This window comes from Dendrobium catenatum, unplaced genomic scaffold, assembly GCF_001605985.2.
Source record: "Dendrobium catenatum unplaced genomic scaffold, ASM160598v2 fragScaff_scaffold_9, whole genome shotgun sequence".
Taxonomy (NCBI): domain Eukaryota; kingdom Viridiplantae; phylum Streptophyta; class Magnoliopsida; order Asparagales; family Orchidaceae; genus Dendrobium; species Dendrobium catenatum.
The window spans coordinates 2,166,001-2,238,089 of record NW_021318471.1 but is presented as its reverse complement, the minus strand read 5'-3'; the positions used below and the strand labels follow the sequence as shown (position 1 = coordinate 2,238,089).

General features: G+C 34.2%; 2 protein-coding genes across 2 annotated transcripts in view; both read left to right on the top strand.

Annotated features, from left to right (window-relative positions):
- The window catches only part of LOC110092482 (NADH dehydrogenase [ubiquinone] iron-sulfur protein 1, mitochondrial), a 21,573-nt gene extending 1,468 nt beyond the window's left edge, over positions 1–20,105 (top strand). Inside the window, exons 2-5 of the mRNA XM_020817052.2 lie at positions 1–247; positions 1,098–1,392; positions 9,570–9,944; positions 19,016–20,105. Coding sequence (XP_020672711.1) covers positions 1–247; positions 1,098–1,392; positions 9,570–9,944; positions 19,016–19,912 — 1,814 coding nt within the window. The 3' untranslated portion in view covers positions 19,913–20,105. The remainder of the gene's footprint in view (positions 248–1,097; positions 1,393–9,569; positions 9,945–19,015) is intronic.
- Positions 20,106–60,084: 39,979 nt separating this feature from the next.
- Positions 60,085–63,609, top strand: LOC110092501 (alpha,alpha-trehalose-phosphate synthase [UDP-forming] 6). The gene is made up of 3 exons (XM_020817073.2): positions 60,085–62,638; positions 62,715–62,988; positions 63,077–63,609. Exons 1-3 carry the CDS (start codon positions 60,651–60,653, stop codon positions 63,410–63,412), a joined length of 2,598 nt encoding a protein of 865 aa, XP_020672732.2. The 5' UTR covers positions 60,085–60,650; the 3' UTR covers positions 63,413–63,609.
- The last annotated feature ends 8,480 nt before the right edge of the window (positions 63,610–72,089 follow it).

Here is a 72,089-nt window from a genome sequence, read left to right as displayed (position 1 = left end):
GGATGAAGATTAAGACAAATACTCCTGTGGCGAAGAAGGCGAGGGAGGGTGTGATGGAATTCTTGTTGATGAACCATCCATTAGACTGCCCCATTTGTGATCAGGGAGGGGAATGTGACTTGCAGGACCAGTCAATGGCATTTGGTTCAGACCGTGGTCGTTTCACAGAGATGAAGAGGTCTGTGGTTGATAAGAACCTGGGACCACTGGTTAAGACTGTGATGACTCGATGCATCCAGTGCACAAGGTAATTGCTTTCTGCTCTAGGCTTGGGTATTTTTGTTTTGTTATAAAAAAATTGTACCTTTCTTGGTTTTTATTTGTACGAAATATAGTTAGATGCAGATTTAAATTTATTCTTTTTTGGTGCTTTTAGGAGTCTGACCTCAGTAAACATTGATGTAATGGGATTCACTGCTAGTTTTTATAATAAGCATGGAAACTCTTCCTAAGGTGGTGTAAAATATTTTGGATGCTTCAAGGTTTTATATTTTGTATTTGTTGTAATCTCCTTTGGTTTGATATGGAATATTATCTTCTTCTAGGTCCTGATCTGTTTGCTCTTCCATATCTCTTGCTCTTATCATCTTTCATCAAATTGCTGGGATTTGCCAATGCAGATGAGAATTGGCTTAGTCTTTTTTACTGTAAAAATTGTCCTGTCTTTATTCTTGTTGTATCTAGCTGTACATCGCATAATTTTGATCCATTTCAACTTGCACTTTGAGGAGACCTGCACTTTCAAATTGCTTTATGAAATTTCTTAGTGATTATCTGTTTTTAGCTTATTTCGTATTGGTTTTTAAATCATGGACACATAAGTTGGGGGTTGTATATGGGATTGTCCTTTAAAGAAAATTTTAGCTGAATCTATTTTTTATTGGGTAAATGTCAGTGCTATTGCTTTTAAGCGTTGTTTTGCTTGCCTTATCAAATCAATTTGTATTCTTTTGTTGTGGTCTGATTATTGTATTATGTTTCCACCATTATGTGAATGAGCTTATAGCTAAAAGAAATACCGACCATGTTAGGATTCTGAAACAATATCTGCATTTTGTTAAGCAACTTATAAAATTTGTCATTACTATCTCTTGCAGGTGTGTCAGATTTGCTAGTGAGGTTGCTGGTGTACAGGATCTTGGCATGCTAGGTCGGGGCAGCGGAGAAGAAATTGGAACATATGTGGAGAAACTTATGACAAGTGAGCTGTCTGGAAATGTGATAGATATCTGTCCTGTGGGAGCTCTCACTTCAAAGCCATTTGCTTTCAAAGCTAGAAATTGGGAATTAAAGGGCACAGAGAGCATAGATGTTACTGATGCGGTAGGATCTAACATAAGAATAGATAGTAGAGGTCCAGAAGTCATGCGCATCCTTCCACGCTTGAATGAGGTTTTACTTCTCTCTGTAGTCTTTGATATTAAAATAGTTAACATTTAAAAACTATTTGGTTATCCTTACAAATTTGCTCGCTCGATTTTTGACTGCATAATAATGTTGCTCAAATTTCTATTTTTTCTAGTGAGGATTGTCTTAGAACCCGATCGAGTTAATAACTGAATAATGCTGTTGCTCAAAATTCATTTTCTAGTCATAGTTATTTTAGAACCTGATTGATAGAATATGTAGCGAAGTAGTTTGGTTAGTTGGAGGAAGAATTATTCAAAATATTTGACCTATGTGTATCAATTCCTCTCTGAAGCTTATAATAGCAGAGGCTACATATAATAGCTATACTACCTACTTCAAGTTGTTGATCTAATTCACACAAACTCAATTTTAAAAGAATAGAACCAAATACTTAAAATAACATATAATTCCTCATCATAAATGTAAACAGTTCATACATACATGAGGATGGTCTTAGGTACAGCAAATATAAACTTATGATTCAATAACATTACGACAACGAATAACTAGCATCATGATGCCCCACATCAATAACTATGTAATTTAATGATAGAACCGAGTATAATGTGACTAACTATACTATTTAAATGATCAGGTGCTATAAAAAAGTGAATAACTTGCTATTTATCTTCAAGGAAGAAACACAATAAGATCATCCATTTTGAAATTACTTTTCTGTCAACATTTTCTTTTAAGATAGTTAGCTTAGATTTGGGTTAGTTTGTATTTCTCATTATAACTCCTTTTGTGCAGTTTAAAATTTGCTCAGATGCTTATATTTTTGAATCCAATATATCTTTAACTTAGGCATTCCTTTTTTTTTGGGAAAGCATTCATACAACCGTCGTTGTTGGTGTAATCTCTTCCTATATTACCCGGTTAATGAACAATAACTTTTAGTATAACGCTTAGTTGAAGGAAGAAAACATTCCTTGTTTTCTCCCTTCTTGAAACCTTAAAAACCAGTAAATATGTACGTGCATCAAATGAACTTTGCTAAGTTGAAATATACAAAAGAAGTTTGAGAAATATGGGAATGCTATTGATTGCTTATCATGCAACTTTATAGAGAGCAAACCCAAGTTTTTATTTAAACAATTTAAATTGCTATTTGATTAGAAGGTCAATATATTTTTTATATTGGCATTACCTAAGAGCTAATTTTGGATGACCTAGACATTGCTTAATTACAGTTTAGTTTCATGGCCTTCTAAATTATAGTTTTCATATTAACATATTGACGTAATCTTGGGTAGAGAAGAAGTTAGGGATCAGCAAGGAGGATTGGCAGTTCTTTGATCTCAATTTGCCCTATCCATTGTTCTATTTTTCTGATACCGTTCACAAGAAAAAAATGGGCAATCCAAGTGTTTATTATGATTAGTTAAGTAATTTTAATTAATAAAAGTTTTTTTTTTGATCTTATATCCCACCAATTCTTTATTCATCCACATATGTGAATAGGAGACTATTTCAGGTTGTTTTATTAAGTTTAAGATAAATGATAGAAATTGACTTAAATCTGAATAAATTTTAAGGTTTGCCTCGATCCCTGTTTGTTTTTTATGTTCTATGATTGCTTGGCTCTCTTAACAGCAACAGAGAGGGTTGTTTTGATGTTTTGTTCCAGATTAGGGTGTTTAAATAATATTAATAGATTATATTAAGGTAATAAAGATATTTAAATTTGATTCCATTTAGATTATCATAATCTTGATGAAGAAAGAACAGGGAAAACAATCCTTTTTAACATCAAATAAAATTACATTGAGCTAAATGTGCTATAATTATCATGAATAATATTATCATCTAAAGAATATCACTTCTAAATGTTTCTTTTGATTAAATATGCTGAACCAAACCAAAGATCCTTGATCAATATGAGCTGTTGTTTAAGTTTTATAATTTACCCTTTACCTTTTAAATGCAAGAAATAACAACAGAAACCTCATGATTGTAGAAACAAAATCTCTTTAAGATATATCAAAATTTGAATCCTCAAAAAATAATTGCATTACTAATATGAATAACACAATTCTAGAAGAGATGTGCTAGGTAAATTGAAGTATCTTACCGGAAAAGAGAGTTGAAGGACATGGTGGCCTTAAATAATCCCTTTACATGAATTTGAAAGCATTAAATAATAGGTTGCTCTTTTTGACTTATTGCCATAACATTCATCCAATGATTTTGGCTAACCATCTCGGCAAAACAATCATTTCTTATTTTAGAAACATGCCGATGTTTGAAATAAATCATAAGATATCCGTTCAACTTCATGTTTAAACCCGTTTGATTCATGAAGCAGATTCTGGAAACCTTTTATTTCTTGTTTTAGCTTTTTAAACATCAATTCAATTCTTTTTCCTAGAAAATAGAAGAACTCAAATTGTTGAATAATGAACAAAATTATAAAAATGATCAATTATAGTCTGTCCTGTTTCTTAAAATAATATGCACAGCCAGTCTAATAATAAGAAAATAAAGAAATTAGATAATAAATTTTAGAAATAAGAATATCCTTGAATTTTGCCCACACTTCTTTCCATATTTTTAAAAATATGCATAATCTCTGTTTCAGCGAGAAAAGTGGTTAAGAGATGAGCTGATGGAGAGCTATGGGAAGGAATGATAAGTTAGGAAAGGGTTCAAAACTACGAAAGAGAATCACGAATTACACTTGAAATTGACTGTATTCCACAAACGTTAGGATGAAAATTCAGTGTCCGTCGCTTCTACAAAAACGTTATCATTGATTAAATTCTCTGCTTATCTTGTTCTCCATTGTTTCACTTGCAAGATTTTTTCACTGTCAAAAGATCTTCTACAACAAGAGTTTAAATTTACAGTTACGATTTAGAAAAAGAATTTTTAATGAGCGTTCAGATTGAAGACATTTTTCACCCACATGTTCTAAGGTTTTTAATCAATGTTTAAGATTAAGAAAAAAAATCAAAATTAATGATAGGTTGAAGTTTTTATTTTTTTGGTATAAAGGGTTGAGGTTTTTGCTCGAGTGAAATCTCTAGCGGGTTTTTAATAGTGCTATAGATATTTAATATCTTGTTGGATGGTTGTACTGAAGAAGTCTGCATACAGTTTATAATAGTACCTTTAAATTATATTTTACCATCATTTTTTGTGTTAATTCAGAGCACTGCACGGTTGTTCTACTTAGCAAAACAAAAACTCCATGAATATTGGGAAAGTAAGATTTTGATCAAACATGAGTGAAATCACCAGCAGCTTTTTAATGTGGGGTTAAGATTTTATTTTTAAAATGATGGTTCAGAACTTCAGATTTTTGTTTGAGTGAAATAACAAGTGGCTTGTTAATAGTAACATAAATTAGTTTATAGCTAGACTGAGGACTGAAATGGAGAGGTTAACTATTTGCATACCTTTTATGATATTACCTTCATATTCTATTTTCCTACCATTTTTGGTGTTATTTCAGAGCACCGGGTCTCGCTAATTGAGCAATGTATTTTTTCCAACCATTTATCAAAACAAAAACTTGCATGAATATTGGGAAAGTAAGAGTTTGGTCATGGAAAAACACACAATGTCAAACTTGTTTTCTGCTTTTCCATTATTGTAGACTTATTTTGTTTGCTTGGGTAATACAAGCTATTCTTTTTGTTGAGTTTTCTCATTTATCTGTTTGGAGTTGTAGTTTTGAGAGAGATTATGTTTGACACTGTCCATAGGAGATTAAAATTTTGGCTGCCATGCTATGACTTAGCAGGATGCACACATTTGATTTTTTCGGATGGAGGCGTCTGATTATTGGCATACCTATTCTTGGGTCATTCTTGTGGTTGATTTTATTGTTTCGTATGTGTTTAGTAAAGAAGAAAAGGTCTATACTCAACATTGTTTTTTATATGTTACATTGTAGCTGCCATGTTATGATTTGGTACCATTGGTTTATTTAACTGGTTTAGGCTTCTGATTGATGGATTGCTAAGATATATTTTTCAAAAGATTTATTTTCTAATCTTTTGATTATGATTGAATTCTTCTTAATCATTGATTTGTATTGCTTGATGAAAGAAAGTTGCTGATTAATTTTTTATTTTAGCTAATGGAGAGATATGTGGAAGGCTTCTTACGTTTCATGTTAAACTCATAGTTATGGAGGTGCAACGATCTCTAAGAGTTGATGGTCAAATCAGAGCTAGGGTGTTTAGTTCCGACTTTCTACCAAAACAAGTGTTAGTTGGTGAATTTGATCTTAGCATGTTTCTGACCATCATCAACTGTAATTGTTTAGCAGACTATTCCTTGAACATTACCGAGCAGGGCAAATGATAAAATCCAATATTTCTATCTTCATTCCGTTCACAATAGAATATAAAATAGAAAACAACTTTTGCGGGACTATATCGATGAAGAATGAGAGTAGGAATGCTAACATATGCAAGCCTACATTATATAGCTCAATAAAGTATTTAAAATAATAATTTTTATGAAATGGTAGTTAACGTTTGTAATTTTGTATATAACGATTGCAGTAAGATCAAAGAATTTAGAAAGAACTATGGGTTCTATGCTGCACTTAAAATCGTTTGTATTTTATGGTAATTATATTGCTCTTTTTGTTTGTAGTCCATGACAAATGTAGTTAACTAGACTAAATTTAGGATTTCACATTTTTTTTGAAGTTTTTTCTTCAAAGAAATGAAGCAAATCTTTAATGAGCTCTAACTTAGGAATTCAGTCTGTCCAATCTTCCACCATTCTTATTTGTAGCTGGTTTCTAAAAGTGCTATATCACATCAAGAAGGGGGTGAATTGATATTTAAATGTTTTTTCTTAAAATCAAAGTATGACACGAAAGCTTAAGAAAATAAAATATTCAAAATATAAAGAAAAAACAATTTTTTTTGGTTTTTTAAACTTAAAAAATATTTTCTTTTGTTTTTGAACTTTATATCAAAGTTTTAATTGAAGATTTAACAACCACAAAATCTCACAGATGTGTGCAATGTAAACTAAAACGCAGGAAATTAATAATCGAAAAGTAAAGAAATCTCAAACATGATTTTTATAGTGATTCGGCCGAAATCAACCTACGTCAACTCCTCAAAGTTCTTTTTCTTTGGGTAATCCACTATAGCATGCTTCTTTGGTACTTAGCTAGGCGGAGAAGCCTTTCTCCATTCATAGGTGGAGAACGACCTTTACAAACTCTTCCTCCTGAAAGGCCTCTCTCCTTTTGCTCCTCATAATGGCGGAGATGTTGCTCCTCGCAACGACATAGATGCTGCTCCCATAGCCTCCTAGTCTAGTAAAGTATTTTGCCCAATGTTTAAAATTGCGTAATCGGGTATTGAGGCGTTTTTCGTTCGTGAGGCGAGGCGTAAGCCTCAAGGCGTTTTGAGGCGTAAGCCTCAAAATTAAAAAAATTGCGTAAACATAAAATGATAAATTTTGTATAAACTAATGAGTAAATAATAACCATAACACAAAGGAGCCAAGGTGCAGGCCAACAAGAACACCCCTTGACTCCCTTAAGGAAATTCTCCCTCAACCTCACATCTTCTCTCTCCTAGATGGTTTGGACTCTCTTACAAGCAAGGAGACCCTCTTCCTCTCTAAAGCTCTCTCATCTAGAAAAATGTCTCTGACTACTCAACTCAGTCCCTCAGATCTTCTATAAAATAATTAAAGCATACTATTTAAATGAAACTCTAATTTTTCAATTTAATTGCTATGATCGTATAGTATGATATTGGGATAGTACTGTTCATTTCATTCAATTTCCGTCACAAATCATCCTGTATGATATTTGGTAGTATTGTACGATTAGTTTTATACTTATATTGAATCGGAGATTGTCTAGGACAAACCAAGATTCAACCAATAAGCTCTCGGGTTGGTCAGATTGTATGAGTTGGATCGTATACTATGAAAATTAATTAGAATTTGATCATGATTCGATTCCTTAATCTACAAGACAAAACTAGATATTATTTATTGATAATCATATTGTACGAAATATTTTTTACAGTACGATCCGCTCAAGTTTGAAATTTTGAATTTGTCTAATTTTAGTAATATATATTCGACGACGGGGTTTATCAAAATAGCTGATTGTCCTGTACGATTAGAGATCGTACAATACGGTTAGTTATGTTCTAATTTTAATTTATTTGATTTAATTGAACACTTGAAATAATTTTTGGATTAACAGATCGTACAATACGATTTGGTTACAGTATGATTTAACAGACACTTCAAGTATTCAATTTTTATCCCCTTTGTAAGTGTGTGCTCGATTATTTTGCCAATATACACCTAATTACATAATTGTCTCAAGAATGAAAAAAGTACAGACTCCTTTATTAAACCTTGATTAGACCTTCATGCTGCACTATCTTGTGTCTGCTTCTTTAATCTTGCTTGGTGTATATTATACCTGAAATTGTTATTAACACACGAAAGAAACAATCAATATATAAAGCAGAGACTAGTGAATGATTAAGCCAACAATGTTTGTAATAATCAAAACACTAGGTTAGGACTCCCGTATTTCAAGTTTTCAACAGTCCCGTGTCCTATTTATTTGTAACTGGCCTGCGCCATACTTCTAATTAATAAATATTTAGGATATTTTTCTATTATTTACAAAAAAAATGTAACCTTACCGCTTAGTAATATGTTCTTGAATAAACCATGCACATATCGATGATACAAGACATAAGACATTAGAGTAGTTTGATTTTATGATTCCCATTCAAAATACATTAGTTCTCATTTATGATTATCATAGTTTATAAAAAATAATTACTATTTCATGTAAGTTTATATTGTTTGTTATCAAAATGAATTGCAAGGCAGATGATTGAAACTTCTTGGAAAAGTTAGTTGAATTCCTTGTATTGATCATGTGGTTCATATTCTTAGGCTAGTTTGGCATTATCAAGGAAGAAGGGGTCCATCATTATTGGACAAGTAGCTGGTGCTGGTGCTAGTAGGAGTATTACATTTTGAGCTTGAAGTTCTGCAGTATTAGATATATTTTCTATCATAGTTTTAAAATGCATTGGGATATATTATATGTTTGTTTCATATCTATGGATAAATTCTTCGATATATGGAAGGATTTGGAGTATGGTCAAATTTATTTCAAAACAAAAGCTCAAGTACTAAGCATATGGGAGAGAATCAACCACTTACTATTTTTGATATAGCACATTTTCAACTATTCGGTGTAGGACTAAATCCAATAGTCATGTCTTAATTCACGAGTAAGATTTTTCATGGCGGTTCCAAGGGGCATCAAGCATCGTGAAAACTCTTCTTGCTGTTTTTATTTATGTTTGAGATTCTCTAGCTCAAAGAAGTTCTATAATTTTTTTTTTAATTTTTTTTTAATTTTTTTTCTTTTCTTTTTTTTTTTCTATTTTTTTTTCTATATTTTTTTTCCTTATTTTTCAAAGAAGTTCTACAATTGTTTTACCATTTATCTTATGATATGATAAACTTAAAATCTAGTACAATTTGCATCTTAAGATATGGTACCTAATGTGTTTCAATGGAGTTCATGTTATAATTACTTGACAGAGTGATAAATCAATATTTTTTCTTGTAGAATGTAAATGTACTGTAATTTTTTTTAGTGATTTTGATGTAGCTTTCAACAATCAATATATATTGAAACAAACCTTCATATTTGTGCTCGGTTTTGATTGATAGGTTCTTAATGGTCTTTTCTCACTTTTAGTCTTTAATTGACCCTTTCGTGTTCGTGTGATTAAGGTCTTCTTCGTGGGTGCATTTCAATATTATAGAAATCTATTTTAGTAGATAAATTCACAAATCTTGGTGATTTAGTTTTCTGAAGTGGCATTTGGTGAATACTTTATTTTTATTTATATTCTTAAACAACCTTTTTCATGTTGTTTTAAGTGTGTTTTATTCTCTTTTAGGTTGTGATTCTAGTAGAGATAATCTAGAGTTCATGGACAGCTCAAGTGATAATTTATATTTGATTTACCCATCGCGAAAAAATGTTACGTCGATGGTCATGGAGCTTTGAAAAAAGATTCAGATAGTTTGTGCTTTTAGTTGTTGGCATGGGATAGTTTGCTTAAATATTTTTGAAGCTTCTTGGTTGTTTTAAGGCAAAATTTAAATTTTCTTTCTTGCAGGAAATTAATGAGGAGTGGATATCTGACAAAACACGTTTCTTCTATGATGGGCTAAAGAGACAGAGACTGAATGACCCTATGATTCGTGATCATGATGGAAGATTTAAGCCGGTGACATGGCGTGATGCCCTTGCTATTGTTGCTGAGGTTGCACATCAAGTTAAGCCTGATGAAATTGTCGGAATTGCTGGTCAGCTTTCTGATGCTGAATCTATGATTGCTCTGAAGGACTTTTTAAACCGAATGGGGTCAAACAATGTGCTTTGTGAAGGGAATGGCTCAAGTCCTCAAGCTGATCTCCGTTTTAGTTTTCTTTTGAATTCAAACATTGCTGGCCTTGAAAACGCAGATCTTTTTCTTATAGTTGGAAGCCAGGTATCATTCTTTATCTTGGCCCTTGTTGGTTGCCTTTTGTGTTTCTGTTGTTGCATTGGCATTTAAGATTCCCTTCCTATTACTGATACCTTTCACATTATACATGATTTTTTTACTTTTAAAATATTCTCTAGTTGTCTTTTTTTTTTTTTCTTTTAAATTTTATTTACTGATGGTTGATTAAATTTTTTTCGGTAAAATTTGATCTCACAAAGAACAATTGGGAAAACTTTGTTTTCTGTCATGAATACAAATAGTAAATTTCAATGAAAACCTTTTGAAGATGTTGGACCCATCTAAATTCTTTTAGTTGTACATTATCTTTCTATACATTTTCTCATAGAAATTGACTGTATTGTAAGAAATTCCTCCAGACTGTTGTGATGAAATTGCATAACGTGTCATGATGAATTATAAGGTTTTAGGAGGGCTCCTCTAGTTACTTGATAGTTACCAAAGATATACAGAAGATTCAAAGATAAATTGGATAGGCCGAGGATAGAAGCCTGAATGGTTTAGCACCTTGTAATTTATGATGGTTTGGATTTTTCATCTTGGAATATGGCTCTGGAAGGGCTGCTTGTAAAATTTGTTTCAATCGTCCTTTACTTCGATCTTATTGGATGTGAATACTATTAGGAGTGAAGTGGGTTTAATTGAGTTGATTTTTGCAATTTTCTTGTTTTATAATTTGTCCATGAATCTACCTTTGGAGTTTGGGTTTATCTTTATCTTTAGTGGTGGATCAAAATGGGAAGAATTTTTATGATTGAAAGGAAACAACCTTGATTACTGGTTGCACTACTAAATTTTTCTTTAACATTAGACTTAACCAGTAATGTTATTTACATCACGTCTTATCTTTAAAACTTTTTTGTCCCAGTATGCAAGTTATATGTTTGGTTTCACAACTTAAGAAGAAATACAGCAGGTGGATTTAGCAGAAATAAACACGCTGTTTCATCCGATCAGCTTCTGATGTGCACATGTAGTTTTTGTTTTTTGAATTTTACTATATCTAGTTGGATGAAGTTTTTGTGACAAAGGTTTCCATATTAGTCTTAGGATAGTCCAATGCATATGAAAACTTGGTGGAGTGAAAAGAAAAGCTTTTATCGAATGTTAAACAGACTATACATATTCAAAGGCTTACAAGAATTACAAAAAAACTAGGCCATTTCTGGATTCACTTCCGTTTTCTATTTTTATTTTTGTTTTTCAAAACAGATGTTTAGAGCCTTTTTTGTGGTTTTAATTGTTTTTTTTTACAAAATAATTAAACTTTTAATAAAATAAGTTTATCAAGTTAATTTTGTTTTTTATTTTAAATTAATTTATTTTTAAAATACTTAAAACAAGCTTTAGATGTATTTAGTATTTTTAAAGTAAGTTTTCATGATGGTCTGACTCTTTTGTTTGCAATTTTCTTGGGTTTCTTCTGAATCTTCATGACCTGCAATTATGATCGTCCATCTTCTATGAGGATTGATAGATAATCATGTTGCTAAGATGGTTTGATAGCAATGTAGATGTTAATATTGTTTATTGTAAAAAAAGGAAAGAAGAAAAAATTACCATCACCTCCTCACATGAGCCCAATCCGCCCTTTTAAATCTCGCTTATGTTGCCTAGACCCTGTAATCATGCTCCTTGCTTGCTCGCCGCTTTTTTTGCCTGCGAGGCTCATCCATAACATGAGTGGCCCATTTCGCTCATCACCGCCACAAACCGCACCCATCACATAGCACTTTTTGCTTCACCCTCACGTGTGCTTTGCCAATCCACATAACAATCCCTCCCTTGTACGAGCTCATCCTTTTCACAACCCCTATGTCGCACGTCACTTCTCTAAAGGCCTCGTAACTTTCCTTCCTCTCTCAATTCCCATTCACTTACACAGATGACACTGGGAATGACAAAGTAAAAGAAAAAAAAAAATCATAAATCACAATTGATCGCCTTTGAAGACCTTTGACAATCTTGGATCTCACAAGGATGAGATTTGTTCCATTGATCTAATCTAATGAGTTCCTCTTCCCTTTATTGATCTTTTATTTGGGTAAATAGAGTAATCTTTTTTTTTTTGTACTCATCTACCTTTGGTTGAAAACCTGACAGTGTTATTGACCTAATGTCTGGAAGATGATCATCCTAGTTCTAGGATCTTGATTCTAAGATTGTTTGATTGTTCCAGTTGCTGCTTGAATCACTGACGATAAAGTAAGATAACTAACAGTTTACGTCTGCTACCTATAACTTTTTACAGAAAAAAATGATTACGAGGAAATAAAAAAGCCAGAAATAAATTGTCGATGAAGTAGCTAGCAAATCTAACTCACAAAATAGCCAAAAAGCTGATGTCCAAAAATATTAGTCAAATACCAGGAAATAAAAGAATTATAAGATATATTGAGAAACTCCTTATTCTTGATCAAACGGTTTTTTAGCTAATAATTTTTTCACATCGCGTTTCATCCCAATGAGCTTCCAACGCCTCCGTAGTTCTGATCAATCATTCAATCTTTCTTTTTCACTTTGCATGTCTTTTTATTTTGAGATTGAAGAGTAAGAAGTTAACTCCCATTAGAAGTCAAACTAAATTTCATGCACTAACCTAACGAAAGCATAACCTTGGCAGGAATTGCGCTTTATTCTTATTCTTTAGTCTCAAAATAATAGAGCATGCAAAGTGAAAAAAGGCTGATTAGAATTGAGGTGCTGAAAGCTCTTTGGGATGCTATAGATTTGAAGAATTATTTGCTAAAAGAACTGTTTGATAAAGGATAAGTGTTTTTTTTTCTAAATATGCTATAATTATTTTATTTCCTAGCATTTGATTAGTAATCAATCAACTAGTTGACCCTAGTGCCAAGAAAAGCATGAAAATATAAAAAATTAGGGCCAATCTCTATGCAAGTGCATCAATAAAAATATTTAAGAAAAAAAAAGGAAGGGGTTGCAAGCACATCTCTGTCCCTAGGTGTTTGAAGTCTATATTAATGATTCCAATAGAGTTAAGGTTAATTCAAGTTAGTTGAAATAACATCCCTAGAGTGATGAGTTATCGAAAGGATTAAGTAGTAATGCATCCAAGGCTTTAATTTAAATGTAAATAAAAGTTTATTCAGTTGATTAGATGAATAAGCCGAGGGGCAATGTTTGACTTATTGACTCTCGGTTGATCTCAGAGTCTGAACAAGCCTTCTTAACATTTTTATTAAAATAAAAATTACATCAGAAGTTATATTTCACTCTAAGGTTCTATCACCTGCCTATAGCGGAAGGTCATATGACCTATCATTGGACTTTCCTTTTCTTGAGATTTTAAGTTTTTCCATCGGGCCTTCCCAAGGATATAAGCCCCTTCCCAATAAATCTTGGCATTCTAATGGATGTAAGCTCTATCCTAATTAATTTGTCTTCTATTGTATTTAAGCCCCAAATAGCCCAAAGTCTTTGATAGCTCACATGGTAACAAGCCTATCAATTAAGACCAAATCAACCAAATACTGTTATAGATATGCTTCTTTGAGCCAAGCTAAAGCTCTTGGACAACTAGCGTTGATGCCTTGCTTTTTAGCCTATGTCGATCATGTTTGATATCTTTGTACTGCAATAGGCCATGCTCTTTGCCGCTGAACCATTTAATGAAATTGGTATGACACCCCTTTGCCAGCAAACGAGTTAATGCCAATCTAGAAAGCACATCTTTGACACATCTATACATTTTCACTATGATTTGCTCGATATATCTAAGAGAAAGTAACCCTTGATTGTTAATCAGACTCCTTGGATGTTATGACTCATAAAACTCTAATGTGATATGATTTGGGGATTAAATTAGCACCTAAAAATAGTCACTAGAACAAAATTAGCACCAAACAGCGAAGAACATCCACCAAACTCAAGAGAAAACAACAATGGTACGCAGGAACAACACTTATAAAGTTGAAATAATAATCTTCAATCAAAGAAACACAAGATACAATTGATTCACTGTTTGAGTGTTGAATCGGCTCTCCCCCAATTTCCTAGCAGGCTAGCAGCAACTAGGAACCCAAAATCACCCTAAAAAAAACTCCTCCAGAAAATTTCTTCACATTATCCCCAAATTCTACAAACTTTTCCCCCTAAAATCAGACATAAATCCACCATAAATCACATTTTCTCCAATTATCTCCCCTTAATCCTTCTCCTCCTATAGGTCTGAAATGGGGTGCTGGGACTCCAAAATAGGAGCTTTTCGGCTTCTAGAATCCCACTGGGGCGGGATCCGATGTCATATCATAATGTTAATAAGCTAAATCTATTGGTATGCTTGACATGATGGAATCATGAGCTCTTGATTGAGTTTACCTACATCACCGATTGCTTCAACCATTCCCCATTAACTCGGTGCGAACCTAGGCATTAAATCTAAGCATGAAATTGAGCCTAAGGAACTTCCTTAATTAAGATTGTTCTCCTTGATTAGGAGGGTAATTAAATATACAGGTTTTTCTTAAGTGATCAAAATGTATTGTTTACGACCTCATGGATTGACATCAGTAAAAATGTGGCCCTATCACTGGCGATATGGATCAATAATGACAGATGTAGCAATAGCATGGGGATCAACAAGGATGATTGGGATCTATTGCTGGTGAGGCAGAACATATGGAGGCTTTATGGATTTGAAGAAAACAGAAAGGATTCTGTAGAGAAAAAAGTACTCAATTTGGCTCATGGTGAGAGGAGGGTAACATGTTGGTGTTGCACTAAAGTATTCGAATCGAGAAAACAGGGTAAGAGAGTTTTCAGAGAAATGTTTGAATGTGAAAAATATTTATAATTTGATGTTTTAGTTGTTTCTTAGTGAATAATATTTTTTTTTTTTGAAAATAATAAATGTATAATTAAAAAAATTATTCTTCTTTCATGTTAAAACATAACAATTAAAATAAAAAACTAAAACAAATAAAAAATAATTAAGAAGAGAAGTCAGTTATGGCTTTATTAAGGTCCTTGTGAATATAATAAAACGTTAACCAATCCTACTTGTCCGATTCATCAAGAAGGCATTGCCCTTGTGATTTATTAAGGGAGGGACGATAGAGTCATCAAGGAAGAAAAGACAAGGGTAGCATCCCTAATATGCTAAAAATTTGATGGATTCTTAACAATTGTCCAACAAGATCTTGAATCAATCAATGAGCTTTTTTCTAATTTTATAAGTTTTATTGTTAGCCTTGCAAAGTTTGATATATTTATGGAAATGCCAAATGTTCCTATCCGCATTCTTTAACCATTTAATACCATACTTCTATCTCCGAAATTCTTCCTCCATACCTAGCAATATACAAAGATTAACAACAGGAAAATTAAGATTATACCAAAATGAATAAAAAATTGAGTTTTAGCACAAGTTACCTCTTTTTTTTATCAGCTTTAATATTGGCAAACGTTATAACCAAAGACTTGTATTCTAGTTTTTCAAGCTGATATTGCTTATGCTTAAACCAAAGTTTAATTATACACGATCTATAGTGTGGAGCATTCCCTGAACAAAATCTTGTTAGTCTTTAAGGTCCACATATTCTGAAGCTTAAAAGAGGGAGGGTCTACATGTATGTATTTGGTAATATTCACTATGTAGGGAGAATGATATGATGACCCTATTTTGATTAGTCTTTAAGATTAGAGATTTTAGTATTGTCAAATTATTCATTAAACTAGAATTTGGCAAGCCTCTCTTGAAAATTTTTATTGATTTAAATAAATTTAATACCCATAAAATCTTGCATTAATAAGCCCACACTTAATCAGTTCATTAGAGAAGCCCTATGATATACAAACACGAACATGGTGACACAGGACATGTTGATTATTTAAAATATATGGCACATACACGAGTTGGACATGGTATTATAATTTTTATACTTATATAAATAGTGTAGAAATGAAATAAGTAAAATATTAAGAATAATCGATAAATAATAAGTCATTTAACAAGATCCGTGCTTAAAAAGATTAATGTTAAGATGTTGAAAGTTAGGGTTGGATGCCATGTCAGACATCGAGAGGGGAAATGACAATGATGTCGAGAGTTGGACATCGATGTTGTGCAATAAGCATTACGCATTGACGTCAAGATAACATCAACCCTCGATGTTGGCATTTGTCGATTTTGAGATGATGTTGAATAAATATGAGATTTGGGGATGGTGCAGGAGCATGATTGTGGGTGTAGAAATGCTGACATCGTGCATTAATGTCAAGACAACATCAGATTTCAAATGTTGACATGGTTTTAGTATATGTATGTTGTGCTAGCATCAAACAAATGACATCGCACGTGTGAAATCCTAGTCAACCCACCAGATAGAAATGAAAATAAGAATGTTTAAGGAATGAGATATCGAGCACGTGCGTTTGATTTGGGGCTTTAGAAAGATAATAAGAAATTCAATTTTTATTTTTTAATAAATAAAAATTTGAAGTACAATAAATTATATTTAAAAAATTTCATAAAATATTTAAGGAATGCTTGTAAGAAATGTGTCCTATTTATTTTAATATTTTTTTAATTGGACATGTTTTCGGCATGTCTGACACGTGTCTGAGGCATATCAAATGCGTGTTATGTCCGATATGCATTGGACACCACATATCTCTTTGATGAGAAGTGTTAGTGCATCCTAGGAGACGCCTTTCATGAAACCTAAATTAGGAGGAAAACCCCCTAACATCTCATACACATGGAGAAATGCATTGAAGTCGCTATCTACTGACTAGGGACTATCAATGTTATTAGGAATGTCTTTAATGAAAGTCATTTATGAATATGACTAAAGAAACTAGCATAGATGATGGTAACCAAAAAAAGAAAGGTGATCGAGACATTCTGAAACTGACCCTCACAAATATTAAGTTATAGTTAAAACAATCATTTTAAAAGAATCAAATTTTGTTGTTTGGGTTGGCAAGGGTCCTAGAAAAAACTAAATCTACCTAGCGTTGATTTTATGAGCAGATGTCATTGGTTCAAATGTTCAATAATAGCAAGGAGTTATATTTAATGGATTAGTATGAGTTTTTGTTAATGTGAGATTGAGAGTTAATGTGAGATTGAGAGGATATCTTATACAATCCCCGTACGTTTCAAACGAGGCCCTACTCATTTTGGAATGCAAGAGCATTTAGCGTGAAACTTGGTGAATCTAGGAGGATCATAAGTACCTCCTGATCCCTTTTCTTTTTCCCATATAGATGGTGAGAGGAGAAAGAACTTGTATAGGTGTGTGAATCATAGGTGCATTATCTGTAGTTCTTCTCAACTACTCATTGGGATGGTGTTAGAGGTGCAAAGGAGTCAAGCCTACTAGCTAGCCGACTCGAGCTCGGCTCATTAACAAGCTCGTGAGTCGATCTTACCGAGTTTCGAGCTTAAGCTCGAGCCGAATTTTGAGCTTGTTGGATTATCAAGCTCGAGTTCGATCCTTAGGATGCTCGGTTTGATTACTCGTCGAGCGGCTTGAGTGCGGAATCGAAACCGTGGAAGGTTGAATCGAGGGGGTGGGAAGTGCAAGGCAAAATCGCAGGGACGGGGCTCGGACACGGAAGGCGGAAATTGGAATCGCGAGGTCGGTCTTTGACGTGTAAGGCAAAATCACGGAAGGCACGGGTGAGACGCGGACGCGGTTGCGGAATTGGAGCTCGAACCGTGGAATCGAGCTGCTCGATGAGCTCATTTTAAGGGCATGAGTCTAGCACGAGCTCAACATAACTTTTGCACTCAACTCAAGTTCGAGCTCAGGATTTTGCTCGCGAGTCGAGCTCGAGTTAAGCCTGACTCGAGCTAGACTCGACTCATTTGCACCCCTAGATGTTGTTCTAAGATGGAATAATTATTTTCAGGTTGGAGGCTATAGCTTCTTGGTCACTATCTTCACCAAGAATATTAGAAGACTTTATCAGGAAGGTCTTGCCAGATAAGTTTCTAGTTAATGGAAATTACTTCACTATTGTGATTAAAGAAAATCTAAATAGAAGCAGATGGATTAGGATTCAAATATTTTAAACTTGCTTGGGTCAAAATTAGGACAAGAAGCAAAGAAAGGATGCTAGAATTAACAATAAGGGCTGAAACGAACACCATCTTCATTACCAATGAGCCATATTGAATTCCAAAGAAGTTCGTCTTACAGGGGAAGCTTAAGAGAGACGGGTTGACAAAGCAAGCTGGAGGTAAGACAAAGCTCCAAAACTATGTTTACATGAAAAATGGAGCTGAGCCGTGAATGTAGTATTCAAGTAACTAGGTTAGATACAACGTTTTTTCCTTCAACACTTGTTAGCAAATGATGGTTCCTTATTTGAAGCATAATAGTAGGTCTATTTCTAGCACAAAACATTATGCTAGCAGCTATGAGATTGAACTTTTACTTCTAAAATTCGTCCTCTACTAAATTACAAAAACTTTGATTTATTTGCTCAACTGTTAACAAAATAGTTGTTTATTGATTGGGGTGTATTGATAGAGAGGGTTCGAATTGTCTTAGTAATATGCTGGAGAAATTCCGTCTTCTTATAAATGGTATTTCCCCAAAAGGAGTTGCATCTAAAATTGGTTGCTATGTCTTTGGCGGTGGAATAATACTGAGTTTATATGGCTGGTCTTATCTTCTCCTATCCAAAAACTAATCCGTATAGAATTTGGTTTTAATTTCCACCGAGGCTTTCCTCCTGCATCCTATAGATCTGGTCCAAGGAAAGATAGAGTATCTTTGACTCATTTTGCTAAGGAACTGCAACGTTGGGGCCCTATAACTGATCAACCAAGAAAACGGAAGGAGGGTGACGGGGACGACTCCCGTTAAGGTGTTTTTCACTTTTTGTTTTTGATCTCTTTCTTTATGAAGTGTATCCATGTTTGGAAGTTTTTGCTTTTTCTTGCTTTTTTTGAGGGAGGCTTCCTCTTGATGCTTCTCCCTAGGTTGTACTATTTTTATACTTTTTGGCTTTTATTTTAATGAATTTTCCGTTTGAAAAAAAAAAGTAGAACTTTCTATTGAACTGTTGTCACCTTGCAGCCTAGAGTAGAAGCTCCAATGGTGAATGCAAGAATCAGAAAGACTGTTAGAGCAACTCAGGCAAAGGTGGCCTACATTGGCCCTCCAACTGACTTCAATTATGATCATGAGCACATTGGCACTGGCCCAAAAACCCTCCTTGATATTGCTGAGGGCCGCCATCCATTCTGCTCTCTCATCCTTTCTGCGAAGAACCCTGCTATAATTGTTGGTGCTGGGCTGTTCGAGCGCAAGGACAAGGATGCCATTGCTGCTGCTATTGAAACTATCGTAAAGTTTGGAAGAGTTAACCGTCCTGACTGGAATGGCCTCAATGTCCTTCTGCTTAATGCTGCCCAAGCAGCTGCTCTTGATCTCGGCCTCGTGTCTGGACCCGAGTGCATACGGTCTGCAAAATTTGTCTACCTTATGGGCGCTGATGATGTGAACTTGGATGACCTACCAAAGGATGCTTTTGTACTCTATCAAGGACACCATGGCGACAAGGGTGTTTACAGAGCCAATGTTATCTTTCCGTCGGCAGCATTTAGTGAGAAAGAAGGCACTTATGAGAACACAGAGGGCTGCGCCCAGTGGACGGTCCCTGCTGTACCTACGGTCGGCGAGTCGAGGGACGACTGGAAGATTATCCGAGCACTGTCAGAGGTTGCTGGGGTACGCCTTCCCTATGATTCGCTTAAGGCTGTACGGGCTCGGATAGGTACAGTGGCTCCCAATTTGCTGAATGTTGAAGAGAGGGAGGCACCAACAATTTCTGGAGAACTCAAGCCAGAATTTCAGCAGAATCTGAGCATGGCTCCATTTGGAGTTGCTGTTGACAATTTCTATATGACTGATTCCATCACTCGTGCATCAAAGATAATGTCGCAATGCAGCTCTCAATTGTCCAAAAAATGAAATTTTGTTTTATCATATCTTTGTTTTTTGTAACCAGATTGGTGGTATTCTCTTGCATGCTACTGTGGTTTTATAGCTGAAACTGCTATTTGGTTGCCATATTTAAGCTTGTGATCATAAATGGCAAGCAACATTTCTGTACCTTGTAATCATAAATGCCAAATGTTTAATTTATCTCCCATTATTGAGCTCTTGAGGTCTGAGCCTGCCATTTTAAATGCTTTATAGTTTTCTATTGATGATTGAAATATTTTCAAGTAGAAGTGTTCTTCATTTATTTGGTGTTGCAAATATTTTGCCTATTTTGGATAAGTTTGATTGTAATCCCTCTATATTCAAATTGCTTACTACTTCTCTCTAACATCTACTTTAGACTCTCTACATATATCTTCCTCCATTTTGTAAGTATCGTCTAAGATTAATAAACCAACAACGAAAATCTTACCACCACCCCAATCCGATCGGTAAGTAGGGAGAGTTGAGGCCTAATCTTCTTCCTTGCATATTGACATCCTCTTAAATTTCACCAAATCTTATTATATACTTCAAATCATAATTTAATATCCTAAGCTATCCATTCATTATAAATTCTAGCCATTTACATCATAAAAAAATCCTTTCATCTTGAGTAAACTTTTAAATCATCCCAAACTAGCTCAAGTTGACTAATCTTGACATTCCCCCCACCCCTTTTACTCTAAACCCTTCACCATCAACTTTAGAACCTATGCTCATACCTTATCCTAAACATCAATAGCCAAATCAAATAATCTAACATACCAAAAGACCATCCAACACCATTGCTTGGGACTATTACGAATAATAATGGGTTGTATCATCTAATAAAAACATTTGGGGCTTTGAACATTGATCTTTCATCACACCTTTTAATTTTTGAAAATTATCGACGAAAAATATAATTTTGAGTGAAATGCTATTTCATATTTGATGGAGATAAAATCAAAGCTAAATTCTTGGTATTTATAATAATTATATATCTATCGAATATTCTAAACCATACAAAATAAAAAAAATAGAATTTTAATAAAAAAAATAAGTGTGTTTATGTTGCAAGAATTTTTTTTTTTTTTTTTTGCATTTTAGATTTTCAAAATGAATTTTGATTATTGTGAGCAAGGACTAATAATATGATTTTGTCTACTATGACTTACAATTTCAAGAACAAACATACCTTTAAAGCTTATGTTTATCATTTTTGAGGCTTTGGTAATGATCTAACTCAATCTAATACTTGAAGAATTTAAAAGCATTTCATGCTAAGCTATACCCTTAGAATTCTCTTAAACCTCATTGACCCATTCACTTAAGATTTCTTGTGAAGATCACCTTGATCTTCATCTTCTAAAGTGGCAAAAGCTCCAAGTTGCTTAGTGAAACACTAAACTCTATTGAAATGATTTTTTGTGAATTGACTCATTTGTAAAGAACTTTTAGTGAAACATTAAAGTTTGTATAATGTAATGCATGATTTGTTATCAAATAAAATAGCGAGTTTCATGGAAGATCCTCACATCTAAGTGAGCATTACAAAAATAAACTAATTTAGATAAACATATAAGTTGTAATAAATTCCTAAAAATCAAAGAAGAAAAACTTTTTATAAAGTTATAATTATAGATTTTTTCCCTAACAAATGAAAGTATTTTTACATAAAGAATTCATTGAGAAAGCTTGTAATTAAGATATCTAAGATGAAATACATACATACATTCTTTTATATATATATATATATATATAAGCATGTATGTATATGACTTCTGTTTTTGATTAAAAAAATATTAGATATATAGACTTTTTAATTTCAACATCAACAATAATAACAATAAGTACTGTAACAACATCAAGTATTTATCTCACTACGTGAGGTCGGCCACATGAATCCTTTTCAATATTATATCTTATTAAGAGTCAAACTCTCATTTAAATCTAAAAATATATTAAATAATTCATGTCACGATTGTTCGACATATTTTATGTTGACTGTCGACTACTTGATGCAATAATTAACCTTTGGTCATTCAGGGCTTGGGGCTTGGCAACATAAAGAATAATTTTTTTTTAATAAAAATTTAGATTATTGATTTGTAATAAAAAAAAAATCTTGGGAGAAGCAACAGATCAATAATATTACATGCCATCAACGAGTTTTTTTGGTGAAATGCTTTATTTAAAGTTCATTAAGATATTGTAATGTAAAATAAATGTTGATGTATTTAAACAATTTGATTAACTGCCAATTTCTAATTGAAATGCTAGAACACCTCTCCAAAAATCTTTACAAAAGCATTAATTTACAAATTGAGGGAATGCATTTTAGTTGACATGATTTTTGGATTTAGAAAATTTCAATGCTTTGCCTATTGTTGCTCGACATTGGCGTTGACAAATAATGACACTTGTTATCATCATAGCCCGACGCTATCCATAGACTTATATTGATGCCAACAATTACCACTACTTAATGCCAACCTTCGTTAACATCCATTGTTATTACCACTTGACGGTGGTAATTGATTGACATCTTGTATTGCATTTATATCATCCTTTAAATAGTGCATGTTGACTCCCAAAGTATATTAACATTTGACGTCTGAATCTTACTTACAATAGATTCCAAACGATGTCTAATGCATATAGATGTTCAACTTTTAGTGGTGCTTGAAACTTAAAGATGTGTAATACCTACTAATGTATAATATTTGTTAGCCACAAACTCCTATTGCCCATTTTTATGGTCACTTGATCTCCCCTCATATATTGTCCACCATTACTTAATTTTTTATATTCCTAGTCGACCATTATTCAATGCCAACAAATGACAACATTTGATATATATTAACCATCAACATTCAATATTTGCCATCTCAATTAGTTGGTTTTTCTGGTTATTTGTTCTTCTTAGGTTTCTTTATCTTTCCTCTTATAAAGAGAATGTCAAATCTAATCAACCATTATCATCCAACTTTTGAGGTTCTACATCTACCATTATCTGAGAGCTACAATAGTCAATGTTCATCATCCAACTCTTATTAATGACCAAATTCATCATCTGACATACACTATATGCTAGAGTTTATTGTTTGATTCCTATCATACTGTAATGCCTACATGTTGACTGATGTCTATCATCCTCCAGCCATTGAGGTCCAATAGTCATTGATGTATGACACTCCTCATCTCATTAGTCACCCAATCTTTGCATTTATTTGAACATTCAAACTGTCTGTTGAACATCACTCAACTTCTGACCTTCCTTGATGTAGGTGTTCAACATCGGCCAATGATGTCCAACATGCATCAACTAGGAATATCCATCATCCTTCTTCCTAGCTATTAGGTCTCCTTTATTATTAAGTTAGTGGCTAAGCTTACCATTAACCATTACCTCACTTATAATAGTACCAATGAACTGTCATCCGATTCCTGCTAACAATTAATGTTTGATATCTTTTAGCTATCATGTTCAATCCCTATATTCTTAATCACTAGTTTCCCCTTTAATTAGATGAACAACTAAACTAATAAGCTCATTATCATCTAATGATAGCTTTGATCCTTCAAGATTTCTCCTACTTCACCACATGAGATGCATTCTATAATTCATGATCATTAATTTACATTAATGGATTTTCTAATTATGGGGAATTACATTTTAACAATTCTCAAGTTACACTAATGAAAATGTTTCAACTAAGTTAGGCTCCATTATTTTTCTCTCTTCTCATATTTTTTATATAAAAAAATCTCATTTCTTCTATTCCTTGCTCTCAACTTATCTGTGTGAATTATTTTATACAATGATGTAATAATAAAATCTCATTTGTACAATGATATAATAATAAAATATCATTACTTCAATGAATATTTCACCATTGAATTATTAGTTATCATTATTCCATGAAAAGAATGTCATTAATGAAACTCAGCCCTTATCTTTATGAAGATAAGTTCTAAAAGTTATACCAAATCAGCACTTGACCTCATTTTTATAGGTTAATTATAACCACTTTCAGATATTTGCATCAAAATAAATTGACTTTTTTATGCATCAACGTTGATAAATGATCAAAGTAGAGAGCATTTACATAAGATAGAAAGATTATCAATAAATAATTAATCCCTTGCTTTGAAAATTGAATTGAAGATTAGTTCTACCAAACCTTATTTTTTTTTTCTCACTGTTTTCTCTAATAAGATATCTCTTACCCATTCATTAGAATAAGATCCCATGCATTTGACTATATAATTATATACCTTTTTAAGCTTTAATTGTTTTTATTAATGTTGTATTTAATTATTTATACAGTCATTCTCTATATGATAGGATTGGATAATGAAAATAATAGTCTAATGTCAACTGAATCTTTGTTCATTATATTAAACTAGTATTGACTTTTAAAAGTACTATTTTAAAAACCCTAATTAATAAATAGCTTGGCTTGTGGGCTAAGGATTAGGCTAAATTTTTGGGTTTATTTATTTATTTTTTGAAAAGTAAATTTATTTGGAGATAAGGGTGTAATTGAGTCAAGTCAAATCTTGAGCCGGCTCAGGCTCGACTCTATAAATGACTCATGAGCCAAGCTTGATCAGCTTTGACTCAACTTGTCATCTCGTGAACTAGCTTATTTTAAAAAAGGTAATTAATATTAAATACACTTAAAATGTATACAAAATAAGTAAGTTTAGCATAAAGTTGTTAAAAATATCAAAAACCTATATTTCCCTTCCTTATTTCAAGTAATTTATTAGTATTTATCATTTTAATTTTAATTTTTTATCATATTGTTATAATATTAGCTTGGATAAGAATGATTTTATCTACTTTATGATAGATGAGATAGCTCGTGAGCAAACTTGAACTCATAAAATAGAGCAATAGCTCGAGCTTGAACTCGATTAATTAATCAAGCTCAAGCTGAAGCCGAGAGTGACTCGAACTTGGCATGACTTAATTACTCCCCTAATCTTAGGATTATGTAATTTATAAATTTTTTTTGTGGTACTAATTATGTGATATATTGAAGATCAAATGATGCATAACTATAGATTTAAATATCTTCATTCAATTATGTAATAAAGTAAATATGTATTACATAAATTTAAAAATTAAAAATGAATATATATAGTTAAAATGACATCAAAAGGAAAGTGTTATACAAAATTAAACTAAAATTTAAAGGTTCTAATTAGTCTAATTATTATGTATCTATAGGAGTGTTGAGCATCACACAAGTTACTATTAAAGTTGAGCATGATAAAAGTCAAAATATTGAGGACACATTTGATTACTTGTAAATAGAAAATATATATTAAATTTTTTTTTTTTCACTTATTCTAAGCGTGAAAAATTAAGGTTTCATTTGGAACAACTTTCTTACTATTTGTTAAAATAGTTTTCTAGAATAAAAATTTTAATTAAAGAAAATTTTATACTAAAAATCTGATTTAGAAAGTAGTAAGAAAGCCATCTCAAATGAAGCCTAAATTATCATTTATGATATAAATTTTTTTTTAATATTTTTCAAAACATGATTTTGACTCGAACCAATCAGTTGAGTTCAAAGATTAAGTATAACAAACTTGCAATATCAAAAAATTAAAAAAAATTGTGCAAAAAATTTATCTTAAAGATTTGCTATCCTTATAAAAGTTTTGCAGAAAATAAAATTACATATTTCATTTAACACCTAAAGTGGATAACCATATGAAAATGTTTATAAATCTATTAAAAAAAAAAACAATTCAGATAATGTGCCTAATGATGCTGTTGAAAAATTATTAGGTTTATATAAATGTCAAACAGGAAACAATATAAATAAATTTCTTGGAAATTTCAGTGTTTTGGGACCTCTTTTATTGAAAAATCTTTTTGCACTGGTAAAATATTCACCGAATTGCCTTTTATATGTTATTGAGATTGAGATTATGGATATTTTCAATTTTTTTATAAAAATTTTGTACTAGGAATTTTAGATTTTGTGCCTTTTTAATTTAATAAAAAATAATTTGGTCTCTAAAGATAGTATTTTAGTATTATTAAATTTTTGATGAAATGGATATTTGATTTAAATTTAAATATTATAACTCTCTTCTAATGTAATTTATTGGCTTTAATTACATAAATCTCCTAAAAACTAGAAGTTAGAGTTTTTAAAATAATAGAAAAATTTGATGAAATTTTTAGTTAAAAAAGATAGTAATGTAAAGATGGAGATAAAAAAATAGTCTCATCCCTCATGAAGGGAGAGAGAGAGAGAGAGAGAGAGGGAGCTAGTGAAGGAGGTTGATAGATATAAAAACAAAATGTCAAAGAAAGAGAGAGAGAGAGAAAATAGGTAAAAGAGAGATGGAAAGAGAAAGTAAGAGTCAATGAGCACGTGCCCCCTAGCCCCCCCCACCGTCCATGATTTGGTTATGTTTTAAAATTATGTGTTTTTACTCAGTTGATATTTTATTTAAGCATGCTATTAATACAAGTATTATAAGAATAAATACTAGTATATGATTGGGTAATAGCTGGTCACTATTACTTTTATTGGAATGTGTATGAAATGTAAGTAAAGACTGGTTGACTTGTTAGTTGAAGATTGATTAACTTGTACATGATGATGAGCTGACGAGCTTTCTGTTAAACACTATGGTTTGGTGTTATTCGATATAATGATACAATAATTTTAGAGCAAGGATTGAAAGTTAGAAGATGTTATTACTGTGCCAATGGGTAAGGAGTGACGACTCTATTTGGAGCTAACGATTTTTACTAACACTGATACGATACTAAAAAATAACATGATAGCTAGAATATTTTACTTGTTTAGTGTGACTACTGAAATGCATGTTACATATTCATTAATTTACTATATAGATTACTATTATAATATTAGTTTAATGTTACTACCACTGGATTTACTGATACTAATATAGACACCGAGACTGTTATTAATACTATATTTATTTATTATTACTGTTAGTAATTCACTGTACTGATTATAGATACAAAGCATGTAATATACTGAGCACGTGATATACTGAACATGCAATTAAGATACCGATATGATACTGATATAGAGTCACTAGATAGTATATGTATACAGTTAAAAGATTTTATTGCATTGATCTTTGTTCGACAGTTTTGTACTGAGCATTTGGTTTTTATTGCTTTATATGATTATTTTATTGATTGATAGTGTTGATACAATGACTATTTTATTGATTTGACACACATAATAGTTTACTAATTTATCTACTATATTGATTTTATAGCTTACACACCATACTATTTTACTGTTTACAGATTGTACTATTATTATATATAAGTTTTTCTGTTTCTGCATTGATTCTTAATCATATGAATGCTATTGATATGTATTGATTGTTGACGTCATATTACTTCTTTACCATGCTTCGTGTTATAGGATTTTTGTGTGATCTACTGAGCTATTTAGCTCATTATATGTGATTTAAATGATTTCAGATCATGACAAGAGAGCATGAGTGTGAGATTGATCAAGATCCCTCACGTTCCTTTATTTTTTGTACACATGAATTGAAAATACATGATATGATTATATGATTCATGAGTATTGTATATAATTTTTGGAGTAATGAATACAGATGTACATTAATGTTTTGAATTATAAAATTTATTTTCACTATTTATTAATGATAGAGAATATTAGATAGCTCTGGTTGTTGAATAATAAAAAATAAAAGAAAGAAATCTTCAAAATTAGATTCTAGGATGTGACACGCCACATGTTTAATCACCGCGATGCCTGAGTCAGTTTATGTGTACTATGTATAAATAGTCCTCTTTTCATTTTGTCAAGGGTTGGTCATGTTTTTATTGTTCAAAAAAGTAAAAGGAGAGGGAAATAGGATGGAGAGTGATCGTGTGTAAGGGAATTCACTCAGAGAAGCATCTATTAGTTGGAAGTGATTGTCAAATCTATTCTAGGTATATTTTCTCCAACCATACTTTTGTAATTATTTGTGTTATTTGGATGAACTATATTTTGAGTAAAATCAAGTATATGACTAGCTAAGCTTCTTGTCTTGGACTTAAGATGTGAATGAAGTGTTTTTTTTGTTTGGGTGAGTAAATTCTATTTCCAAACTTGTTTTATGATATTTTCCAATATCTCCAGCACTTAATTTAATTCATGCATTGACTATATTTGAAGTTAAAACCAGTGTAATTTATTACCTCGATAAAAGAATGCTGGAACAATCTAGAGGATTGAAATAGAACATTTCATGCTTAGACATAAGATGAATAAAATTCTAGGATCTATAAAAATAAAATCATTCTAGTGAGGTGAAAGCCTTACTAAAGACCCTTACAAGCTCGATAAAAATCTAATGGTGCATATGCTCTGATTCATATCAAAATTAGAAGAGTTTACTTTGGAAAACATTATGACATTCATATTCATAAGTTCAAAAAATATTTTATCATGATAAATCTATCCTATTTAGCATTCAATCGTAGAACACCATCTTCATATTGATTATGTAGAATAACTTTGGTTATTGAATAGACATCGCTAGGGATATTCATAGGATACTTATTTCCTTATGGGATCAACAACCTCTCATTCACTTTATTATTTGATCAACACGTGCACTTGTATAGTAGTAAATGCTAATTATGATATTGTTTCATCATATTGTACACTCAGGCCCATTACCTAATATGTTGTTTAATATAACACATAAGTCCTAATATTTATCTTAGTGGTAAAGGTGAGGTTAATTTAAGTTTGAATTGGCCTTAAGATATATATTTTTTTTTGACTCAAGTCAAATAAATTAAGACTTGAGTTTTAGGTCAACTATTAATTAGGTTAGGTTCAGAGTTTAAATGGGTTCAATTTTGCCTTTTGATTGATTGAGATATAGTCTAAGCATTAGGATGGATTAAGGAGCTCTAGTATTGGTCCCATGGCCACCTAAGACAGCCGCTGGACTTCCACCTGGCTGTTGACCATTGCCAGACTTCAGCCCAGCCTTCGTCGAACTGCTGACCACAGCCAGACTTCAACCCGACCATCATCGGACCACTGCCTTTGAGGCTGACCGCAGCCATACTTTATCTCAATCATCGATGGACCACTGCTCGGTCGCCGATTGGTGCTGGATTTCTACCCGGTCGCAGAACACCATCAGACTTCAGCCCGACCTTCATTAGACCACCCCTGGCCGCCGACAGCCGCTGGACTTCCACCGAATCGCTGACCGCCACTAGATTTCAGCCCGACCTTTGTCAGACCATCACCCCGTTTCTAATCGCCGCAAAACTTCTACCGGCCGCCAACCGTCGCCGGACTTCATCCCGACTTTCAGGACCAATGTCCGGCCCCCGCTAGACTTTCACCTGGCCGCCGATCGCCGAACTTCCACCTGGCCGCCGACCGCCACCGTATTTTAGCTCTACCATCATATGATCGCCGCCTTGCCGCCGATCAACGCTAGACTTTAGCCCGACCATCATCGGACCACCGTTCGGCCGCCGACCGCTGCCAGACTTTTACTTGGCCTCCGACCACCTTCGCACTTAGCCTGACCTTCATCGGATCATCGCTGACAGACTCCAAACTTCCACCTGGCAGCTGAGCATCATTAGAATTTTGCCTGACTTTTGTTGGATCATTCCCCGTCAGTTAAACTTTTGCACCGACGGTGTCCGACTTTTATCTGATTGTTGCTAAACCTTTGCTTAACTCTTTAAACTACTATAATTTGACCCCCTCTAAGACAAGGGATGAGTCAACCTTTATAATTCACTCAAATTTAGTGGAAACTTTTCACTTGGGCAAAGTATCGTGGTTTTTCCCTCTTTGGGTTTTCCACGTAAAAAGATTAGATGTTTTGTTTCTCTCTTTTTATCTGTATGCGTGCTGGATCTTTGTACATAGCTAAGACGTCAAAAATTTATACTTCTCTTCCACCATAAATATTTTGGAACATAACAATTTGGCGCTATCTATGGGAATGTGGTTCCCGATTGGGGGGCAACTTTGCTCCAACCTCAATAGGTTGTTCATGTCAACATCCTGACATCGACTATTGCTCCATCAATTTCATAGAAATTAAATGTTGACTAAGGGGCAACCTTGACTACAGCCGTGGTCAAGAAGATTTCTCCAACTATTTCAATATCCAAGACAATATCTTGGGATCATAAAGCTTCTAGCAAATGCAATGATGCTTCCAATAAATTTCAAGCTTTATATAGTCTCTATCTAGACTTGTACTCCTTGGGAAAGGTCTTAATCTCGACCTCAAAAAGATAGAAATGGTCTAAAGATAGACAATTCTTCACCTTTGATTCGAGATACACGCGGCATTCACCCCCTCCCAATTAAGACAAAATTGATTCTAGGGGAATTTGATTAAACCTATTCCACAAAGGTTAACAACATCGAGTAACTCTTTGATATACAACATAGGATAGGTTATACATCCTTAATAAATTCTCTCAACCTTTTTCATATAGATTAACATCATCGAGCGACGCTTTGACATACAACCTTAGATAGGTCAGACATATTTGGTGGATTTTCTTGACGTCTTTCATATAGGTTAACGTCTTCGAAAAGTGCTCTAACATACAATCTCGGATAGGTTATACATTCTTAGTGGATTCTCTCGACTTCTTTCATATAGGTTAATATCATCGAGCGATGCTTTGACATATAGCCTCAGATAGGTCATACATCCTTGGTGAATCCTCTTGATCTTTTTCATATAGGTTAACATTATTGAGCATTGCTCTGACATATAACCTCGGATAGGTCAGATATCATTGGTGGATTCTTCTGACCTCTTTTATATAAGTTAACGGCATCGAGCAGTGCTAAGACATACAACCTCAGATAGGTCATACATTCTTGATGGACTCTCTCGACCTCTTTCATATAGGTTAACATCATGGAGCGATACTCTTACATATAACATCAGATAGGTCATACATCATTGGTGGATTCTCTCGACCTCTTCCATATAGGTTAACATCATCGATTAGTGCTCTGACATACAACCTCGAATATGTCATACATCCTTGGTGGATTCTCTGAACCTATTTCACAGAACTTGATGCCATCAAATAACACTCTAAAAAATAATCTCGGATAGGTCATACATCCTTGGTGGATTCTCTCGATCTCTTCCACATAGGTTAATGACTACCGCCAGACTTCCACTTGGCCGTGGACTGCCGCTAGACTTCTGCCCGACCTTCGTCGGAACACCACCCGGCTACCGATGGCCGTCAGACTTCCACCCGGCTGCCGACCACCCTTTGACTTTATCCCGACCATTGTTGGACTGCCGCCTGGCTTCCAACCACCACCAGACTTCAGCCTAACCATCATCGAACCACCGCCTTGCCACTGACCACCGCTGGACTTCAACCCAACCTTCGACAGACCACCGCCCAGCTGCTGATCGTTGCTAGACTTGCATCTAACTACGGAATACTACCGCACTTCAGCCAAACCTTCGTCGGACTACCACCCAGCTGTCGATCGCTGCTGGACTTCCAACCAACCTCCAACCGATGCCAGACTTCAGCTCGACCTTCGTCGGATCACCCCTGGCTGCTGCCACCACCGAACGCCTCCGGACTTCATCTCGACCTTCGTTTGACCACCGTCCTGCTGCCAACCACCGTCGAACTTTCACCAGGCCATCAACCACCGGACTTCCACTTGGCCTCCGATCGCCAACCACCGAACCATCGTCGGTCCACCGTCGTGTACCTGACCACTGCCAGACTTCAGCCAAACCATTGTCAGAACATCGTTTAGTCCCCGACTGCCAATCGCCTCCGGACTTTAGCCCTACGGTCACCGACTGCCACCGTATTTCAACCTGATCATCGACTGCCACCGCCTTGCCACCGACCATTGTTAGACTTTAGCCCGACCATCATCAGACCACCGTTCGGCCCCCGACTGCCATCGGACTTCTACTCGGCCATCGATTTCCTCCGGACTTCAGCCCGACCTTTGTCGGATGACCACTGACTACCTCCAGATTTCCACCTGACAGCTAAGCATTCATAGTTTCGCCCGACCTTTGTCAGATCAATCCCCGTTAGTTGAACTTTTGCAAGGACGCCGTTGGACTTCCGCCTGACAGTCGTTAAACCTTTGCCTAACTCTCCAAACTATCGTAATTTGATCGCCTCTAAGACAAGGGTCGGGTGAACCTTTGTAATTCACTTAAATTTAGGGGAATCTTTTCACTTGGGAAAATCCCCGTGGTTTTTCCCTCTTCGGGCTTTCCATGTAAAAAGATCGGGTGTTTTACTTCTCTCTTTTTATCTGTATGCATGCTGGATCTTCGTACAAAGCTAAGATGTTAAAATTTATAATTCTTTGTCGCCTCAAATATTTCGGGACTTAACAATAGGTTTTTGAGGGCTCAATGAAAGGGCACGTAAGCAAAAGTCAAAGATACCCCGATACACAAAATGTCCGTACAATGCTACATACTACTCTAGACACATGTTAGATATGAAGGATGACAAAGTCATAAGGGTTCGAGTTGTTGTTTCTATCGAGCTTTTATGATGAGTAGATGAGGATGAGCGTGTAGGCGAGAACTGAGATAGAAAAAGAGAACCAGAGGTTGATGAGTTGGTTGATATTGCTGGCGGCCGGTGTGGGAGCTTTGGGATCACCCTGAGATAGTAGAGTGAGATGCTCTGATGGGAAGAGAGAGTTATGGCTTGGATGGTCGCGACGAGTTGAACTGAGGGTCCCATAGATAAGCGTCTTCATATAGCTAAGTTTGGTGAGAATGATCACCTAGAAAGATAGCAAGACTAGTATACGGTCTTGGTAGAAATCTTAGTTTTGAAGAGGAATCCTCAATTTGCTCTATGCAACGCGAGCTCTTGGGGAGGCTAGGATAAATTGTGCCTGTTGATCGTTGTGGGTGAGTTCTCCTACGAGTTCTAGACGATTTCCCTTAGTGTGGTACTTGAGAGAATAAGCTCCTCTGCCATCACTCACCAGCTACCTACTAGACACTTGTAAGAACATGCGAGAGTATACCATTATGAAAATTTTCACAATGTCATTCTTATTCAAAGTCATAAACTTGTATTAACTGTACTTACTTGCAAGGAAAATTAAAAAAAAAATCATTCAAAGTGGCACAAAACACATCTAGACAAACATAATCATGCAAAATGCTGCACAGAGTTATGAATTTCTTACCAGCACTGCAAGCAAAAAAACTTAGCCTCAACAATCTCGTTTGAAAAAACAAGACTTTTCACTGTTTCCAAGAAAAAGATATCTGATATTAGAATTCTTCGGTTTGATCTAAGGATGGCATTAAAGTTCCTTTTTCATACCCATCAAAAGAAAAAAGAAAAACGAAAAGGTCAATGAATGTGAAAGGTATCAAAGAGTCGTGTAAAACTTGATTAATATTCTACTAGTTATTGTGCACAACTTTCTCTCTTCCATTTACAACATTCATGAATCTCATTTCTAATAAATACAAGTAGTTTAGGTAGAATGAAGAAAATTTTCCACACACAGAGAGAGAGAGAGAGAGAGAGAGAGAGAGAGAGAGAGAGAGAGAGAGAGAGAGAGAGGAATCAAAGAAATTCCTTGTGGTGGTGATTGGTGTTGCTCTCATTTGGAAGTCAAAGATCATTTTCTAACTTGGATTGGACATGTAAATTGTTTGATTCAAGTTAACTTGTTAGGATTCTGATCAGTTCTTAGTAGTCTGATAGAATCAGAAAAGATTTAGATCGAGTTCGGCTAGATTAAAACTCGAAATTTGTTCGTTTGATTAGAGGATTCTTTTTAACAAATAAAAATTGAAATCATCATACACTCATTGATTGATGCATATATCTAGGGGTGTCAATATTTAATACGACCTAAATACACGACTCGAACACAACCCGAAAATTCCGGATTAGTGTCAACCCGAACCCAAAACGGGTCGGGTTTGGATTTAGCAAATCGACCCATTTCAAAAAATGTATCGGGTTCGGGTTGACTTAGTAACCCGAAATTGACCCGAAAACTCGTTTTTGAACTGGAAACCCGAAATTGACCCGTTTAGACCAGCTTTTGACCGGAAAATTAGAGATTGACCTATTTTTTGACCCAAAAATTAGCAAATTTTGGTCTGTCCTAGGACATTCAGGTCGAGTCGGGTTGACCCGGACAGAAGTGGGTCGAGTTGGGGTCCAAAAAACAGACCTGTTTGCTAAAAGGAGTTGGATTCGGGTTGACATGAATAGTGCCGGGTCAATTTTAGGTTCGACCCGAACCCAACCAGTAACTCGAAATTGTCACCCTTACATATATATCCTTACATTCATGTGATGTTGATTCATGCAATGCTGAGTCGATACTAAGGCTTCATTTGTGATGGTTTTCTTATTACTTAAAATAATTTTTTAGTATAAAAATTTTAGTTATTTAAAGAAGCACTAAGAAAGTCGTCCCAAATGAAGCCTACGATAGCTTTCTGACTGCTTTTTAAAGCTGTTTCAAACAAAACCTAATTTTCAGATTGGGCTTAATTAGTAAATAGATTGTAACACTAATTTTTGAATAAAAAATTTATTGTGAAAAAGGCCAAAAAAAAAAAAAAAAAAGAAGAACATTAGGTAGAATTACATTAGAAGCAACTTGTAATTATAAAGATTTATTCCACCATCAATAGGTCTATCTCTTTTATTAGCACAAGTAAATATAATAGCATATTTAAAAAGATGATATATGATAGAGCATTTATTCAGTCAAAAGATGAACAAAATCATGACCATTAAAATATAGCAACAACAAAAGTGTATCAGAGAGTCCATTCAACAAAGCAGATCAAAAAGTCATAAATTTCATCCCAACATCTGAACTTCAAGCTTAAGGTTGGATCAGTCTTAGACTTTGTTTGAGTTAGCTTTTTTACTGCTTTATAAAACAGTTTTTCAGTACAATTTTTTTTTGAACTTTTAAAAAATTTAATGCAATTTTGTACAAAAGGTTGCATCACTTCAAATACTTAAATTTGATGGTGCATCCCTACTATCTTCTAATGATATGATGTAGAGATCATAACTATAAGAGAATTTAAACATAAAATTTTAATATTATACACAGTTACATGTTCTTCTCAAATCAATACATGTCAGAGTCACCCCATAATTTAGGTTTGTTTGGGATAATTTTTTTACTGTTTCTTAAAGTAGCTTTTAAGTACAAAAAATTAAATTTTTACCAAAAAACTGCTTTAGAAAGCAACAAAAAAACCGCCCCAAATGAAGCCTTATGTTTCATTTGGGACGGCTTTTTTATTTCTTTTTAAAACAGCTGTCTAGTTTAAAAATTAAAATTTTTATACTAAAAAGGTACTTTAATAAGCATTAAGAAAGCCGTCCCAAACGAAACCTTAACCATTATGGGCAAGCTTTAGGCATTAATTAAACCCATACATGATTGTCATATAGCTAAACCCATCTAATCAAAGATTAATATTATGATATTCTTCTAAGCAAGTATTCTAATGAAGAAATTGTTATTGATATGACCACAAAAAGATTTGAAAACATTTGTAAATCTTTAGTCTATTAAGAGGATTATCCATTGGCCATAGATAGGGCCTCTAATTTTTGGATTTATTCAGAAGATTTATTTATTAAACGAGAGGCCAATACAAAAAATAATTTAAAAGCTATTTTAAAGTACCTAAAATATCAATTATTATTTAAACTCAATGAAGAGCTTCTTGTTTTTGGTCTTGATTTGATTATTGATATATGAGGGAGTCATGTGGTCTTAATAATAGATGTAACTTATTTGATTGTTCTATTTTTTTTGAGGTGATTGCATCACTTCAAATGGATATTTTGCTCAAAGTTGATAGAGTGAAATAATGAGTTCTTAGAAAATTTAAAATCTCTTTATTTTTGTGTGTAAAAGTTGGAGTTTATGGAGTGGAAAATAATTGATTGTAATTATAATTTTGGGCATAGATCATAGCAATCATTTTATAGAAGAAGATTGAAATTATCACATTAGACAAAGATCATAGCATAGTTAATAAGTATGGAAATAAATTATATAAATTGAATTACACTTTCTTTAATTTGAAATTTGAAATAAAATAAAATATATTTGGTATTTTTAAAAATATGTTAATTTTATTTATTTATTCGATGGTGGTGGTTGCAATCTATCTAGGGTAGCGACAATGATTAATTTGATAATGACTGTGACATTGCGCTCCAAAGACGGTAGGATGATAGTAATAATAGTGGTGATAGTGACGATCAATAATTGTGGTGACTACCTGCTAGCAAATTTAAATAAAATAATAAAAGATTTTTAAATTGATACATCACTAGAAAATACATACCATTAAGCTTGGATTTGGATATAAATGTTTCAATTAGAAGCTTTTAGAATCAAAATCAAAATCAACCTAACTATATTATCAACAAACTTATAGTCAAATTGTGTATTTTGTATATTAATTTAATGAGCCTAAGGCAGCCTAATTTTGGTGTCATTAAGGCACTAAATTACTTTGAAAAAAAAAGAAAAAAAAAGGCACTAAATTTCTTTGAAAATATTAAATACACTAGGGGGAATGGGGGATCATTATAAGTTATCTAATGGAGTATTTGAGGTTTTAGCAATATTATTAAAAAATATTACAACAAAACATTTATAAATAGTCCGATGTTCCACACATTTGAGGGGACATAGTCCAAATTACAAAATGGATTCCATAAGAGAAAATTTTGATCTTTTGTTTATCAACATTTATACCCTATACAATAAGGTCAATGCCCATAGATGATAATAGTATTGGTGCTCGTTGTCACAAATAACTTTTGATGCTAACTATCACTAATAACATTGATAGTGGTCGTCATCAATAACACCCAAACCAAGTTTGATGCTTGCCATCACCATAAAGGCTGGCAACTACCATTGTTACCATGGATGAAGCCCTCATATGTTATTAAGACCAATGCTTGTAGTTAACAATAATGCCGACATTCGCCATTTCCACAAGGTGAATGGCTGCCTTCTTGGTTGTTGGTTTCCCCTTTTATAAGGAGAATGATTGAATAGTTCGTCAATTATCTCTTAATGATATCATTAAGTCTTCAAGGCTCATTCTTCTTTTATCATGAAAGTTATCTTTCACCGTCATATTTATTACATGACATGCCAATGTCTTCCTTAATTGCAGAGAGGGACACCCTTTGAAACCTATAATTAACATTAATACTGAAATAATTTTGAGATTTTTCACATAAAAATCTCACTTTTATGAGTCACACCCATTAATGCATGTTGGATTTTCGCACAATACTAAAATGATAAATTCTCTCCATTGTTGTAAATATTTTTGCATGCAATAGAAATAAAGCTATTAAAATTAAGAAATGAAGCGTAAATTAACAACTAAATAATTACCTTAAAAATGAATAACCTTATAATTTAGGGTGAAATCTTAAATAAATGTTTAAATATAACTTTTTTTTTGCATTCGTTATGGTTACTTTTGAGACAGCTTTCTTATTACTTTTTAAAACAATTTTTTAGAACACAAAATATTCGAACAAGAAATTTTTATACTAGAAAGATGTTTTAGGAAACAGTAAGAAATTTGCTCCATACAAAGCCTATATTTAAACTTATTTCGTTTAAAAAAATAATTAAATATAACACATCCATCATATAATTTGCAAGTGAAATGAATAGATCTATGTTATTAAACTATTTGAATTTAATCAAATATAATAAATCTTCATAGATAAAATCAAGAAAAAAATTATTTCAAAATATTTAAATTAAATTTTAATGAATTTCAGATTAGAATAACCTTCAAAAAATTTAAATTATTTAATTAAATTCAAATAAAATTTTTTAAAAATTAAATTAATTTATGATACAAATTAAATCGATTAAAATTAAATTATTCAATTCAATTTTCTATATCAAATTAAAAACAAGTAAACTTTAGTTTAGATAATATCCAATCATTTAAAATTTAGGCCATAAATTAAAAGTGAAACTTTTTTAATAATAAATTCAATATTATGAAAGTGTGACATTTACAAAATATTTTGATTTGATTGATATTATTAACAATAATTGAAACCCAATGAACGTCTCCACGTGAGGTCTTACACTTAATAGTTAATAACGACGTTCTTAAAAAATAAATATATATATTTTTTGCAATATAAAATTATTTACATCTCAATCTTAGCTGCCTTTTGAATGAATGATAGTCTTTTAACTTATCCGGATGAGTCGTGAATTGAGTAATAGATTTAGGCTACCTTTCGAAGTAATTTTTTTAAAATAAAATTTTTAGTTTTAAATTTTTGTTTTAAAAAAATTATTTTTGTTGCAGACTAGAATATACACGGCGATAGAGTTAGAATACTACGTCTTAGCGTTGCACGGATATCCAGCTCACACACAGAGAATACAAGATTTTTACGTAAAAGCCCTGGAAAAAGGGAATAATCACGGGGCCTGACCTAGTTGAAAATGATTCCACTAAATCTTGAGTTGGTTATAATGGGCTCACTCGCCTCCAAGGGCGATCAGATTACAAATAATAACTGTACGACATAAGTCTGGGTGTCAGGTGATGGTCCGGCAAAAACTTCAAGCCTCAGGTGGTGGTATGGCAAAAATTCGGGCCTTAAGTGTTGGTCCGGTGAAGGCGAGGGCCTCAGGTTGTGGTCCAGCGAAGGCGAGGGCCTCAGGTGATGGTCTGACGAGGGCGAGGGCCTCAAGTTATGGTTCAGCGAAGGCGAGGGCCTCAGGTGGTGGTCCGACAAAGGTGAGGGCCTCAAGTGCTGGTCCAGCAAAACTCCAGTGGTGGTCCAACAAAACTCCAGCGGTGGTCGAGGAGGAGCTTCTTCATTCTCTTCATTCTCTTCTTCCTTCTCTTATCTTCTTCTCTTTTTGCTAGGATCCCCTTTCAAAAGAAATGAGGGGTATATTTATAGATTTTTGGAGTGGCATGGCCCGTAAATATGTGAGAGATCAAAGGGTAAATGGGGAGTGGTTAGATGGACGACCGATGTTGAATCCCTTGATCATGGACCATTTGATAGATATTTGAATGCCTTCGTGATGTCATATTTTGGTTATCTTAGGCTCGTTGGATTCGCCTTGTCGAGCTGCTCGATTTGACTATAAACATGTTATGTTTGGAAACCATTTGACAATCCAAATTGTGTTTTGAACCTTCCAACAACGCTTCTAACCCTTGATTTGGACCTGTTTGGGCTCGTATATATATATATTTATTTATTTATAGGGATTCATATGATAAAATAGAACAAAAAATCGATGTAGGGTTTAGAGTGAGAAGGTATGATATTTCCCTGATTTGAATCATATAAGAAATAGTATGCTTTAAATCATATAAGAAAATATATAAATCAATATATATGTTATATGCATTGGTCATCTATATCAATCAATCATTATATATTTATCATATAATCACTTTCATTTAGTCATATCATTCAATCATCTCCATCAATCCATCATTCATACTGTAGTATCATAATCTATATTCAGTAGCGATAAGCAGTAATATGAATTGGTATCCAAATTCAATAATCAGTACATAGTATCAATATAGTAATCAATACTCTATCGGATATTCAGTTGATGGTATCATATATCTTGCTCATGTACTTATGACTCTCAATCAGTCGCCCATATGACTCCAAATCAATGAACTCTTTATAACTCCCTTAAATCATGCGATAGTTGCATTGACTCTTTATGACTTCCAATGAATCTCTAGCTCTTTAAAACTCTCATCCACTCCTCAATCAGTGGGCCACGTAGATCTTGAGGATGTCAGATGAGGTTATCATATTATATATTTGATATCAATCAACACATTACTTTTATACATCAAATCAGATTCATACTAGTAGCAAACTCAATCATATCAATCATTTCAGTATATATTATATTGCATTCTTATTATGTCAAATCACAATATATCACTTTTTAACCCATTTTCAATCTACTTTCTTTCTTACCCATTTTACCCATAAATTTTTATACTCATATTTAAACAATAAAAATACAATAAAATCTTATCAAATCGTTTAGAATGATCAAATCTAAAACATATTAATTTTACATAATAAAATCTTATGAATCAGGAGATAATGCTTATTGACAAATTTAGGAGAGATAAATTTGTAAAAATCAAAATAATCAAAAACATAGGTAAGTTGATAAATACTTATAATAATAAAAAAACTTTTTATAATAGAAGTGATGAAAAAATGACAAAAAATTAGCTTTCTTACTCATTTCTCTCTCCTCACCCTCTTCCTTCTCCCTTTTCTTCCTAAGCAAGTCACAATCAAAATGGGGGAGGTGGCGGTACTGTAATAACTTAGTGCTTAGGTTTAGAATAAAAAATATATAACACTATTAGTATTCTAGCACCGCAGTGTTGAGACCCAATGCCACAACACTACATGTCAAATCCAGAATTATTGTAGAACATATACTCAAATATTGTAGCAGAATTTGTTGTTCCCGTTGTGCTTTCAAACATAGCGTTGTAGTGCTCACAAGTATAGCGTTGAAGCGCTACAGTTTAAAAAAAATTAAAAAATTCATATTTTAAAGTATATTTTTTTCATTTTCAGGTTATTATAATAGTGCCAACAAAAAGATCTAGTACTTTTTATCGAATATATTCCTGATTTAAGATCCTTGATAGAGTAATATGAGAAGCTCTATAGAGTTGTTTAGCTGTTGTATCATCTTCTAATTGGAATTGGTCATCGACTTGGGATCAAGATGAACCCCTTGGGAGAAGTTAGCTTCTTGTGCTAGCCATCATGAATGCTATGGCAAGAATTTGAGGGAAGGAAGGTTTGGAATAGAGAGGTGTGTGTGTTTAAAATGACAATTTTCCTTTCTATTTAAAGGCTCATTATATGATCGCATAATACGAATAGAAGAATCCAAATCATCTTATTTGATATGTATCAAGACTTGGTCAAATCATCCAGTATGATCTTCATTTTTTCATTTGACCTAAGGGACCAATTGTATGATCGTTGATTGATTGGATCTTCCAGTACGAACATATGTTCATATAATATGATATGTGATTAATGATCGTACCGACCAAATTAAAGTTTGTCCAACAGTTATTGCAGCATCATTCATACAATACGAATATGTGTTCCTACAGTATGAACCTCAATAATTGAGGTAATCTAAGCTGTAAACTTGAATGAATGACTGATGTCTATCATATAGTATGAAGGTGATTGCACAATACCATGTATAGTGAATTTTTGTGGCGTGTGTGATGATCAGGGATAATTTAATATATAAAGGTACACAAACTTTTGTGATACAAATTTCTTCTCTGTGTATGTTGTTCTTGAAATGATTAGTGACACATAAGAAAATATACACTATATAAAGCAGGAATAAGTAAAAGATCATCTAATAATATTTGTAATCATCAAAATATAATATCGGGCTCCCATATTAAAACACTTATTTGGACAATTTATTTTTTATTTTTATTTTTTAAACTTAAATTTTATTTAATATTCTTTATTTCTTTCTCTTTGTACTAACACAAGTAGTCAATTCATGTAATAATGTTTTGATAGTTCCTACAACATTCTAAAGTTATGTAGGCTTAGATAAAGTCTTTAATAGGACCTTATTTTATGTTGTTATGTTCATTGAATAAAAATTACCTTTTCTTATTTAAATTTTATGTTGAAAGGCTTAATGGATGTTATACTCTCCAAAAAAGTTTGGTGGTTGATCCTCTAGAATTTTGATGAGTCCTTAATTATGTTTTCTCACCCATATTCCTCCTCTTTCCTAGTACAATTCTAAACTCCTACACATAATGTCAATCTTAGTTTACCTCAACCCTAAAAGACATCTAATATCTCAAAAGCTCTCTCAAATGTTATCTCACATTCCACATATCTCAAAACCCAAATAATCTCAATACTTCTTATCCAAAAGCCGAATATAAAGAGATAATTTTCTATTAGTAGCAATCAAATTAAACTATCATAAAAACATAACCACTAATAAAAAAATTATAAAAATATAATATTTTTTTTCTAACATCTCAAACCTTTGATCTAAAGTTCCTCTCTTTTTCCCTTTAAGGAAAAATTATCTTTCATAGCTTAGAAGTTTCACCATGAATATCCCTAATTCTCCACTATCCAAATAATCCTTTCACCACCACCTTAAACATATACTAATCCAATTTCTACTTTTACCATAAAGATCCTATTGTCCCCTATATCATAGTAAAGCAAAGTGCTTTGAACAATTGGATAACGATTCCGCTAATAGTTTAAGCATTCATATGGGCATTAAATCACATTATATATAAGTTTTTAATATAAAAAAATAAATAAATTGAATCTACCAAAAAAAAATCTATTTTTTTTAGTTAAATCAAAATAAATACTAAATATAGCATAAAGATAAAAAATAAATTTATCTTATCTCTATCTCACTAGCTCTCATCATCCCTTCTAATCATCCTCCTGGCCTCCCACTTGTCGGAGAAATTATTACGTGCGGTCACCGGACGGTCCAGAGACCAATTAAGACGCACCACATCATCTGATACAAAACAGTACGTACAATGACGACACACATTGTATTAGTGATGTGGTGCGTCCTAATTTGCCTTCGAACGACATCTGATAATCGTACGTACATAATAATCTCACCACTTGTTGTTTCTTATGTTATTACAGAGCTACATTCATCCTTGCTTATATCTCATTATGGTTACATGTGGCTTGATCATTTGTCATAGTTCGTCTCCAGCATTTTATATGAATGCATTGCAATCTATTTTTGACTCAATGTTAGTCTTCTTATCTTTGATGGTGCATACAACTCTAGCATTATAAAGTCTTTTTCTAACAACTTCTATAAAAGTACATAAAAGTTTATAGCAATCCATATAAAAATATAACATACATATGAACCTATACTTATCACCTTCCTCTTATGCTTAATGTGTAGAATTGAGTCGTCAACATGAAGAGAGAGTTACTTATGCCCCCATAATTAGGAAAAATTATTAGGTGCAGAGTGTGCACCGTCCGCACAAGCACTGAGTACCCAACGTTACCAAGTGCCGGTACCTAGCTGGGTATAGTGCTTGTGAGGACGGTTCTCCCCGTCCGCACTCCGCACCTAATAATCAAGGCCAATCAAATGACGATGATTAAGCAATATTGTTCGGGGAATGGAAGTTAGGCAACAATAGTTTCTACAGTGATATGAGCGTCAATGTCGGTCAGCATATTGGAAACTAGGGCTCCTTAGATTTTAAGCTCTCTCAAAATTCAGGTCCTCTTCATGTTGTTTATTTATAATTCTGTGGAGTAATATTTTGATAATTTTAGCTAAAATTCTTACACTTCTTTGATCAGCTTGTGTTATTTTCTCAACAATTGATTTTTTTCTTAACATCTAAGTGTCCTAATCATAATTCAATGATCTTCAGTTCATTGGATTGCTTTTTTCAATACGTTTATTTCTATTATAAACACACCATATTTGAAGATAGTTAGGTTTCTCAAATAATAACATGAAGTTTTTACATATGCTTCAAGTACATAATTTGTGCTCATTTCACTCAAATAAAAATTTTTCGATGACGCTGAACTCTTCTCATCAAAACATTCATTTCAAATATAAATTTGCAAAAATCAAAATTTAAGTAATTCTAAATTTAATTCAAATATAACATTGAAATTTTTACTTGATCAAATATATTTTTTAATAGCATATCACTTAAATAATTTTAATATTTACAACATCATCATGATTCAACCTCTATTAAATTCCAATTTGAAGATTTTACATTTTTTAAAATGTTTTCCCCAAAACTTGTTTAGTACATTCAGCAATAATTTAATCATTTAAATAAATAAAAATTAAATTGTGAAGTCCCCAACCACATTTAAATAGCAGACATTTTTATGTCATTACAAAATTCGCAACCTTATCCACAAACTCCTAGTTGACTGCACACTTGGTTGTTTTTACAGACATCAGCTGTTAGATTCCAAACAGCAAACACGGATCCAGCGTCTATGCCACGTGGTGGCATGGGGAAACCCTCGCTATTTCCCACAGAGGTAGTAGTGCCCGCTACGCCATGTAAGCACCGCCGTGTCGCATAGGACGTGTTCCCACGGGCATAGCCGACGTTAGCTTTTGTAAATATTTCCGCATAGATATCTGATGGAGTTTACCGTTGAGATTTTAATGGACGGCAGATCTTTTACTCGCATAGTAACTTTTGGACGTCGGAGCTAAACGCAGCGGCTTGTAGACCACACCGACCCCGATGCTTACTAAACCGAGCTATCTTAAATTTTTATATTGTTAAAATTTTGAACAAATTTATCCGGGGATATGAGCTTATGTAATATATATACACTATACAAAGTGTTACATGATAGAAATATGAAGAATCAATGTTGATGTGTTTGTTTGGTCGGAAGGACCAAAGTCAGCAGGTGATGGAGGTCATAAAGACTGTTGTCTGGCGACGAAGGTTGAAAGGATCGTAGTCGACGGACGACGAAGGTCGGAAGGACCGTTGTCTAGTGATAGAGATCATAAGGACCGTAGTCGGCGGGCGTTGGAGATTGGAAGGACTGTTGTCTAGCGATAGAGATCAGAAGAACTGTAGTCGGCGGACAACGGAGGTTGGAAAGACCGTTGTCTAGTGACAAAAATTAGAAGGACTATATACGGCGGATGTCAGAAGGGCCGTAGTCGGAAGGCGATAGAGATATGACATCAATTGGTGGCCTTGCAAAAGTCCGGCATTAGTTGGTGGCCGGGAAAAAAATCGACATTAGTTGGCAGCCGGGCCAAAATTCAGCTTCAGTTGGCGATCAGGTAGAAGTCTAGCGATGGGCGGAAGTTCGACATTGAGTAGAAATCAAATGAAAGTTTTGTGACGGACAGAAGTCCGGTTTTGGGATAAAATGCTTCTTGCATGTGAGTATGATTTGAGAAGATCTGGTGACAATAATACTCATGAGGAGAACCAATATTTATTAGTAGACGAGAAGAATTTTGATGTTGTTTAAGTGGAATTCCATCAACGATGGATGATCAAGTGGAAGTCTGTTGACAGTCAATGACCGAGTGCAGAGCTGAAGGAGAGAGTAGGAGGGCGTGCTGCTTATAATGGCCAAGCGAAAAGCTGATGGTGGTTGATATAAAATAAAGGACATACAACATATATCAGACGAAGGGCCGATGATGCTGTATGTCTAGTGGCATTTTGCTAAGGCAATATGCATCAATACTAAAGTGTGCCAACATAAGATATCCCTAATTGAAGGGGTCAAAGCAGTGTTCTTTGTTAGTAGTCTGGCGACACACTTATAGTGTCAAATGAGTGGAGGCCTGATTTGATCAAATTTAATCTTTCTTAGAAGAAGAAGTTATAGGAAATGCATTAATGCGTAATAGCAAAGAGATCACTTGAATCCACCAAGGACATATGACCGTTTTGAAGTTGTTTGTCGGTTGATGATATTTACTTATATGGATGATGCAAATGTACTTTTTAATTTCAACTTCTAGTGATAATAAATGTACACTTGAATCTGATGTTGGATTTATGTAACTTCATTAATATTATATAAGAATTTGAGAACTTGTCCCTCAGAGGAAACTGAATTATTTATGCATCTTTAAGACATACTTTGATATATTGTCCCCCATATTTTTTGAGGCTTTTTTATACTATTAAAGTCTTTATATGAGTGATGACTTTATCAATTACTTTCATGAAATATTTTTTAGAGAGAGTGTTATCCTCTCAGAGCATTGCTCGATGATGTTGAACTCTATGAAAGAGGTTCAAAGTATCCACCAATGATGTATGACCTATTCGAGGTTATTTGTCAAAGCGTTGCTTGATGACATTAACCTATGAGTAAGAGGTCGAGATAATCCACAAAGAATATATAACATATCCGATGTTTTATGTCAGAGCCCTGCTCGATGACATTAACTTATATGGAAGAGGTCGAGAGAATCCACTAAAGATGTATGACCTATCCGAGGTTATATGTCAGAGCCCTGCTCGATGATGTTAACCTAAATGGAAGAGGTAGATAGAATACACCGAGGATGTATCACATATCCGAGGTTGTATATTAGAGCCCTACTCAATGGTGTTAACTTATATGGAAGAGGTCAATAGAATCCATTGAGGATGTATTGTCATGACCCGACCCGATTCGGGACGGATCCCGCTCGCACCGGGTCGCAGCACGGAAATGAACAAACTGACTGACCAGGATCTGGCTTTGGAATTTGCTTGATCGTCCTGGACGGTTCCCAGGACTATTTTCCGGCCGATATTTTGAACAGTGCCAATCGGCCTGGCTGATGCCTCTATCGGCCTGGACGATGTCTACAGAAAACACCTGGAGCAAATCTGGGCAATTTCTGGAGCAAATTCTCAACTGATCGTCCCAGGACGATCCCAGATCGTCCTGGACGATCCTGGAGCAGATTTTGATATTACATGTATGACCTATCCAAGGTTGTATGTCAGAGCTCTACTCGATGATGTTAACATATATGGAAGATGTCAAGATAATCCACCAAGGATGTATGACCTATTCTAGGTTGTATGTTAGAGCTTTGCTTGATGACTTTAACCTAAATGGAAGTTGTCAAGAGAATCCACCAATGATGTATGACTTATCCGAGGTTGTATGTAAAAACCCTACTTAATGACATTAACCTGTGTGAAAAGGGTCGAATAAATCCCATTGGGATCTATTTTGTCTTGATTGGGAGGGGGTGAGTGCCGCATGTATCCCGAATCAAATGTGAAGAATGGTTTATCTTTAGATCATTACTGTATTTTTGAGGTTAAGATTAAGACCTTCCCTAAGGAGCAAAAGTCCTTCAAAGGATTTTATAAAGCTTATAATTGATTGGAAGCATCCTTGCTTTTATTGAAATTTTCTTAAAATATCATATTGATGTTAAAAATATTGTAGGATCTTTTTATCCATAATTAGAGTCAAAGTTGCCCCCCAATCTGCATCTGATTCTTATGACATTGATGCATCAATGACTAATATCAGGATGTTGACATGAGTCATCTTTTGAGATTAGAGCAATAGTTACCCCCTTGTCAGGAATGACATTCCCACATACGGCACCAAATTGTTGCATCATAGAATATTTATGGCTGTAGAGGATTATAAAGTTTAACAACTTAGTATTTTATGAAGATCCAGCACACACACACACACACACATATATATATAAGAGAGAAGGTGTAATATTTATAAGAGACACCAAGATTTTTACGGGGAAAATCATGAAAAGGGGAAAACTATGGGGCCTAGCCCAATTTGAATGAATCAACTATTATTTTCAGTCGATTATAAATGAGGTCCTTCATTGGGGGAAAGTCTTGGCATTATGTAATATATATACACCATACAGAGTGTGTTACATGGTGGAAACAAGAAGAATAACTATTAATGTATTTATTTGGTCGGAAGGACCATAATTATTGGGCGATGGAGATCATAAAGATCATTGTCTGGCGATGGTCAGAAGGATCATAGCCGGCGGGCGACAGAGGTCGGAAGGATCATTGTTTAGAGACAAAGGTCATAAGGATTATAATTGATGGGTAATGGAGGTTGGAAGGACTTTTGTCTAGTGATAGAGGTCAAAAGGACCGTATTCGATGGGCAACGAAGGTTGAAAGGATTGTTGTTTAGCGATCGAGGTTAGAAGGATCATAGTCGGCTGACGACAGATGCGACAAAGAAAGTAAGGACTGTAGTTGGAAGGCGATGGAGGTTCGACATCAATTGGTGGCGTTGCAAAAGTTCGATATTAGTTGGTGGCCGGGCAAAAAAAATTGCATCAGTTGGCAATCAGGCAGAAGTCTGATGTTAGTTTGTAGCTGGGCCATAATTTGACGTTAGTTGGCGGTCGGGTAGAAGTCTGGTGATGGGAAAAAGTTCGACATTCGACAAAAGTCTGACGACAGATAGAAGTCTGGTGTCGGGTATAAATTTGGCGATGGGTGGAAGTCTGACGACGAGCAAAATTTTGACATAAGGAAGGAATATGATAGAAGTTTGATGATGTTGAAAGTCTAGCAATAGGCAGAGGTCCGACGATGGGCATAATTCCAAAGTCATGTATAAATCTGGCAATGGGCAGAAGTCTAGTGTCACGTAGAAGTCCAGTGACAGGTATAAGTCTAACGATAGGCGGAAGTCTGGTGTAATGTAGAAATCCAATGACAGGCAAAACTCTGGCGTCAATTGGCTGCCGGATGAAAGTCTGGCGGTGGTCAAGGAGGAGTATCTTCCTTCCATTCCTTTTCTTCTTGCTTCCTTGCTTAATTTCGACATTAGTTGGTGATCACGTAGAACTTCGACGTCGGCTGCCGGGTGAATGTCAGGCGGTGGTAGAGGAGTCTCTTCGTTATCTTCCTTTTCTTCATTCTCTTCCTGCTTGAGCCTACTTCTTCCCCCCTCTTTGAGGGGTCCTCTTCTATTAGAAATGAGGGGTTTATTTATAGTTTTCTAAGAGTAGCATGACCAAAAAAATGGAGGAAAATTAGGGGTAAATTAAGAGTGATTTGAATGGACGGCCAATCTTGACATTAAGTTCGATTGTAAGTTTGCTGAAATTGGAGTTTAGATTGTCTCAAATTTAATTTTTAAAGTTTCTAACTTAATTTTTGCCTCGAGATTCATGTCTGATCAATATAATTTTTTGATGATATATTATTATTCTTAATGGCTCTAGAGAATTGTTAGGAAAGTTGGTATTTGCATGTTTTACATTCTTACAACTTGTATAGTTTTGATGATTCCAAATATAATTATTTTATGTGTTGTTATCTCCTGACATTTTTTGGAAGATTTGTTTTTGCTCTTGTGTGTACTAATATTTCAGGAAAATCGAACTCCAGACTACGAAGACTTCAAATCAAATTCAGCATGAAATACTTTGTAATTTTGAAGCTTGTACTTTTTATTTGAATTAAATTTGAGAGGGAGTGATTGTAATTGAGTGAATAAATTCACACACACTAAAGGAGATCTTGAAAAAGTTTTGTGGTGATCGTACGGGACGAACGTTGTTCGTACGGGACGATCAGATCATATATCTCCTTGTAAGAGCAATGGAACGGATAGGAACTGAACTGAAAATTTTTTTCTAAGTCCTGATCATCCAGGACGAAACATTTTCGTCCTAGGACGAGTTGCTCCCTGTAAAACTTTCGTCCAAACGAAGTCCAGTTCATCCCAGGACGATGGGAACCGACTATGGCAGTTTATGGCAACGTTCTGCAGTTTTCGGAACCGACCTTTGATATAACTATTCGTACAGGATGAAATTTTTCGTCCCAGGATGAACCTATTTCGTCCTAGGATGAAATTGGTTCGTACTGATGCACAAATGGTTCGTACGGGACAATTTTTTTGCACAGTTCATCCATACTAACTCAGGTTCGTACGGGACGATCCACTGCGTAGAAAAACTTGAAATTAGCAGTTTTTTGGACGGTTTTTCATGTCCTTTCTATATAAGAAGTCCTAGAAACTATTACAAGTGCCTTTGGATTTGTTTTCTCTTGAGAGGGATCATTGAGTGTGAGTGTTTGGGAGAAATTGTAAGAGTGAAGAGTGAGAGATTAAGTGAGGGGTTTGTGAAGGATTCACAAGATTACTTAAAGAAGAAGATTTCTTTGTTTCTGCCCATCTCCTCTGAAGGCTCTCAAGTGAAGTTCAACAACATCGATCCGGTTCTCTGCCGACACTTGGAGAGTGTAAAAGGACAACAAAGTGTATCTTTAACAGTCATTGTGTCTTCGTTCTTTTGGAGAAAACTAGAAGAGAGAACTTGAAAGGGAGATAGGAAAGGGTGGAGTTTGAGAGGGAGAAGATCCTTGAAGGAGATTTCAAGGGAGTGTGGAGGCGATATTCACACGGTTGCTCCGGCGAACTTGCACCTCAGTTCCATCGGATTCAAGGGTTGTCTTGAGCGAAGTTTTGGCTAGAAGAAGATCTCTTTGGTGTCAAAGAACCCGGCTACTCCGCCGCACCGGGGAAGGTGAAAGTGATTTTGTATAGGCTTCTCCACCTTGCATTGGGGGCAAAAGGAGAGTCACTTTGTGGTATTAGTGCAATACTCGAAGGGTGCCTCCGGGGAGTGGACGTAGGTCAAGATTTGACCGAACCACTATAAATCTGGTGTGTTCTTTCTTATTTTTCGTTTGCATTTAATTTAATTGCAAGTAGTTTACTCTGATTGAAAAGTTTATTTTTAAACTTTAAATTTAACTTTCATTAATAATTAAAAAGGTTTTCTAAAAATCCAAGAGTAGAAGTATAATTTTTAAATTATCAATTCACCCCCTCTTGGTTAGCCTTGGGACAATCACTTATGTTTAACAACCTATTCACTAGACTCAACAAGAATGAAATGCAATCAAATTCTGCAACAAATTTTAATTAGATTTGAAGTTATTTATAAGCTAAGTCTAATTGTTTCTTGCCCAATTTAGAGGAATTAGTGTAAAATAGGCTTTAGAGTCAATAGGAACAGTCTAGTGGATTATTTTTAGGTTTCTTATAGTGTTCCAAGGAAAATATCCATATTGGTTGGGTTTATATGCTTGCATCAATCCCTACCACCTTATTTATGATTTTTGATCAAAACATTGTTGATTAGCCACCCTTATGAGCAAGGGATAATGGAGATCACTTCATGGTACCTATGAACAACTAGCCATACAAAAGAATCCAAGATATCGAGCTTGAATTTTGTTAATGAAATGTATTTAGGTTGGGTCAGTTTGCCTTTTGGGCTAGTTTAATTAGGTTATGCTGGCTTGGCTAAGAAGTTAAAGGTCTAAGGAAGGTTTAGGTTGAGTTTCATTGAATTTGGACTAAGGTCTGATGGGATTTGGTCAAAATTACTATGTGTATATACCCTTAGGGGCAATTTGATAATTTGTCCATTCATAGTCAAATGAGCTTGACCATGTATTATACAAGCCCCCAAGTAATCCTAGAATGAAATAGAATTTAGAATCACCCGGGTTTGAAGATGAAGCCTATAATTTGGGTTTTCACCTAAATAAATTAAGATGAGTATCATAGGGGCATTTCTATAATTTTTTTTAATCATGGTAAAAAAGGCTTTACCATAATTTGACCATGATGACAAGTAACTTTAAACCAAATTAGAGTAACTTGGGTCCAAAGTTTGAGCCAATGGATTGGTTTTGATTAGAGGAAACCAAGGTGAGTGTTCTTAAGGGTATTTTTATAATTTTGCCACCCATGGTTAAATGGGCTTGACCAAGGTTAGGCATAATCTCAAGTGCCTCTAAGATGAATTGGAGTAATTTGAAATAGAAGTTAAAGACAAATGGAAATGTTTAAGGGTTTGAATTTACTCCTTAGGTTTTAAGGATTTTTAGTTAAACATCCATGATTAAAGGGCTTAACTGTTAGTCAAAGTTAAGGCCATATAATTGAATTAAGTATTTATATTTAGGTTTTAAATATTTTAGGCTTTAGGATAAATTTGGGTTAACCATGGTCAAGAGATTTTAATATGGGTTAATCGAAGTCAATGCATTCTTAGCATGAGATAAGAATATGTAAACTTAGAGCTAAATGACAATGATTTGATGTTTAAAGTCTGATTTGGGTTAAATTTTGACCTTGGCCAAATCCACTTTTACCTTAGTTTAAAGGGTTTGTCTTAGACTCCTTGACCCGAGGGGTTAATCCAAAGAATGGGTCCAAGGCCTTTAGGATGACTCTTATGATTACAAGTTGTGAATGATAGATCCTAGGTTAAGGGTATTTAGGTAATTTTGGGTGTTAAGTTTTAACTTATGGTTGACCTAAGGTTGATCAAGTGTGATCCATTACCCGTCAAAGGTGAATAAGGATTGTCTTGTCACAACCCTGCCCGATATCACACATGCATACCATGTCCGATTGTGGCTAGACTGACCCGAAGATCTGGTTGCATAAATACTAAAATATAACATCCAATTTATATATTATACAGAGTCACAATTGAATGTAATATAAGGCAGAAGACTACTGAATCCTAACATGATTTTTTTTCTATATATCATATGAAACATATAGAATCTGAAATTTATTTATAATAGTGCTTGTCAATAGAGAGAGAGAAAAAAAAAAAACAAGCCTAAAAAAATCAAAACTAACAAAGTATACCTACAACACATGACATAGCCTATTATCCCTTTACCCCAAGCTTGATAAATCTTCTTAACATCCTAACCTACCATTTAGTAAGTAAATCCTATTCTTAAACATTATATAAATTCCTCCACATCCACCCATAATGGTATCAAATGATGAGAGACATCATGTGATGATTGACACCATGTAATAACTAATACTGATTGATGATGACAATGAGGAAATGATGAATGTCAGGTGATAGTTGATGTGAGAAATTGTGGGAATCATGTAGCATGCTTCAAATAATGATGGGTCATAACATATAACATATGATAATAGGAGGCTAATAATGGCATACATTAAGTGATGACAAGTATTAAGTGATAATGGGTATCAATCTATGATAGAACCCATGCAATAATAAGTGTCAAGCAATGATAGATATTAGGTGTAAAGCACCAAATAAAATTTTGGATTATGGAAATGATGACTGTCAAGTGATGGTGGGGTATTGGGCTACATTGGACATCAAGTAGTAGTGGGATTCAGAATAGTCCTTTTGATGATAGAAGGGGAAATTGGTTGATTTAGATATATGGAAGAAGAAGAAGAAGAAATGATGAAAAATAAATAAAAATCATTTTTCACTCCATTTGGTTGTCAAAGCTTTATATTTTTTTTTTTCAATAAATTCATGCAATCTATAAGGTGGGGTTGGTCAAATAAGGGGAACTAACAATATAGATGACTAAAGCTCTAACATGAATGGATGACTTTATAATCCAGATGCCCTAAATATGTATAATTAATTCTAATTTATAGATTTTAAGAGAGATGTTTTAGTAGTATTTATTAAATTCTATGAAATTAGTACCATATCATTTTGTCCAAGTTAATCCCTTTTATAGCCATAAAGTGATAAAAATCTTGCATGTGAGGTAACCTAGGTTTTGACTAGGGATTGGTAGTGGTGGGTTACCAGTGGTTATGTGGTGGAAGAAATAAAAAAAAAATCTTCTTAAGATAACTTGAGAACATACTTTTAAATCCCAAGTTATCATGAGTCTAATAGAGTTAACAAATTAGAACTCTGAAGGTCGTATTATTTCCAACAATTAAAAGAATGTTTAAGGTACAATTTTGAGCCACTAAATAATTCTAATGATATTCCATAAACTTTGGATCAAAATATTCATCTCTCTAAAATTAATCTAATGACACAAATTGCCCATAAATTGAAGACATAGAAGAGTAATAACAATTTTATAAAATTAAAAAGATAAAATTTGAGGTCACTAAAAATAGGGATGATATACTACTATTTTTGTGTAGAAATATTTATCTTTATAAATGGATTATAAATCAATTACTTATAGAAGTTATATGAACTCTAAGAATAAGAATTTTAAATAGATGAAATACAAATAATTTGATATATTTTAAAATAATCCAAGGGCATATAATGGTTATTTGTAGAGAAAGCATGTTAAGAGTTTGTTGTGTAGCCCCTCAATAAGCCAAATATGTTTAGTGCTCGCAAATTTAGCGAAAAATATAATAATTTATAACATACTTATTATATCATGATCTCATCTTGACTCAGGTTAATACTAAAATGTGTGTGTGTGTGTGTCTATTATGGTAAGAGTAAATGAAATTTTTTTCTACCCCAATAATCAAATTCATGGTGTTTACTTCCTCTCGATAAGGATTTGGCTTACTTTTTGAATGGTGTTAAACAATAATTAGACCTTGCTATATTAAGCATAGCATGGTTCTTATTTTATAAGTTATTTATGAAACATGCATATTTTTATTTATTATTATGATTTATTTATTAATGATACCAAGATAAAATTTACATGATTCTTACCTTATTGTGACTTAGGCTATCATTAAAATTGTTGAATCTCCTAGACCAAGAGTTGTAGGGATGTGATATAAGGTGGTACAGTAAGAAAATTTTGGTAAAGTCTACTTGATAAACCTTTTGAGGGAACTTGGACCTATATGTAATAAATTTTACTCTATTGAAAAGATAGCCTTCCAAACAAGAGAATGGACATTTGCACATGATTGTTGTTACCTATTTGAATTCAAGAGAATTCATTACTCTCAAATCTTATGAGATGTACCTTTAACTAAACTAAGGTAAGAATTTCATTAACAACCACCTATTGTACCATGGGAGGTGATGACCTATAAACTCTTTACCGTTGCTTCATAGTGGCAAATAAATTTACCATCAATGATAACATAAGATTATTTACCTCTCATTCCACTCTCAAGTTTTTTTAAGATTGTGTATATTTTTTGAGTCATTTAAGCCGCTTTGGATTGATGTCGAGTTAGTTTGAACTTGACCTAATTCAAACATTAAGCCTGATAAATACTCATTTGTTGACTTTACTTGGCATGCATCAAGTTTAGCTTCATGTATCCTTAATCAAGTTAGATTTATCCTATATCAACCCCTCAATTTCTTATATATATATATATATATATATATATTATGTATTAATTAAGAAAATGTAGAGCTAATATATACATTGGGAATCTAATCTCCTTGACTCTTTGAAGTCACCTACATCCGAAAGTTTAATCTTAGTTACCTTATGGTCAACCTCTTCAAGGGTCATATTATTCTAGAAATCATCTTCTTAACTTTCAACTTCTTTGCCTCTTATTATTGATTTGTCATCCTGAAGTCATTTTCCTTAGCCGCCTTATAATATTCCTCTTCTTTGGATACAATCCCATGGAAGTTGCCTTATTAATTTTCACCTACTTAGCATTCCTCTATCAGTTAGTCCATCTAGAGCCATTGGTTTGGATGAATTCTTGTTGGCCTCTTCCTTGTGCCTAGTCACATACAATTTACCTTTTCATCTTTTGTATTTATAGTCTCTTACCACCAACTTGGCCTTTTAAGGTCATCAGTTTGGTCACCTTCTTTTCATCCTTATTATTGGACCTAATCTTACATGAGACATCATCTTTGCATTCACATTCTTAGCCTCATGTCATTCACTCAACGACCTATCAACAAGGTTATTTTATTCTCAACCTATTTTTATGACCAATTCTCTTGGATGTTTGATTCTATAAATTTCCCTTTCAAGCCTCATACCATTGGTTTGACATCTTAGTGTCTTTAGCTTAATTTTCTTAAAGTTGGTCTCTTACTAAGACTTATTCATATATAAGTTCCCTTCATGTATTTCAACTTCATAACACTTTACTATTCAACCTAATATCATAAAATTGTTAGCTTGAATGCCTTCTTATTGACCTCTTTTTGGGGCATAATCTCATGGATGTACCTTTTCACCTTTGTCCATCTTAGCCTTCTATTGTTGGCTTAAGCTTCTAGATTCATTGACTTTAACTTCTTCTTCTTGGTTTCTTTATGAAGCCAATCCTATGGAAGTTGACTTCTCAACTTTCACCATCATAACTTTCTATTATTAACTCATATTCTTGAATCATTAGCTTAGTTGCCTTTTTTGTTGACCTTTCATTGGGACCCAATCTCATGGAAGTTGCCTTCTTAGCTTTCACTTTCTTAAGGTTCACTTTCTTAGCTTTATCTTCCCAACATTTTATCATCATTTTAACATCCTAGATTCTTTTGCATTTATTGCCTTTTGGGTTGTCTCTTCATGGAACCTAATCTTGTAGAAGCTGCTTTCTCAAATTTTATATTTTAGTCTTCTATTGTTACCTCAAAATTGTAGATTCATCATCTTATCCTCTTTCTTTGCATCATTTTCTTTATACATAATATTGTGAAATTGGCTTTCTTGATTTTTGTCTTCCTAAACTTTTATTATTGGCTAAAGATCCTAGAGTACATAGCTTCGCCACTTTCTTATTGGCCTCTTCCTAAGCACTAGTCCAATGGAAGTCACCTTCTTAACTTTGGCTTTTAGAATTTCCAATCATTGGCTCAACATCCAAAAGTCATCCTCTTGGTCTCCCTCTTTTTAACCACTTTTTAAGCTCCAATCCCATATAAGTCCCCTTCTCGATACTCAGTTGCTTGACTTCCTACCGTTGGCTCACCATTTTAGAATCATTAACTTTGTCACGCTCTTCTAATAGTCTTCATGGGACTCAATCACATAGAAGTCACATTCTTGGCATTTGCCTTCAAAGGCTCTATTATTGGTTTAGCATTATAGAATTATTCTCTTGGGCTTCTTTTAGTGGCCTTTTCTCATGACTTTATCTTATTAAAGCCGCCTTCTTAGCACTCACTTTATTAACCTCCATTCATTTGTTTGACACCCTATATTTCGTCATGGCCTATTCTATCTCACCTTGTTCTTGAAAGTCTTCTTAAAAAATCAAACCATTAACATGGAATTCGCATGGAACTCCTCAATATTAATGAGTTCTTATAAGAATTGTTGTCATCACATGCTCATATAATGATAGCATGTTACTATGTTAGGTTTTGGCCATTCCCTACCACCTTTCTTGATTTAGGCTGTGATTAACATAAATTCGGTTAAATCCATCCTTGGGTCACCTGCTTGCATAAAAAGGAAAATATTATCTTAGCAAGTATGGTGTATCATCGATTTTTATTTTCCCTTACCCAATCTTCTTTTATACACTTGAAAAAAGGCCAAGAAATTAAAAGTTTGATACATTTCTCCTTATTTCTCTCGTGTAAAAGCCATTTTTAGGCTAAGGGCAACTCTTTTTCTATTGAGCTTTAAACTCCACCCATATCCCTTAACTATCAACTCTACACAGGGATGAGGAGCCTTTTATGATCTCTAAGACATCCATCCTTTCTTCTTCCCTCACTCTTCATTGGGTTGAGGAATAGAAGAGCAAACATTGGAATTTCAATATGTTAAACTCTAAAATCAATTTGAAATTTATTCAAAACTTAATCCGAATCATGTTTCAATCAATTTTATTTTTTAGTGGACTTCAAAAAGTAGTTCATAAATACAAGATGTGTAATTTTACAGTAAATAAACTATAAGACTTATTTATCTAAAAAAGTTAAAAAGATATATCTAAAAAATCATTAAAAAATTATCTTGATCAGGTACTAATCTCGAGGTAAAATCAGGTCGGAAGCTTCAAAAATTAAATCTGGGATAATTTGAACTCCAATTTCTGCTAACCTATAATCGAACTTAGCATATCAAAAATATGAACCCAACTACATCAAATTCAACTCAATCCGAGCCCAAATGGGTCCAAATCAAAGACCCGAAACACATTTGGAAGGTTTAATCCATAATTTGGATTACCAAACAGTTTCCAAATATGACATGCTTATAGTTGAATCGAGCGGCTTGACGATGCAAATCCAACGAGCTCAAGACTGTCGAATTCCAATATCATTAAGACCTTCAAATGTATGATGAACGGTCCATGATTAAGGGATTCAATATCAGCCGTCCATCCAAACCACTCCACATTTGCCCTTGATCTTCCTCCTATTTACGGGTTATGCCGCTCTCAGAAAACTATAAATATCCCCTCATTTCTTTTAAGAAGGGACCGAAGGAGGGGGAAGGAAGAAGAAGAGAAGAGAAGAAGAGAAGGAGGAAAGAAGCTCCTCCTCGACCGCCGCTAGAGTTCTGTCCAACTTTCAAGTGATGCCAATGTTCCGCCCAACTTTTAAGTAACATCGGAGTTCCGCCCAACTTTCAAGTGATGCCGGAGTTCCGACCGACTTTCAAGTGACGCCGGAGTTTCGCCCAAATTTGAAGTGACGTAGGAGTTCTGCCCGACTCCCAAGTGACGCCAAAACTCCCCTCGATCTCCAAGCGATGCTGAAACTTCGCTCGATCTCCAAGTGACGCCGAACTCCTCTTGATCTCCAAGTGATGCCGGAATTATGTCCGATCTCCAAGTGACTTTAGAGTTTTGCCCGAATACCATCTAATGCTGGAGTTCTCCCCAGCTGCCGACTAACGTCGGACTTCTACTCGACGTCAGACCTCCGCTCGTCGTTAGATTTCTACCCAATGCCGGACTTCTGTCAGACATCGGACTTTCATCAGACATCTATTCAATGCTGGAATTTTGTCCATTACTAGACTTCTACCTAACGATGTCCTTCTAACATTCGTCATCATACAACGGTCCTTCCGACCTCCATCCCCTGTCAACTATGATCCTTCTAACTTACGTCACCCATCAAATATGTCATTCCGACCAAACGAACACATCAACAATGATTCTTTGTATTCCCACCATGTAATGTACTCTATATAATGTACATCAAGCTAAGGCCTTCCCCCTAAGGAAGGGCCTCATTTGTAATTGATTGTAAATAATTGTGGATTCATTCAAACTGGGCTAGACCCAGTGTTTTTTTCCCCTTTTCAGGGATTGGAGGACTTAATTGACCTCTTCCTGAGCACTGGTCCAATGGAAGTCACCTTCTTAACTTTGGCTTTTAGAATATCCAATCATTGGCTCAACATCCAAAAGTCATCTTCTTTGTTTCCCTTTTTTTATTCACTTTTAAGCACCAATCCCATAGAAGTCCCTTTCTCGATACTTAATTGCTTGACTTCCTACCGTTTGCTCACCATTTTAGAATCATTAACTTTGTAAAGCTTTTCCAATAGTCTTCATGGGACTCAATCACATAGAAGTCACGTTCTTGGCATTTGCCTTCAGAGGCTCTACTATTGGCTTAGCATTATAGAGTTATTCTCTTGGACTTCTTATAGTGGTCTTTTCTCATGACTTCATCTTATTAAAGCTGCATACTTAGCACTCACTTTATTAGCCTCCATTCATTAGTTTGACACCCTATATTTTGTCATGGCTTATTCTATCTCACATTGTTCTTTAAAGCCTTCTTAAAAAATCAAGCCATTAGCATGGAATTTGCATTGTGCTCCTCAACAATTTGAGTTCTTATGAGAATTGTTGTCATCACATACTCGTATAATGATAGCATGTTACTGTGTTAGTTGTCGACCATTCCCAACCACCTTTCTTGATTTATATTGTGATTAGTACAAATTCTTTTAAATCCATCCTTGGGTCCCCTGCTTGCATAAAAAGAAAAATACTATCTCAGCAAGTATGTAGTATCATCAATTTTCATTTTCCCTCACCCAATCTTCTTTTATACACTAAAAAGAGGTCGAGAAATTTAAAGTTCGATACATTTCTCCTTATTTCTCTTGTCTAAAAGCCACTTTTAGTTAGAGGGCAACTCTTTTTCTATTGAGCTTTAAGCTCCACCCGTATCCCTTAACTATCAACTCTACACAGAGCTAAGGAGCCTTTTATGATCTCTAAGGCTTCCATCCTTTCTTCTTTGATCACTCACCCTTCATTGGGTTGAGGAATAGAAGAACAAACATTGGAATTCCAATATATAATACTCTTATATCAATTTGAAATTTATTCAAAATTTAATATGAACCTTGTTTCAATCAATTTTATTTTTTAGTGGACTTCAATAAGTATACAAGACGTGTAATTTTACAATAAATATACTTTAAGACTTATTTAACTAAAGAAAGTTAAGAAGATATATCTCAAATTATATGTATTATAAAACATATATATTGACTTCATATTAAATATGATTATACAAATGTAATGCTTATTATTTTATACCAACAAAATATTTTTCACATAAAATTATAACGCTGAGTCTTTTAACTTTTAAGCATATTTAGTATAAAATATTTTTTTTAGAATAATTAAACAGAAAATAAGAGGCAGTCTATAATGATGCGGTAGAATTTCTTCTTTTTTTTCTTGGAAAGTGAGTGGAGTTAAATGTTCATCATAGTTTGACAAGAAAAAACTCCATTAGTGGGATTAAGATGCACGCTTATAAATTTGTAGCAGAGTTCTCCTGAAAAAGTACTTCCTTTCTATGAACTCCGATAAAATAATTCCTTTCTACTCTTCAGATCAACTTAGGGTAGGCGGCTTGGAACTTAATAACGATCTCTTTCTTCCCTGTTAGTTGATATCGAAGTTAAAGCTTTATCCTTTCTGTACTTTGAAGAAAGATTCATATCGGAAGGACCTCATTCTGCATGGTTTTCTCATTCCTGTGGGTTGCTCGACCTTGGCTTCTCCCTGTTTCTGAGCCTTTGTTGTAAACAAAACCAAATTCTTTCTCTGCACCGTCGATTCCTTGCGGGGATTCATCAAACTCATCCAACGCCTTTCTCCACCAGCTTTCGTCAATTCCTAATTTGTCTCAACAGAAGATTAAAGCCCAAGTCCGCTTCTTTTTCTGCTATCATCTTCATTTCTCCACTTCAAATAGCAAGAAGAAAAGTGACGTTTTTGATAAGAAAGAGAAAAGAAACCCATTTCTCTGTATTTACGATTCGGTCGATCCATTTTGGTTCAAGTTTTGTCTCCAAAATGGTGTTCAGGTCATACACCAATCTCCTTGAGCTCGCCTCAGGGGAGTCCTCCTCCTTGGGATGGTTCCCACGCCGAATTCCTCGCGTGGTCACTACCTCCGGCATTGTTCCTGACCTCGATTCCGCCTCGTCTTCCCTTTCCTCCTCCCCCGAACCCCGCGAGCGCACCATCATCGTCGCCAACCAGCTCCCTATCCGCTCTCAACGCCTTCATGGCAGCGGCGGATGGACCTTCACCTGGGACGAAACCTCCCTTCCTCTCCAGCTCAAGGGCACCACAGTGGACCTCTCCAGCATGGAGTTCGTCTATGTAGGCTGCCTCCGCGAAGAAATCCCCCTTTCTGAACAGGATGAAGTTTCTCAGACCCTCTTCGAGACATTCAAGTGCGTGCCCACATTCATTCCACCTGATCTCTTGTCAAGATTCTATCTTGGCTTCTGTAAGCAGTATCTATGGCCTCTTTTCCATTACATGCTTCCTCTCTCAGCAGAGCTTGGAGGCCGATTCGATCGTTCTCTGTGGCAGGCTTACGTCTCTGCTAACAAAATTTTTGCTGATAAGATCCTTGAAGTCATCAATCCAGATGATGATTTTGTTTGGGTTCATGACTATCATCTTATGATACTCCCCACCTTTCTCAGGAAGAGGTTTAATAGAGTCAAGCTGGGATTTTTCCTTCATAGCCCCTTTCCCTCGTCTGAGATTTACAAGTCTTTGCCTGTAAGAGATGAGATTCTAAGGTCTCTGCTCAATGCTGATCTGATTGGATTCCATACATTTGATTATGCCCACCATTTCTTATCTTGTTGTAGCCGGATGCTTGGGCTTAGCTATGAATCAAAACGGGGCTATATTGGACTGGAGTACTATGGTCGGACTGTAAGTATCAAAATTCTTCCTGTTGGGATTCATATGGGTCAACTAAAATCAGTGTTGTGCTTACCTGAGACCGAGGCGAAAGTCTTAGATCTGGTTAAGCAGTTCTCGGGTCAGGGTAGGACAATGCTGCTCGGGGTCGACGACATGGACATCTTCAAAGGGATCAGTTTGAAGCTTCTGGCCTTTGAGCAGCTTCTATTGCAGCATCCTGAGTGTAGGGGGAAGGTGGTGTTGGTTCAGATTGCGAATCCAGCGAGAGGGAAAGGGAAGGATGTCAAGGAAGTTCAAAGTGAAAGCAATGCCATGGTGAAAAGGATCAATGAAACTTTTGGGTATTTGGGCTATGAGCCTGTGGTCATGATTGATAAACTATTGCAGTTCCATGAGAGAGTGGCATACTATGTGGTTGCTGAGTGTTGCTTAGTGACTGCAGTGAGGGATGGGATGAATCTAATACCTTATGAGTACATAATATCGCGGCAAGGAAATGAGAGCTTGGATATAGCATTGGATTTAAGCTCTTCAACACCGAAGAAGAGCGTTTTGGTTGTGTCAGAGTTTATTGGTTGCTCGCCATCTTTGAGCGGAGCTATTCGAGTAAATCCATGGAATATTGATGCTGTTGCAGATGCCATGGACTCAGCTTTGCGGATGCCAGAGCCAGAAAAGCAATTAAGGCATGAGAAACACTATAGATATGTGAGTACACATGATGTTGGCTATTGGGCAAACAGTTTTCTACAGGATTTAGAGAGAAGCTGCAGGGATCATATAAGGAGGAGGTGTTGGGGAATTGGTTTTGGGCTGGGATTTAGAGTAGTTTCTCTAAATGCAAACTTCAAAAAGCTTTCTTTGGAGTATATAGTATCTGCATACAGGAGAACTGAAACCAGAGCTATCCTTCTAGATTATGATGGTACTCTAATGCCTCAAGCTTCCATTGATAAAAGCCCAAGCCAACAGTCGATTGAGATTTTGAATAGCCTTTGCTGCGACAAAAACAACGTCGTCTTTCTCGTCAGTGCTCGCAGTCGTAACAGTCTGAATGACTGGTTCTCTCCCTGTGAAAATCTTGGCGTTGCGGCTGAGCATAGCTACTTCTTAAGGTATGATAAATTTGGAATCTTCTTAAGTTTTCATGTAGATGAAAGCAAGGAAATATGTTCATGTTTGCTATTTCAGGCTAAAGAGAGACGCAGAGTGGCAGAAGTGTATTCCCGCAGCTGATTTCAGCTGGAAGCAAATCGCTGAGCCAGTGATGAAGCTCTACACTGAGACCACTGATGGCTCCTTCATCGAAGACAAGGAGACCTCGTTGGTTTGGTGTTACGAAGATGCCGACCACGATTTCGGGGCTTGTCAAGCTAAGGAGCTCTTCAATCATCTTGAGAGTGTTCTTTCAAATGAGCCAGTCTCCGTGAAGAGTGGTTCCAACAAAGTTGAAGTCAAGCCTCAGGTCAGTAACAGTAACCAGTTTTGCTTCATGACTTGGACAAAAATTCTAGTTTGAATATACGTTACTCATACTAAAATTACCTTGTCAGGGTGTGAGCAAGGGCCTGGTTGCTCAGAGGTTGATTTCAACCATGAGGGAGAGAGAACTTCTTCCAGATTTTGTTCTTTGTATTGGCGACGATCGCTCTGATGAAGACATGTTTGAAGTGATAACCAGCGCAGTAAATGGTCCTTCATTGTCACCTTCAGCTGAGGTCTTTGCATGCACTGTTTGTCAGAAACCCAGCAAGGCAAAGTACTATTTAGATGACACTGCTGAGATTGTGAGGCTGCTTCAAGGCTTAGCTTCTGTGTCGGAGCAATCTTTGGGAACTTTCGTTCCTTCTGCAGTAGAACAAAGTTCCCTGGCCTTGCCTACAGGCTAGAAGGCAAAGTTGAATGTTCAAGCTGGAGGTTTTTTTTGCCCTTTTGAGTGCATTACACCATGGTTTTACACCTCGTATCTTTGTTTAGTTAGGTGAGGTTTCTATCTCATGAAGGAAGGTATGTTTTTGGCTTTCCATATAAACAAAGTGTACATGTGGTTTATTGATCAATCATGTTCCTTTGTTATCCTTGGAAATGTGACGATTATAAGCTTTAGTTTTCTTTACTAGAAGATATGCATAACGGTTTGTGTAAATATGTTCTTAAGCACTCAAGTTAGAGTAGTATTGTTTTGTGAAATACTTCGCATTAGAGCTTAAGGCTTCATTTCGGGCAACTATCTTGCTACTTTCTAAAACAGCTTTTTAGTATAAAATTTTATTTAAAAAAAAAAAAAAACTAAAAAACTTCTTTATAAAATAATACAAAAGCTGTTCTAAACGAAGTCTAAGGCTTTGTTTGGGACTGCTTTTTTATTGCTTCTGGAAATAGTGTTTAAGTTTAAAAATTAAAATTTTTATACTAAAACACTGCTGTTTTAAGAAGCAGTAAGAAAGCCGTCCCAAATGAAGCCCAAGTCAGGGGCTCTATTATGCATTGAGTAGTTTGAAGTTTCTTTCGGTTGAGACAAACATTGAAGGGAAGATGAATCTTGCTGAGGTTTGATTTTTTTGCTGGACTTTTTGACTCTAGAGTTGCATTATTCTCTCTTTAGCATCTTTAACAGCAGAGTTGAAACTATCTTTTTGAACTAGTGCATGTTTAATACCTAATTGATAAGGAAAGAACAATCTCCATTTCCTTATATATGCTAGAGCTGCTCAAGAATTATTCTTTATAATTATAAAAAATTAAATTGAAGGGGTTTAGAAATGCTATCAATGAGCTTAATTATAATTCAATAAAAACACTAAGCTCTTAGTTCACTATAGGGTTTTGATTATCAAGATTTTATAGCTAGCTAGAGGGGATCCTCAGTATAAAACACCCTCTTAAAATTCAGGAAAAATATATTTCGAGCTAATTTGCTGATGTTGGGTCTAACCATTGTAAAATCATAACTAGAGAAAATTCTATCTAAATGAAGCACCACTTTTAAAATATAAAAGATAGAAAAAAAAACTAAAAGCCTAAGCAATAATCGGTCACATCATACTCAAAACAACCATCCATCAATTTTCTGAATTAGTATGCTAGGAATGACATATTTTTGAATTGAAGGTCATAAATGTTCAATATCATTTTTTATTGTATCCATATGTTTATACTAAAAAATCTCTTACTAACAAAGGATTGATTCCTAATTGGCTGGTTGATTAATTGCTGACTGGGTTGAAATGTTGATTGATTGCATATGGTTAAATGTAAGTGGAGATGATTGAATGTTTGAAGTTATGATTGATTGTTTGAAGTGATTGAAGATGAGTGATTTTGATTGATTGATTGATTGAGGACTAAATGAATGTATAGATGATTGAAGTGTAGGTTGTTGATTGATTTGGTGTTGATTGTAGAGGTGATTGTAGACTGTGATTAAAGTGTATGATCGATATGTAGGTTAATTGAATGTAGATTTATTGATGGCTAATTGAAAATCGGATGGTTGACTGTTGAATGATTGTCAACCACCAAACGGATGATCAGGAGCATTGGGTATTTCAAGATGATGACATCATACAAAAATGAGATCAACATCATAGGATAGAGATAATTTTATAATTTAGTGTTTAAACTTCAACAAACAATTACTTTAATATTTCAATGCATAGATCCTCCAAACTTCATGGATTGAAAGATTAGGGCACCATGAAGCTATGTTTCAAATTTTGTTGAATTTGGAGCATCCTACACAAAGTTATGAACATTTAAAATTTTAGTTCATTTTCAACTAAAATCCCTAGATTGATTTGGACCATCCAATCACACAATTAGATGGCCTGAATTAAACCAAGCAATGTGTGTCATGCTTGGGTTTTCAACCCGCACCTCTTGTGGGCTACCCGCGCTTGGGTGGACGATCCTATTCATTAGCTCCAAAGCAAGTCGATTTGATGGCCACTGAGCCCTGCCTACTCTTTTAAGTGGCTTCTAAGGGGTCGACATGCATCCAACCACTGGCTGAAATTTCAAATAAATGCCAAAAATATCCAAAAATGCACAAAACATAAAAAAAATCATAAAAAATCTACTTCTCAATCAAAGTTGACATTCTTGGGCTCATTGGAAATGTCTTGAGCCTAATTTTATTTTAAAATTAATTTTAAGTAATTTTGACCACTAGATTGTGAGTAATTTAATTTTAAATATAAATTAATTTTCTTGATTACTTGCAGATTAGTGGTCAATTTGAGCACAAATTTGGACATGGCATAATAGGGTGAGTACCCTACATACCCTAATTTCTCTGGGCCTTGGTGATATCTGGATTCTGGTGAATTGAAATTTTAAAGTTCTGGATCAAATTTTGATCCAAAACTTTAGAAATTCATAACTTATACATGACTTAGAATTAGGTCTTGATTTTTTTCATGGTTTGTATGCATTACTGTAAGGGTTAGAATGCTTGTGATTTCACCCAAGTCAAAATAGTAGAAATCCCAAATTGACTTCTCAAAGTTATAGATGTATTTACCTTTGGGGTCATTTATAAAACCTAGAGAGATTTTGATGACTTTAAATTTTATAGGTTTGAAGTACATGATTTGGTGAACATGTATTTCGATTATAGATTAAATATGCTAAACTTGTATATAATTAATTATAAAAAAATTCAAATGACCCAAACTCAAAGACATTGGACTCATCTCTGGGTTTCGTATTTTTGAAAAATAAAAAACTTCCAAAATTTAAAGTAAATTATAAAAAGTAATAATTTGGTCAAATCCCCTTATTAAATAATTAAAAAAATTCATAAATTCAATAAAATCTGGAAAATTCAAAATTTTACTCACTGAACTAAATAAAATTCACAATAATAATAACCAAACATAAATATTACTCCCTTCATAATTAATGTTTTTAGGCTAGACTATCTCGAGCTATGGGCTACATATCCTAAGAGGCCCTAGGTCCTCGTGCCTTTGTGACAACGTTATGAATGAATTAATGAAATAAAGTTATTAAAATACAAAACTTAAATCAATAATCAATGAATCATACTTAACTAAAAATCAACACTCCATCAATGAAGTTTTTAGGCTAGATTATCTCGAGTTGTAAGGCTACATGTCCTAAGGAGACCTTGGTCGTCTTGCTTGTTGTGACAACACCATAAATGAGGTGACAGAATGTTAACATTAAATTATAAATATCATAAATTAGTAACCAATAAATTAAATTAATTAAAAGTCATCTATAATAATCAAACTTAAAATAAATAGGTATTTGTTGGATAATCTAGGCTTACAAGGCTATTAGTGTTGCCTCAAGGAGGGTGAAATAAGCTTCATAGCCCTAGCGTAAACAAAGACAACTACTGTTCAACTTAAATAATCATTACATTTAGCAATAAAATACTTAATCATGCGAGGCTTTCATACACCTTGCTTGACTCCTTTCATAAAGACAACCTTGTATTGGATTGAGGGCTTTAAATGGCTAATCAAAATACCTTAAACAACCAATCATTAACCACCTTCAACAATTGAATTCTATCCTAAATTAAATCTCAAAACATAAAAAAATACTAAAACTTAAACATAAACTAAAATTTCCTTAGCCTTTAACAAACCAAATTCAACCCTTAAAAATGTCAAATAATAACAAACTTAGAATATATCCAAGTCACACAGTCTATTACACACACCGTATATGATTTGCTAGGATAACCAACTCTAAATTTAGGATAGATCATTATTACTTTTATGTGCTTTCTCTCTGTGATGTGTATTGATGTGGACTTGTATATGAATAAGTGCTAGTTATTATAGTTTGATGTGGTGAATTATGTGATGTCTATGTTATATGATGTTTATACCATATTATTTATGATGTAATATGTGATGGGAGTTTAGATTTTCTTAGGTTGGGGACTATCTTGATATTTATTACTAATCAAATTTTCTGTAGATGGATATGCATATGTAGAGCTATTGAAAGGGAGCTAAAATTAATCAAGATTTTAAAATAATGGGATTTTCTACAGGTATTTTTTGTTGCTTAGCCCCCTAATTATTAAAGGCATGTCCATCTATAGGTTGCTAATAAATGAGCAAAGTGATTGTGATTATGATTGTAGCTTTTGATTATTTAAGTATATTCAAATGTTTCACTAACATGCAAGGAGTTTTGAGTCAATTTCTTTTTAAAATGTAATTTTGTAAATAATAAATTTATAAAAATTATAAATAAGGCATTTTTTCAAAAGAGTAGGGATCCAAAGAGAAAATAAACATCATTCGTTGGAGAGTTCTTTTCACTTGGATATCTTATTAGATGAACATGCAAGGAGCCTGAAGAAAAGAACCGTGTTGAAGAAAAATCAAAAACTAAAAGAAAAAATTGCATTATTTTAAGATTTATGTCACTAAGGAGGAGTAAAATCTAGGTTGCTAATAGTAGAACCTAGACACCTTTACTTTCAGAAAACCCTCAATTATAATTAAGTGGCATTTTGCCACATAGGCTCTTTCTATTCAACAATTTGTTTAATGGTTGTTTAAATTGATTGTGCGGTACAAATTGCTTATTTTTATAGGTTTTTTATGTACTTTTTTCTTGGATTTTGATTAGGCTCTTAGAAATAAAAAATCTTCAACTCAGTATTTAAAAATAAAATTTTAGGAATAAACAATATAGAAAGATAATTGCTCTAAGAAAGCAAACCGGAGACCATCTGGGATTGCATGCATATTTTCATACTTTTATCCTTGTTGTAGACACTTCCCTACTTGAGGGTAAAGTTTAAATAATCCGACCTATGAGGATGATGTGTTTAATCTAGGGAAGCATAGTCTTCTCAAAAATTATTTTTAAAGCCTTCTTCAAAAACTTTAAGCATTCATGCTTTGTGATATTCCAACTAACATGCATTGTATTAGAAATAAAATTAAATTAAAATTTAATTGCAACAGTTTTATAAGCCTACTACCATTTATAAGTAATGGGACACTTAGAATTTTCTATAGATGTCAGCCCTAAAATTATTTCAAAAAATATCATTTTGACCTCTTAGGGTGATATGTTACAATTGTTGTGATATTTGACCACAAAAAATGGACAATTTTTAAAACTTCATTTTCATATTTAGATACAATTGTGGAATGATATTTTCATCTTACGAGATAATACATTATTTCTCTATTTATATTTAATTATGAAAGTGAATGATTTCTAAGATCCGATTACTGTATCTGAATCCATTATATAATATCTGTTCTATCTTTCGAGATTGTACGCTATTCTCAATATCATATTGGATCACAAGAATAGAAGCACCCCAAATCTGCGTGGACTTCACACTTAAAATTTATTTTCCCATATTTTCTAAGCTAGATGAAATAATTGCATACATCTTGATTCACCTTATAACTCTAATTCTTCTTATACCTTCACTTAATCATTTCACATCTATTTAAAATAGATGAAGGAATACATAAACATATACATATACATAAGTGCAAGGTGTAATGGCATAAAATATGTGTAAATAATTTTAAAATAAAAATCTTAAAAATATTGGTTGGAGAAGTATGACATTATGCGCCGGAGCGCATCAACATTGAGAGCACAGTGGCACAAAGAAAACACTGTCGTAATGTTGAGCTCTTTGTTCAACGGTAACTTTGGGAGCAGCATACAACGCTATGATGTTAGGCACTAAAGTTATTTTTTATTTTATAAATCTCCACTTCATCACAAACAGCAGTCCCTCCCCTTCATATTTTCCTTGGCTTGCTTAGTGAGGAAAGGAGAGGAAGAAAGGATACGGACCACAAAGAGAAGTTAAATGCAACATTTTTGTACACAAGTTCTATTCTTGAATTTCTTTCGATTGTGGGTAACTTGAGTCCTACCTTTATTTTCAATGATTTTATGTTCTACGATTTTACTTTTCTCAAAATTGAAAAAAAATATTTTCTTTCAATTTATCAAGCTTTCATTGTATCACTTTTCGAATATGATACATAATTTTTGTGAGCATTTTAATTAATATTATTGAATATTACCAGGTACATTGATAGTTTTTAAAAAAATTAGTAAAAAATGTATAATTTTTTTATTTAATAATATTCTACATATTTCCAGGTACATTGATAGTTTTAAGAGTTCACTTATTAGTTCCACCATTAAATCATAATATTCTACATTAGTAATTACTAAAGCTTCACATAATTAGCCCAAAACTAAGAGTTTTAATAAGTGAACTCTTAAAACTATCAATGTACCTGGTAAAACTATCATTGTTGGTGGCAGTTGGTGTCAGCATGGGATGCTACAAGTGATATTGGCGGCAACGATTAATGGAGGAAACGAGGAGGAAGACAAGTGGTGGTAGTCGGCAACAACAACAGAGGGTCGATGGAAAGCGATTGTTGTAGACGGGCGTTGACGACAGCGACATGCATTAGGCAGCTGTGAGGGACAACGATAGATGGGCAATGATTGAGGTGGCGGAGGGCGGCCATGACATCAAAGACAAACAATATATAGTGTATTTGAAACTTAGCTCAATCTAATGATTTCTAAACACACCAAAATTGAACTAGAGGAAGACTTTCAAATAATTCAAAACTTTACTCTGCATTTCTTTTACTTCAAACCAAATATTAATATTTTGTATTTAGAATACTTTACATCCATTTTAATTGAAACCAAACAAAATTTATTATTGATACGTCACAAAAAATTACCTTGATAATCTTAAGGCATATCTGAATTAAAAAATTTCAAAATTAAATTTGGGGTCATCCAAACTTTTATTTCAGCAAGCTTATAGTCAAATTGAATGTCTCAACAAGATGTTCCCACTCGATCCAATTCGAGCCCAAATGGGCCCCAATCAAGGGAGCAAAACATGTTTGGATGTTTAAAAATATTAATTGGATGACCAAATAATCTTTAAATAGGGCATGCTTATAGTCGAATCGAGTGGCTTAACTAGACAAATCTCATGAGCCCGAGATTTTCTTAATTCTAATATTAAGGCATTTAAATGATTGACGAACGCTCCATGATCAAGGGAGTCAATATGGGTTGTCCAATGGAGCACTCATAATTTGTTTTAGATTTTCTTCATATTTATGGAGCATGTCACTCTCTATAAATAAATCCACTCTTCTTGCTAAAAATAAAAGGCTTAGACTATGGGCTAAAGACTCAAGAGAGCTCTGAGGTTTAAAGAATTACGGACCTCCAACCAAGAACAACCACCTACAAACCCTTGCTACTCAGTCGTCGTCGCTAAACCTCCATCCTGTCACTATCTTCGGGCCTTCGACCGATCTTCATCACCTATCAATTACAATCCTTTGACTTTAATCACTCGACTATAGTCCTTCCAACCTCTATCACTTGCCAATTATGATCCTTCCGACCACTGTTGCTCAATTACGTTTCTTCAAAATCGCTCAGCCATAGTCTTTCAGAGCTCTACCACCCATCGACTATGGTCCTTCCAACCTCCATCAATCTTCAACTATGATTCCTCTGACCTCTATTACCTAATAATGGTCCCTCCGATCTATGTCGCCCAACTATAATCCCTTCGACCTCAATCGCTCGACCATAATCCTTCCGATCTCCGTCACTCGCCAACTACAATACTTCAACCTCAACTACTCGAGTAGATTCTTCTAACATGCATTTTTGCCAAAAATGATCCTTTCGATCATCATTGCTCGACAATGATCCTTGTAACCTAAGTCTCTTGACTGCGATCCCTTTATTTTTCATCACCCAACTACAATCACTCTGACGACATTCGCATGCCAATTGTGGCTCTTCCAACTACCATCTTATGATAACGATCCCTCTGACCTCTGTCTCCTGACAATGGCCCCCCCTTCAACCTCCATTATCCATCTATTATGATCTATCCATCCTTTATCGCCTAAAAATAATCCCTTCATCCTTAGTTGCCTTATTGTAGCCCCTCCGAACATAGTCACCCACCAACTATAGTTCTTTTGACCACCATTACAGAACAATGAGCCTTCTAACCTCATTCATTCACTGACTACAGTCTATCGATCTTCCATCACCTAACTAACGTCCTTCTGGACTCTGTCGCTCAACAACTACGGTCCCTCCAACCACTATTTCCCAATTATAATCCCTTTGACGACCATTACCTAACTATGGTCCCTCTGACCTTTATCGCCTAGCTACAGTCCCTTCAACCTTAGCAGCCATATTACAATCTCTTTGGCCACCATCGCCTAACTATGGTCTTACTAACCAAACAAACAATGCCAAGTTTACTTGAGAACAACTCTAATGTTATTGGATCCATTCAACTTCAAGCATATATTATGTTATAAATGATATAAATTTACACATTATGTCATTACCTTCCCTCGAAGAAGGGCATCATTTTTAATCAATAATTAATATTAATAGAAATATTTCAAGTAGGCAAGACCCCATGATTTGTCCCTCTATCATAATATTAAGTAAAAATTATGTAATATTTTATTATCTTAAGTTTCAATAAAATATTATTTTTAATTGATGTTA

What these genes read in the sequence shown, in the direction of transcription:
- LOC110092501 (XM_020817073.2), top strand. Translation starts at nt 60,651, where the DNA reads ATGGTGTTCAGGTCATACACCAATCTCCTTGAGCTCGCCTCAGGGGAG. An exon ending in GAGCATAGCTACTTCTTAAG is followed by an intron (nt 62,639 to 62,714) that starts GTATGATAAATT and finishes TTGCTATTTCAG; the next exon opens with GCTAAAGAGAGACGCAGAGT. An exon ending in AAGTTGAAGTCAAGCCTCAG is followed by an intron (nt 62,989 to 63,076) that starts GTCAGTAACAGT and finishes TTACCTTGTCAG; the next exon opens with GGTGTGAGCAAGGGCCTGGT.